The sequence below is a fragment of the Chiloscyllium punctatum genome, chromosome 33 (assembly GCF_047496795.1).
Source record: "Chiloscyllium punctatum isolate Juve2018m chromosome 33, sChiPun1.3, whole genome shotgun sequence".
In the NCBI taxonomy this organism is placed as follows: Eukaryota; Metazoa; Chordata; class Chondrichthyes; order Orectolobiformes; family Hemiscylliidae; genus Chiloscyllium; species Chiloscyllium punctatum.
In genome coordinates this window covers 33,816,818-33,888,906 of record NC_092771.1, presented here as the reverse complement: position 1 = coordinate 33,888,906, position 72,089 = coordinate 33,816,818, and the positions used below count along the sequence as shown (strand labels likewise).

General features: G+C 48.2%; 1 pseudogene; it reads right to left on the bottom strand.

The window, feature by feature from the left end:
- Nucleotides 1–69,982: 69,982 nt before the first annotated feature.
- On the bottom strand, nucleotides 69,983–70,777 carry LOC140458337 (cyclic AMP-responsive element-binding protein 1 pseudogene; annotated as a pseudogene).
- Nucleotides 70,778–72,089: the final 1,312 nt, after the last annotated feature.

Genomic DNA, 72,089 nt, shown 5'->3' with positions numbered 1-72,089 from the left:
CCTCACCACAATTTAGAACTTGAATTTGTGGACCAATTTTATCCCTCCCATAACTATTTCAAAATTAATACAACGCTAGTCAGTTTTGCCAAAATACTCACCCACTTTCCCACTGTCACCAATCCATCCCTATTTCCCAACAGTAGGTCAGGTTTGTCCCTTCCCGAGTAGGACCCTTTATACACTGCTTGGGAAACTTTCCTGAACAAACTTAAGAAATTACGTTCCATCGAATGGGCCATCTGGATGGCCCAGTCTATGTTAGGAAAATTTAAATAGCCTGTTACGACAATCCTATTGCTCCTGCTACTCTCACCAGTTTCCCTGCATATTTGTTCCTCTAATTCCCATCAATGATTTGGAGGCTTATAGTGCAACCACCATCATCACCCCTCTCTTACTTCCTTGTACCATTCACAAAACCTCATCGGATATTATCTCAGTTATTTCATCTTTAAATACTTGTGGGATACTCGCCTTAATCAGAGCTATTGGTATTTCAACTGTTTCCATTTACGTCTCTCCCTTGCAATGATTTTCACATCTGCAGCAAAACTTGTCAAGGTACAGTGGAGATATGGAGCTCTAACTGGATGGGAGCTGCACATCCTCTCACTTCCAGCAAGTTTCCCTTCACTGGGCAGTGATCTAACACACTGTTACCGAAAACTGGAACAACCTGTGTTTAAAAATGAATGAACCAGTGCGGTCTGCACAGCTCCCCACGCTGGACATTTATCCCAGGATTATAGATCAAGTATTTGAGTGGGCTGCACAAAGTTCCATTCTGGATATTGCTGGGTTGCATTCAGCAGTACGTTAGACATATCTACACAGTGCTCCATCCTGAATGTATTATGGATGGCCTGGTTATGTGAGTTTGATTGCGAATGTGAGAGAACTAATCATCTGGCAATACCTTTATTTTGTGTTTCATTCTTGTGATTGGACCCTTCAAATCCTGATTCATCCTTAGACCCGACCCTCTGGATGAGTCATGGTGACTTGTTAAAGCATCTGGGTCTGCAACAAAAACAACAATGAAGCAGAGGCTGCAGAGAGGACAGTCTCTGTAAAATGGAATGAGGAAATCACAATCAGATCAGCCGTGGTCTTAGTGAATGGTGGGGCAGGATTGTGTGGACCACGAATGTAACTTATTCATCTATTTATGTTTGTTCCAAGCAAACTCTCCTTCTCTCCCAATGTCTCATACTGGTGGGAAGTGAGGCACCTCCTCCTGTTCCTGCATAACAGGATCCTGGGGCCTCACTGGCCTACAGATTTCCCTGTGGCCCAGTTTCGAACAGTTGAGTGACGGCTTCCTGTTCCTGTTCCTGTTCCCTTGTCCCAGTCTCAGGCAGTTGAGTGACTCCCTACTGTTTCCGTGTCCCAGTTTCAAGCAGTTGAGTGACTGCCTCCTGTTCCTGTGCTCCCAACCTCAAGCAGTTGAATGACTGCCTCCTGATCCCAAGTCTGTGAAAATAGATGTCCTCCTCCTGTTCCTGTGTAACAGGCTCCAATAGCTCTGTGCTCACCTGCTTCTCCTGTGGAATTGAATTGAGGGACTGAATGGCCTCTTCACATTCCTTACAGCTTCTGTTGACTAAAAGCCATTCTCCTGTTTCTGTAAAACACCATCAAAATCTGAATGATGTATTTTTGTATTTGACTCTCAGTAATTTAGCAAACAAGCTGACTGACAGAATTCAGAAGCTGAATAACCTCCTCTTGATTCTGTGTTATACACTTAGGAGGCGATAGAGTCTCAGACATGTACAGCACGGAAAAAGTTCATTCAGTCCGTTCGTCCATGCCGACCAAATATCCTAAATAAATCTCACCACCCTTGCCAGCACTTGGCCCATCTCCCTGTAAATATCTCCCATACATGGATTCATGCAAATGCCTTTTAAATGGTGTAACTGTACCTGCCTCTACCACTTCTTTTGATTGCTCACACCATGCACGCAGCAGTCTCTGTGTGAAAATGTTGTCCCTCATGTCCCTATTTAAATCTTTCCCCTCTCACCTTAAACCTTTGTCTTCTAATTTTGGACTCGCCTAACCAGGGAAAAGATGTTGACTGTTTACCTTATCTATTTCCCTCATGATTTTATAAACCTCTTTAAGGTCTCCCCTCAGCCTCAACACTTGAAAATAGTCCCAGCCTATTCAAACTCTCCCTGTAACTCTAACCCTCCAACACCTGCAACATTCTTTTAAATCTCTTCTGCACCCTTTCAAGTTTGACAACATCTTTCCGACAGCAGGGTGAACAGAATTAAAGGCAATATTACAAATTTGGCCAAACCAGTGTCCAGTACAGATGCAACGTGTCGTGAAAATGTTTAGACTCAAAGCAGACACCAATAAAGGGAAGATCACTAAGTGCCTTCTTCACTGCGCTGTCTACCTGTGACGGCACATTCAAGGAACGGAGAACCTGCACCACAAGGTGACACAGTTGCTCAGTGACTCGCATTGCTGCTTCAGAGTGCAGCGATCTGGGTTTAATCCCATCCTTGAATGACAGCCTGTGTGGAGTTTGCACATTCTCCCCGTGTCTGCATGAGTTTCCTCTGGATGTTATGTTTTCCTCCGACAGTATAAAGATATACAGATAAGGGGAGCTTGGGCATGCTAAATTACGTAAAGTACCTAGGGATGTGTAGGCAAGGTGGATTAGCCATGGGAAAGGCAGGCTCAGTGGGATAGGAGAGGGGTTTGTCCAGTGGGATACTGTTTAGAGGTTCAGTGTGGCATCGATGGGTCGAATAGCCTCTTTCCTCACTGTAGGGATTCGATAATTTCTATGGAGTTCTCCTTGATTGGCAGCTTTCGGCAGGACCCTACCGACATGACTTGCCTTGATTTGTCTTGCCAAAGTGCAACACCTCACATTTAACTAAAATAAACTCCCATCTGCCACTCCTCAGCTGACTTAAGCAAAGTCACATTATAGTCTGAGAGATATTCTTCACTGTCGACTACACCTACCAATTTGGTATTATCTACAAACTTACTGACCATACTTCATATACGCAAATTCAAATGATTTGTATCAGTGAAAAAAGACAGTGGACCCACTATTGATCTTTGCAGCACGCCACTAGTCACAGGTCTCCAAGTTTAATGAACAAATGTCACTGTCATGCCCAGTCTCCAATATTCAAGAAACTTTTGGATCTAAATGGCGAATGCTCCCTGGATTCCTGGCAGTCTAACCTTGCTAACCAGTCTACCATGTTTTCTTAAATAATGACACTATGTTATCAGCCCTCCAGTCTTTTGACACCTCACCTGTGGAAATCATTGTTAATAATATATCTGCAAAATGCTGAGCAATCGCTTTCCTAGCTTCCCACAAACATCTGGGATACAACTGCTCAGGTCCCATGGATTTGTTCACCTTTATGTGTTTTAAAATTTCCAACGCCTCCTTGTAATATAGACACTTTTTAAGGTATCACTTTATATTTCTTCATTCTCTCGCTCTTCCACATTAAATACTGAGGAGAAATACTTGTTTAGTATCCCTCCAATCTCCTGTGTTTTCACACATAGGCAGTCTTACTGATCTTTAAGGGGCCCTATTCTCTACCTAGTTTAACCTTTGCCATTAAAGGATTTTTACAATTTCTTCAATGCCTCGTTAACCCCATTTCTAAAGCCATCTCACGTCCACATTTTTCTGGCCGGTTTCCACGTTGACTATATACTTGTTGTCCTTATACACCTCTCGGGATTCACTTGATCTCAGCTCTGTTTACCTGACATATGCCTCCTTCCTTACCTTGATCAGAGCATCATCCAGCACTTCCTGCACCCACCAGCCTTGCCCCTCTCACTAATGGGAACACGTTGGCTCTGGACTCTCTGAAACCAAGTTTTGATGGACTTGCATTTTCCAACCATCCATTTACCTGCAAATCGGGCATCCCAATCAGACGTTCACAGGGCTCGCTTAACACTTTTAAAATTGGCCTTGTTCAAAGTTAGAACTTTAATGTTTACTTCAGGTCTTTCCTAATCCAAAACTAATATAAAACTAATATTTATGTGTAACAGACTTGAAAGTTAAATAGCCACTTCCTGCCCCTCCCTAACAGGCTCGAGAGGCAGAATGGGCTCCTCGTGGCCCTCTGTAATAGACTGGAAAGGCTGAATGGCCTCCTCCTGTCCTTGTGTAACAGACTCGAGACATTAAATGACCAAACAACCCGTGGATTATGAGCAGCCGGTAAACTGTATCTGATGGAGATCCATCCCTTCTCAATTACTGAAACACAAACAACAGAATGTACTCCAGGTGCCCTCTCAGTAACACTTCATACAGCTGCAGCGACACATTTCGTAGTTTTGAATGATTCTGTTGGCTAAATGTGCCAATATTCTAGATTTCCACCTTTTCAAGTAGCAACAGGCTAATATGGGCTGAATGGCCTTCTCTTATCCCTTTGTAAGAGGCCCATTGGGACAGAATTGCTTAGGTCTGTTACTGAGCAGCAGTCTCAATGGTCTGTCTTGAGGTTATGAAAGGATTTGATAACAGGTCACTTAAAACCAGGAGTAGCCTCACACTGGTCAATAAGTACCGTACTTTGGGTTCAGGTATCTAGAAACTTACCCACCCGAGTTTTTTTTTATGCAACCGATCTGTTATTTTTTAATTGCCTCTTTTCATAAACAGAGGGGAACATGTATAGACCCCTGAAGTGTCCTGTTAACACTCTCATATACAAGCTTTAAAAAAGTTTTAAAAGGTTTAAAGATTTATGGTCCATCCCTCAGCAACCCTCATCCATTCCATCCAAACCCAGTAAATGTTCCCTTTAATAGTGATATGAAAAGTGAGGTGTGGAACTGGTTAACCTAGCCTGTTTGTTTAGTCATGATTTGGAGATGCCGTCGTTGGATTGGCGTGTACAAAGTTAAAAATCACACTGCACCAGGTTATAGTCCAACAGGTTTAATTGGAAACACATTAGCTTTCGGAGCACCGCTCCTTCATCAGGTGATTGTGGAGGACACACTTCTAAGGCACAGAATTTATAGCAAAAATTTACAGTGCGATGTAACTGAAATTATACATTGAAAAATACCTTGATTGTCTGTTGAGTCTGTTTGAATACCGTGATAGTTTCATTTCTTTCATGTGTAAATCACAAAACCTTTCTCTTTTAAAGTTGCATTCTCATGCACACTGTAACATTCAGTGATAGCTAGACAATATGTTGAAGCTGTTAGCCCCCTGTGTGCTCTGTCTATACCATGATGTTGAGATTGATTCTAATCTGAAAAGTGAGATAACAGAGTTTTACATGAATTCATGCAGTTTTTGAGCTCGGAGGTTAACATGAATTCATATAGTTTCTGAGCAAAGTACAATGTAACTCTGCAAGTACAAATTCACCCCTCAAAATATATGTGTGCATGTGGGTCTTTGTCCGTTTGTGGGTGGGTTTGTCTTGGTTGGGGGTTGTGAGTGTGAGAGGGAGTGTATATGTGTGTGTAGTGATGTAGAGTGTCTTAAGTCTGAGAGGGGGTGCAGGTGTGAGTGTGGGAGTGTGCGTGCGTGGCTGGGGTGCGGGGGTTTGAGTATCAATGAGAGAGAATGTATATGTGTGTGCATGAGTGTCGAGTGGTCTAAGTCTCTGATCGGATGCCTGTGTGCGTGTGGGTGTGTGTGTGTCTGTGTGCGTGTCTGTGTACATGTGTCCGTATATATGTGTGTGCATAGGAGTGCCTGTGTGTGTGTGTGTGTGTACAGTGCAATGGTGGTCACCTGTAATGTGAAGTGAGCCCAATGTCCCGGTTGAGGCCCTCCCTATGGGTCCTGAAATTAGTTATCAGCTTCTACTCAGCCACTGTTCACTGCTGCCTGTCCCGAAGTCCACCTTGAAGGATGGTCACCAGAAGGTCCGAGGTTTAATGTCCTGGACCACTGAAGTGTTCCCCAACTTGGAGGGAACGCTCCTGTCTGTTGATTGTTGTGTGGTGCCCATTCATCCATTGTCGTAGCCTTTGCTCAGTTTCCCAGTGTTTGTTCAGTGACTGTGATTCATGCCAATCTCGATGGAATCTAATTATCCCAGTTGAGGGTTTCCATCTTTTAATGATAAATGGGCGCTGTTCAATGTGTTATCCCAAAGTGTGAGTGGGAACATCACCGACAGCACTGATAGGGATCAGCAGATTTAGAGAGGGAGCAGAGAGATCAGAATCTGAGAACATTAGACTGGAATGTTCCAAAAATATATCAAAATCTGGGAACATTAGACTGGCATGTTCCAACAATGGACAGGAGCTTATCCAATTATGTTTGGCATCTTTCTGTATTTTATTGGTTGTCATTATAATCGCCGATCTATTATGCTCTTCTCACTATTCAATATATTTACTATCCTTTCCTAGCTATCGTTGATGTTCCTGGTAAGTATCACTGTCCAGATTTTTTTTCTATAAAACGGTTATGACTGTATTACTGTTCTTTTATGTGGTCTACACTTCTTGTCCCTATTATTTTCCTGTTGAAACTCTCAATCCAGATGTTCACTCTACAGACCACTACTAACTACATCAATGAATGTGTTCAATTACTGTCTCCCTCTCTGAGCTGGCATTGTTACTCTCTATGTTGACCTACTCAGTTTCAGCGGAGAACTACAATGTATTGTATCATTGCCTTTGTTATTTAAATATTAAGAGCATGGAGGTCACTCTCTACTGTTCTGGTTACAAACTCCACTTCCTTCCACTGTTTCCATCACATCCCTGGCCAATATCTGCAGCTGAAGCAGACAAGTCACAACTGTGGTAGATCCCTTTGACCATGCTCTGACTCTTGACACCATACCCTGACCATTTCTAACTTGAAATGCTCACCATCCCAGAATATATCTCGCTGGTTTAGTCCATATGCTGTTTGAACCTTGAGCTATAAAATACAGTCTTTATGAAGCCAATAATCTGCTACTGACGCTCCCGGCTTCAAACCTACAGATGCAAATCTGATTCGACCTCACACCAAACTCCCATCCATCTGTCATTCATGTGCATGCGAATATATATTGCTATTGTGTCTGGCAATGTCTTTATTTTAACATTCTCAGAAACTTTACCTTATCTGTCGATGAAACTTCTCTCGTTCTCTCTCTGTCGATTAACAAATAGCTTGCCAGCTGTTCTTACTGAAAATAGTTTCCTCCATGTGCGTTCCTTCACAAACAATGAGTTTCACAGTCAACCACGCCAAATGCGCACACACACGCACTCTCTTTCTCAGTCTCTGATGAACACACACACACACAGGCAGAGAGAGCAAACCTTCCCAATGTAGGCAGTCATCTGATGTGAGTATAGTTAGCATATGATAGTAAAGTTTGCAATACTCTCCATGCTGGGCAGGTAGTGCAGTTTACTGAGCAACACACTAGCAAGGTCTGCACAGCTCTCCATGCTGGGCTGTCATCTTGTCCCAGTTTATGTTGTTTGTGGTGTTCTGTGAAGCAGATTCAGAATTTAATGTAACAAACCATTTCAGCTGATCTGACAATGCCTTTATTCAATATTCTCATTCTTGTCATTTTACTCTCGAATATCTCACTTCTCCAGTTAGTCCTACTGCCCTGATTGTTTCCACATATTTCCACAAAATCTTTTCAGTTAATTAACTGTCTGTTTCTATCTTTAATGTGAATCTCTCTGTCCCTTTGTATCTTTCCCTGGCCTTGGGTTTTGGCTCCCTAGTGTATCAAGTGCTGGCATTGTGTAGTTCAGAAATAATGAAATGGGGTGTGTCAAGCTGTTGTTCACTTCCCGGTGTGTCTCATGTGATGGTCCATGGACAGGCGTGTTTCAGAAGTTATGAGAAACATCCTTGTAACTTGATCTGTACCTGTGGCTGTCCCTCCCAGGTAACACGCGGAAGCACAATGAGTAAAGGACCAGGCATCTAAATTGTGTGACAATGCTGTCACTTTTTAAATAAAAGGTTATTTTCTCCTTTATATAGTAAGAGGTCTTAAAACCCAAACTTCCTACTGAAAACAGCTCAAGTAAATAACTTACGGGGCTCTTAGGGTTTTTAATAAATAGTGGTAACAATGGCCAGCTAGCACAGACCAGGCTTTCTGGGTTTCTTTTTATTGTAGCTGTATCAATCACCAGATGCTTTGGGTTCCAGAAGGGTTGTAAGTTTTAGTAAATTATCCCTAGCTGCTATTCTCTCTGGAACCTCACTTGATGCTTTTTCCTCCAGGACTGGAGAACTGCATGCAAGAATGCATGTCTGAATGTTTCTTTTTGCCAAGGGGTGTGTTTAGGTGATTTTAGTAAATTGGAACAATTCATTTGTAGAAGGTACAGTATTCATTATTCGGTTAAGATTTTCAATAGTTAAGTTATTCTAAATTCCTCTTAATTTTGTATGGATTTTCATTACAGTGTTTAAATATATTGTGTTTTGCTTAATGGTGAGTGGTTTGACTAGAAGCATCACATTTGGAACACCCAACTCACATTTTCCTTTAAAATAAGAAAAGGTTCGTATCCAAACTACCTTCTTAAAATAGTTTGAGTCAGTCTGGTTGGTCTATAGCAACTGGGGTCTCTTGTCCGGGTCTAAATCGATAACAACAAATTGGGTTTAGAATTACAATCCCTACAGCGTGCAAACAGGCCATTCACCCCAACACGTCCACACCGACCCTACGAGGAGTAACCCACCCAGACCCATTCCTCTACCCTATCCAGACTAAGGCACCCAACCCACACATCCCTGAAAACTATGAACAATTTAGCATGGTCAATTCACCTGACATGCACATCTTTGGATTGTGGGAGGAAACCAGAGAATCCAGAATAAGCTCATGCAGACACTGAAGAGTGTGCACCACGAGGCTATTGGGTTCAAAGGTCGCATATGGTAGTTGTTAGTGTCTTTTTTTCTGGATGTTGAATTCGGTTAGTTTAAACAGTGTTTTGTGTATAAAGATTCAGTCACAGAGAGTTTTCTGGGTGTGGAAAAGTGAAGGTGGAGGTTTTACGAAAGGTAATGAAGGCAAAGCTGTAGGACTTGACAGACAAGCTGGAGTTGGGGTTGCGTTTGTCTGTGAGAAAATGAAAGATAATTACAGCAATAGATGGGCAATACATTTGGTGAAACCGCCATCAGACAATTTGAAAATGGCTGGAAGTCAATTTCAAATGAAGCACTTTGAACATGAGAAGGAATTGAAACAGTTTGAATTGTGATGAAAAGTAGAAATAAAAGAAAGGGAAATGAAGAAGAAAGAGAGAAAAGGACAGACGAAAAGTAGAGAGTTTCAACTTAAAAAGTTAGCAATTAGAGAGGAAAGTTGACAGAGAAGGCGGAGATGAAGGTAGACAGTCGAATGGATGAGGAGGATAGTGAGGTTGAACAACCCTATTGTAACCAATGGCCGAATGGGGTTCTGTTTAACTGCATCCAGCTATTCTCTAAGTTTGATGAGAAGGATGGGGAAGCCTTTTGTAATTCTTTGAGAGAGTGGCTAACAAATGCAGACACCAGTGACCATGTCAATTTAATTTATCCAAACAAAGCTGATAGGTATTTGCATCCCTATCGGAGGCCGTGAGGAAAGCCATCTGAAGTGCATATGAGCTTGTGCTGGAAGCTGACAGACAGCATTTCAGGAATCTAAAAAGAGGTCCCTGGTTAAACGCACATTGAGTTTGAAAGGATAAAACAATGTAATTTTGAAAGGTGGGTAAGGGTATTAAAAACAGAGCAAACCTATGACACTCTTAGAGAGATTCTTATTTTGGAGAGATTCAACAATTCACTTCCTGCAGTCATGAGAACTCGTGTGGAAGAGCAGAGTGTTAAAACGGCAAATTAGAAGCTGAAATGGCTGATGATGATGCTTGAGCTCAGAAATCAAAGTTTGGTTTCTGTGAGAGATTGAGAAGAATGTGCAAGATCTTCTTAAACCATTTACCTGTGAGAGAAAGGTTTACTGGCATAGGCCAGGAGTAGCAGGTAAAGAGGTTACAGCATTAAGAGGTACAGAAGCATGTAATTCTTTTATGCTGAGACATGAGGAGCTATGTCATTGAGAAGGACTATTGGAGAGATAAGAAGTGCTCCATTATGTAACTTGTGGTTGGAGTGTCCAGTGGAAACATCAACAGATTTATTCCACAATGGGGAAGAAGGCATTGAGCTTGGTGTTGGCGTTACAATATTTCAGCATTTAAATTGTGAATAACATGCCTGAGACAAATATCAGAGAGACAGATCTCTGAGTCACTGATCGTGATTCCTTAAAGTTTTTGGAGAAGTTGACGGAGAAAAATACCAGTCGGTTTCAATTGAGCTTATTATTGCTGCCATTCAGTTTGAAATTATACAGGTGGCAGGGCGAGAAAACCTAAGGTTTGACACGTTGCGGAGACTTGGATGAAAAAAGACAAAGGCATTCTGTGGCAGGAGTAAAATGACTGAAATTGAAACCAGTTGTGAGCATTTGTACGCTCAGAGTCAATGTAATACATATGCATTTCAGTCGACTAATAGTGAAAGATTCGGAGGTCTAAAGTGAATCCATCTTTGTATATTGATGGATAATTTTATTGAAGGTGGAGTCGTGAAGATACTATCACTGTAAAAAGGTTATTTCTCTTGGGGTTTTTTTTGGAATAGAGGTTTTTCAAGGCAGAGATGCAGAAATGCTGTCTGAAAACAGAATAAGTACATAACTGAGAAAGCCTTTAGATTTAATTAAACGGTGGTAACAATGGAAGGGCAGTGGCCAGCTCTCCCAGACCGTGTTTCCTCATTTTGTTTTTAGCTTCAGCATTCAGAAGCAGCTGGGACCCCAGAAGGGTTGGAAGTTTCAAGACATGATCCCTAGGTGCTTTTCTCTGAGATCTCTGTTCATGTTGTTTCCTCCTGGATTGGAAAACTGCTGTAAGGATCTATATTTGAAATTATCTTTGTGCAAAGCGGTGTAAACCAATAAGGTATGGTATCTATTGTTTGTGTAAGTGTTCCAACATATAATCTATTCCAAAATATTCTTTTCTTTGATTGTATTTTAAATAAAGCATTTGAATAGATTACATTTTGCTTAATGTCGAGTGGTTTGACCAGTCACAACATATCTCTAAGGCACGCTTCACATCTATATTTAAAATAAGGAATGGTTTGGGTCAAAGCAGCCTTCTTAATATATTTTGCGGGGATCTGGTCTGGTCCACAACACTTGCAGCCGACGGGTTTCTGACTGACTCCTGTTATTGAAAAGTTAGTGAAGGGGCTGGGGATGGTTTGCTGGAGGTTGTGCTGTGAGCTCCCTCAGACATTTAGGGAGACCTGAGGATTTGGTGACCCAATTCTGGATGGAGCATAGGGACTGCAGTTACAGCATCTGGGTCTGCAACATGAAAAACAAGTGGAGCAGAGGCTGCAGAGAGGGGAAGCTCTGAAACAACACTGTGAGTGTGTTGGGAAAGGGATCTGCTGTATCCATCCTGGGTTTTCCAGGAACAGCTTCCCAAGCTCCACTTAACCCAGGAGTAGAATGTGAGGAGATCCTCATTGAACAGGTAGCTGGTAACAGAATGGGTGTCACCTCATTCAGCACGACCTACAGCTTCAAACCAAGGGGAGGACAGTGCTGCCAGTGGCTGTTAGGTTCATGGTTTCATTCAGATTCTATGATCCGGAACTTTCCAGGCAGGTGTGGGTGATATATCCATCATCTCCCGGTATCTCAACATCAATGTCACCATTCGTTGATGGAGGATATATATGGTGGATGAGGTAAACACATTATTTCTCCCACAGCAAGGAGCTGCTGGATGTATGCAGTATAGTGGGCTTCCCGATGGTGTACATGGCATCTTCATAGTATGCATGTCAATGGGGAGAGGTAGTGGAACTGAAGGAGCTGTCTCTCTATTAATGTTATAGTGTGTCCATGTACAGTACATCATGTTGGTGAATGCCCCTGTCCTGAAAGCAGCCAAAGTTCCTCCGTTCAGAAGAAGGCAGCCATTCACATTGTCTTCGGGTCTCCATTTAGAAAGGAATGAATGCATCTTGGAGGAAGACCATCCCTTTGATACACATTTCAAAACATTATCGCATCACCAACCAACCACATCAAAATATTGCATGTGTACGGAAAGCAATGGCATCACTTGGAGCATCAAAGAGCAGACGATCAGGGATGGAGCAAAACCTCCCATGTCTGAACGGGTCTAAGTGAACCCCCCAGGACCCAGCATCATTAAGTCGTGTAATCCCTCTCTATTTCAGTAACATACTGCCTTCCATTATTTCTGTAAATTAAATGACAAGTTATAACATGTTTTATTCCACCTGCCAAACGATTATCCATTGCTTTTACCATTCTGTATATATTTTCAGACTCTCCACCCTCTCTTATAATATAATCTCTTCCTTATCACAGCGACATCGCCACACTCAGTATCGGTACATCTGTTCCATCCCACTGATCATTAATAATGATTGGAAATAGTTGAAGACCCAGCAGTGGTCTCTATATGACTCAATAGTTTATGAGGTTTCCAACTGATTAAGACTGACTTCCCCGGAGTCCTGATTCCTGTTTGATAACCTGTCCTCCCCATTCCTGTGTAACACATTAAAAGGGCTGAATAAGAACGTGGAGCATCAGTCGGCTACTCAGCCCCTAGAGACTGGTCCGCTACTGAATATAATCATGGCTGATGTCATCTCTGCTCCACCAATGAATACAAACACGGCTGATGTCATCTCTTCTCCGCCATTGAATACAAACATGGCTGATGTCATTTCTGCTGCGCTATTGAATACAAGTTTTGGGAGAAGATTTGTAGCTTGGGTGCTCGTTGTTGTGGTTCTGTTCGCCACACTGGGAATTTGTGTTGCAGACGTTTCGTCCCCTGTCTACGTAACATCCTCAGTGCTTGTGAGCCTCCTGTGAAGAGCTTCTGTGATGTTTTCTTCGGCATTTATAGTGGTTTGTATCTGCCGCTTCGGGTTGTCAGTCGCAGTTTATTGGATCCAGGTCGATGTGCTTGTTGATTGAATCAGTGGATGCGTGCCATGCCTCTAGGAATTCCCTGGCTGTTCTCTGTTTGGCTTGTCTTATAATAGTAGTGTTGTCCCAGTCGAACACATGTTGCTGGTCATCTGAGTGTGTGGCTATTAAGGATAGCTGGTCATGTCGTTTCGTGGCCAGTTGGTGTCCATGGATGTGGATCGTTAGCTGTCTTCCTGTTTGTCCTATGTAGTGTTTTGTGCAGTCCTTGCATGGGATTTTGTACACTACATTGGTTTTGCTCATACTGGGTATCGGGTCCTTCATCCTGGTGAGTTGTTGTCTGAGAGTGGCTGTTGGTTTGTGTACTGTTATGAGTCCTAGTGGTCGCAGTAGTCAGGCTGTCAGTTCAGAAATGTTTTTGATGTATGATAGTGTGGCTAGTCCTTTGGGTTGTGGCATGTCCTCATTCCGTTGTCTTTCCCTTAGGCATCTGTTGATGGAATTCAGTGGGTATCTGTTTTTGGCGAATACTTTGTAGAGGTGTTCTTCTTCCTCTTTTTGCAGTTCTGATGTACTGCAGTGTGTTGTGTCCCTTTTGAATAGTGTCTTGATGCAACTTCTTTTTTGTGTGTTGGGGTGGTTGCTTTCGTGGTTTAGGACTTGGTCTGTGTGTGTGGCTTTCCTGTAAACCTTTGTGGTGAATTCTCCGTTAGGTGTTCTCTGTACCATCATGTCTAGGAATGGGAGTTGGTTGTCCTTTTCTTCTCCTCTAGTGAATCGGATTCCTGTGAGCATGGCATTGATGATCTGGTGTGTGTTCTTTATTTCTGTGTTTTTAATGATTACAAAGGTGTCATCCACATATCTGACCCAGAGTTTGGGTTGAATTTGCGGTAAGACTGTTTGTTCTAACCTTTGCATTACCGCTTCTGCTGAGTCCAGAGATCGGTGAGCCCGTGGGTGTGCCGTTGATTTGTTGATATATTTGGTTGTTGAATGTGAAGTGTGTTGTGAGGCACAGGTCCAGTAGTTTGAGTATGCCGTCTTTGTTGATAGGTTCCCGGTCTTGTTGTCTGTTCTGTTTGTCCAGCAGGTTGCCTATTGAATCTATGGCTAGGGTTTTGTCGATAGAGATGAACAGTGCCGTTACATCGAATGAGACCATAGTTCCTTCCTTGTCTGTGTGTGCAAGAATTCCTGTGTTGATTGTATGGAGTGTCTGGATCCGCTGATCAGGTGTTTCAATTTCTGCTGCAGTTCTTTAGCCAGTTTGTGTGATGGTGTCCCTGGTAGTGATACTATGGGTCTGAGTGGGATGGCTGGTTTGTGCACTTTAGGTAGTCCATAGATTCTGTGGGTGTTGTTGCTTTCAGGTTTCATTCTCTGTAGGTCAAACCTGGTGATCTGTCCATTTTTTTGTAGGTCCCTCAGTGTGTTGTTTATCCTATTGTTGAGCTGTGGGATGGCGTCAAACTCCCTCTTTTGGTAGGTGTTGGTATCTGCAAGTAGTTGTGCTTTTTGGATGTCGTCTGCTTTGTCCAGGATGACCGTCATTCTGCCTTTGTCTGCTGGTCGTATGATTAGGTTGTTATCGTTTCTTAGTGATTTTAGTGCTTCCCTCTCCTTGGTTTTGAGGTTATGTGCTTGCCTTTTTCTTGTTATCAGGAGTACGATACTTTGTCTCACTGTTTTTTGTGTCCTTTTTCTCAGTCCATTGTTTCTGAGTGTGCATTCTAGTGCTGCAATGAAGTCTGCTGTCTTGGCGTCCCTGTGGTTGTAGTTGAGTCCCTTTGCCAGTATTATTCTTTCTGTGTCTGTGAGCTGTCTGTGGGAGAGGTTTCTAACCCAGAAGAGTGTTGTGGTGTCCTCTCTGTTGTGTGTTCGTTTGGCCATTTTTTTTTCAGTGCCGTTTTTAAGCACATCGATCTGGACCCAATATACCGGCCACTGTAGCGGACAGCGGGAACTGACAACCAGAAGTGGCAGATACAAACCATTATAAATGCAGTTGAGCTTCACAGGAGGCTCCCAAGCACTGAGGATGTCAGCTAGACAGGGGACGAAACATCTGCAACACAATTTCCCAGCTCGGCGATCAGAACCACAACAACTATTGAATACAATCATGGCTGATGTCATCGCGGCCTCTGTTCCAATTTCCTGCCATCTCTCAATCCTAAAACTCTGGTCTCTTGCCATAGATTGCGTCACATGAAAATATATCCACTCCACATCCACACTTGCAATTACTCTTAACATTTTGCAGATCTCAGTGAGATGTCCTTTCATTCTTAAAAGCTTGAGAATATAGGCCTGAACTGCTCAATTTCTCTTCATTAGACAAACCTTTCATCTCTGGAATCAATCTAATGAACTTCTTCTGAATTGCTGCCAATGCAAATGCATCCTTCCACAAGTCAGGGCACCAAAAGCGTACTCCAGTTGCAGCGTCGTGAATGCCTTGCATAGCTACACCAACACACCCGACCTTTCTACTCTGTCATTTTCCAAATAAACACTGAAATTATGATGTATTTCTCATTACTTGCAGTACCCGCATTTCTGTGATATGCAAGCGGACACCCATATCCCTCTGCTCCAAAGCACTTTGAAGTTTCTCTCCAGTTAAATAATAATTTGCCTTTCTATTATGCAGGCCTAATTGAATAACCCCATATTTATCCACTTTAATTTTCATTGCCAAATTTTGGCCTATTCAACCAACCTATCCATATTTATTTTTATATCTGAAGCCACAGGGTAGTAGTCATGGGCGATTTCAACTTCACAAATATTGATTGGAAGCTCTTTAGATCAAGTAGATTGGATGGGGCGGTGGTTGTGCAGTGTGTCCAGGAAGCTTTTCTAAATCAGGTTGTAGATTGTCCGACCAGAGGGGAGGACATATTGGATTTGGTACTTGGTAACGAACCGGGACAAGTGCTGGGCTCGTTAGTGGATGAGCATTTTGGTGATGGTGACCACAATTCTGTGACTTTCACCTTGGTTATGGAGAGAGATAGGTGCGTGCAACAGGGTAGGTTTTACGATGGGGGAAGGGTAAATACGATGCTGTAAGAAAGGATCTGAGGCGCATAAGTTGGGAGCACAGGCTATCAGGGAAGGATGTCATGGAAATGTGGGACTTTTTCAAGGAACAGATACGACCTGTCCTGGATATATATGTACCTGTCAAGCAGGAAATGGATGGTCGTGTGAGGGAACCTTGGTTGACGAGGGAGGTTGAATGTCTTGTAAAGAGGAAGAAAGAGGCTTACATAAGGTTGAGGAAACAAGGTTCAGACAGACCGTTGGAGGGATACAGGATAGCCAGGTGGGAGCAGAAGAAAGGGATTAGGACAGCTAAGACAGGGCATGAAAAATCTTTGGCAGGTAGGATCAAGGAAAACCCCAAGGCATTTTATGCGTATGTGTGAAACATGAGAATGACGAGAACGAGGGTAGGTCCGATCAAGGACAGTAGTGGGAGACTGTGTATTGAGTCGGAAGAGATAGGAGAGGACTTGAATGAGTACTTTTCTTCAGTATTTACAAATCAGAGGGACACTATAGTTGAAGAGGAGAGTGTGAAATGGACTTGTAAGCTAGAAGAGATACTTGTTAGGAAGGAAGATGTGTTGGGCATTTTGAATAACTTGAGGATAGACAAGTCTCCCGGGCCTGACGGGATATATCCGATGATTATGTGGGAAGCAAGAGAAGAAATTGCAGAGCCGTTGGTAATGATCTTTTCGCATTACTGACAACAGGGGTGGTACCAGGGGACTGGAGAGTGGCGAATGTTGTGCCCCTGTTCAAAGAAGGGAAAAGGGATAACCCCGGGAATTACAGGCCAGTTAGTCTTACTTCTGTGGTAGGCAAAGTAATGGAAAGTGTACTAAGGGATAGGATTTATGAGGATCTGGAAAGACACTGCTTGATTAGGGACAGCCAACACTGATTTGTGAGGGGTAGGTCTTGCCTTACAAGTCTTATTGAATTCTTTGAAGAGGTAACTAAGCCTGTGGATGAGGGTAGAGCAGTGGATGTAGTGTACATGGATTTTAGTAAGGCATTTGATAAGGTTCCCCATGGTAGGCTCATGCAGAAAGTCAGGAGGCATAGGATAGTGGGAAATTTGGCCAGTTGGATAGAAAACTGGCTAACCGGTCGAAGTCAGAGAGTGGTGGTAGATGGTAAATATTCAGGCTGGAGCCCAGTTACAACTGGAGTTCCGCAGGGATCAGTTCTGGGTTCTCTGCTGTGTGTAAATTTTATTAATGACTTAAAAAAGGGAGTCGAGGGTGGGTCAGTAAATTTGCAAATAATACGAAGATTGGTGGAGCTGTGGATAGTGACGAGGGCTGTTGTCGGCTGCAAAGGGACTTCGATATGATGCACAGCTGGGCTTCGGAGTGGCAGATGGAGTTCAACTCTGTCAACTGTGAGGTTGTCCATTTTGGAAGGACAAACAAGAATGCGGAATACAGGGTCAACGGTAGGGTTCTTCGTAAGGTGGAGGAGCAGAGGGATCTTGGGGTCTATGTTCATAGATCTTTGAAAGTTGCCACTCAGGTGGATAGGGCTTGTAAGAAGGCCGATGGTGTATTAGCGTTCATTAGCAGAGGGATTGAATTCAAGAGTCGTGAGGTGATGTTGCAGCTACAGAGGACCTTGGTTAGGTCACATTTGGAGAACTGTGTGCAGTTCTGGTCGCCTCACTTTAGGAAAGATGTGGATGCTTTGGAGAGGGTGCAGAGAAGATTTACCAGGATGTTGCCTGGAATGGAGAATAGGTTGTATGAGGATAGGTTGAGAGTGCTAGGCCTTTTCTCATTGGAACGGCGAAGGATGAGGGGTGACTTGATAGAGGTTTATAAGATGATCAGAGGAATATAGGGGGATGTCAGGGGTAGTTTCTTTACCCAAAGAGTGGTGGGGGCATGGAATGCACTGCCTGTGGGAGTGGCAGTGTCATAATCATTGGCGACCTTTAAGCGGCAATTGGATAGGTACATGAACAGGTGTTTAAGCTAGGACAAATGTTCGGCACAACATCGTGGGCCAAAGGGGCTGTTCTGTGCTGTATTGTTCTATATTCTATGTTCTCTGTTCTATCTCTTCCATCTTCATTCTGAAGTAATTTCCCACCACTGTTAGTTTCCTCTGAAAATAGTATTTTCTATTCAGTCAAGCGAGTAACAATATCGAACGCAAATAGTCGAGGCATGAGTACTGAAATCTATGGCACCCCACACGTTGCATTTGCCTAAAGAAAATGACAGATTTATTCCATCTGACTGAATTTTGTTGGTTAACCTATCCTCCATCAAAGCTAATAAATTACTCCGAAACCGATTTTGTCTGATCTTACCACTTACTCTTTGGAGAAGCGACATATCCAATGCCTTCATGAAGACCAGATACATTCCATCTCCAGGAATCCTACTGTCCAACTTGTTTGTCACATCCTTAAGTAACTCAAGCAAACAATTTATACTTGGTTTATCCTTCGTAAAACCGTGTTGAGTCTGATGGATTGTGGTTTAACTTTGCAAATGTCCTCAACAACGGATTCCAATACTTTGCCTTAATTTGCAATAGTTTTATCGTTATGTTTTAACGTAATGTATACAGTTATTATAAGTTCTTCCCTTTTGAAAACCTTTACGTTTTCTTTGAATTCCTGTTTAACCGGCACACATTTATAAGGCATCTGCTCCAATTGCTGTGTAAGAGTCGTGTGTGGCTGAATGGATTCATCACCCTGCTGGTGTACAAACTTTGGTTTCTGACATATTTCTGGTTTTCCGATATTCTCATCTCTATGACCAGAATGACCTCTATGACCTGTTGATGTGTTAGATGGTTGAGGGATTATGGAATATTCCTGTTGCTGTATAACATTTTGTGGGGATGATGGATCTTCTCATATTCTTCCATAACAGGCTGGAGATACTGAACAGTCTCCTCATGTATCCCTGAGATGGGACTGATGGAGTGATTGGTTTTCTCCTGTTCTCACACAACAGACACGTGTCTGAATTACCTCCAACTTTCTTATTAAAAACAGTCTCAGATACTTTGTATCCTTATCCAATTCTCCCACAAAGGATCAGAGGGGCTGAATGACCTCCTGTTATCTCAGTGTAACAGATCTCCAGTCACTGTGTGGCCTCTTCCAGTTCCTGTATTACAGACTTGAGGAGGCTGAATGGACTGATCCTCTTGCTGTGTAACAGGATACTGGTGCAGCATGGCCTATTCTAGTCCAGTGTTTTGACTCGAGGGGCTGATTGGCCTCCTCCTGTAACCTTACATCAGGTTTCGGGCTGAATACCCTTGTCCTGTTCTGGTGTAAAAGGGTCGAATGCGTGAATATCCTTCTGCTATTCCTGTATATCAAGCTGGAGAAGTGGAATGGATTCCTCCATATATTGTGTAATTGACTTCTATTGCTGACTCCTTCCGGTGTTCGATGCAAAAATATGATCATCTTTCATTCTTCTAAACTCAACCTGATCATCCTTTCCTTATGGGTTAATATCTTCACGACAGGAATCAGTTGAGGGAACCATCTCTGAGCTGCTTCCAATGTAACAATATCCTTTCATCAGTGAGGAGATTAAATCTGTACACACTACTCCAGATGTGATCTCACTAAGACCCTGTACAGCAGCAGCAACACTTCATCAACCTGCTGCGTGGTTCCCACCTAGGTTAGAGCATTCTCAGGGGAAATACACAGCATTGTTGAAAGATCATTGTCCTTCTCCTTCTCTACTCCACAGCATAACAGAAGATCCGAAGAAGAGCATAAATGCTGTGGTGAGGTGATCTCTAACATTAATATACCCAGAGCCCACCTACCTCAGATTCTACAGAATCTGATAAAGTGGAGCTCAGAAACAGCAAGGAGAAACAAACATCGATAGGAGTTATATATCAAAATGAAAGCTGCAATACAAATGCTGGGTATGTTATAAAACAGGAAACTGAGATATACATGTCTGTAGCTACTGCATAATAATGTACTGTTCACATTATATCTCAGCTGTGTTAATCCAACTGAATGCTAATGCTGGGACAAATGGATTTCATGAGCATGTGTTAGATGGCTTGTATTAACATTATGTCGAGCACCGAGCTCGAGATCAGATTATTTAGGAATTGGTGTTGGATGATCAGAAGAGTTTATTGAAAACTTTGCTGTAAACGACCTTTTGGGAACAGTGACCACAATGCATTTGTTTTCTTTTATGATGTTTGAGTACACGACAATTTTTGTTTTATTTGAAGTAACCGTTAAAAATCTGAGTCATGCAAGCCATGAAGGTGTGAAGTGGAAGTGGAGACTGGAGATTCTGGAAATCAGAGTCGAAGAGTGTGGTGCTGGAAAAGCATAGTCAGGCAGCATACTAAGAGCAGGTGAATCGATGTTTTGGGCACAAGCCCTTCTTCAGGAATGAGGCTTGGGGCCAAGGGGGGTGAGAGATAAATGAGAAGGGAGTGTGGCGGGGGGAGGTAGCTGGGAAGGTGATAGGTAGATGAAGATAGGGCTGAAAGTGAAAGGTGATGAACAGAGATAGAACGCCTCATCGACTGCACCCATTACACCCAATGTGGTCTTCTCTACATTGGAGAGACAGAACACCAACTTGTGGATCAATTCATAGAATATCCCTGGGGCAACCTCATTGACCAACTCCACAGTCTTGTGGCTGAACACTTTAACTCCCCTTCCCACTCTGCCAAGGACATGAGGGTTCTGGGCCTGCTCCATCTCCACTCGCTAACCACCAGTAGCATGGAGGAAGAAAGCCTCATAGTTTGTGAGATTTGTAGCTCGGGTGCTCATTGTTGTGGTTCTGTTCGCCGAGCTAGGAAACTTCTGCCTTGGGATCCTCCAACCACAGGAGTCAATGCAGATTTCACCAGTTTCCCCACTTCCCCAAATCCCACCTTATCCCAGTCCAAACCTCCCACTCAGCACCGCCCTTTGGAACGTTCCTATGTGTCCACCCTCCGTTCCATTAGCCCCATATTCATCTACTTATTAGAAAAATGCCAAGTGTTGTAGTAAGCCAGTGGATTCAGAGAAATGTAAGATCCAGTCTCTAGGCAGCCCTGGGCTAAATCTCCAGACTACGCTCAGCCCAGTCATCAAACTGCACCGGACCCAGTCTCCAGACCACAATGGGCCTAGTCCCCAGACTGCACCGTGCCAAGTCACCAGTCTGCACCCAGCCCAGTCTCCTGACCACACAGGGCCCAGTCTCCAGTCAGCACTGGGCTAAGTCTCCAGATTTCACCGGGCCCACTTACCAGACAGCACCGGACCCAGTCTCCAAACCACACTGGGCCCAGTCTCCAGACTGCACCCAGCCTACTCCAGATTACACTGGGCCCAGTCTCCAGACTGCACTGGGACTAGTCACCAGACTGAATCGGGTCCAGTCTCCAGACCACACTGGGCCAAGTCTGCAGACCACGCTACGCCAAGTCATCAGACCACACCGGACCGAGTCACCAGCCTGCACCAGACCCAATCTCCAGACTGCATTGGGTCCAGTTACCAGATCTCATAGGGCCCAGTCTCCAGTCTACACAAGGCCCAGTCTGCACATTGCACAGGACCCTGTCTTCAGACTTCACCAGGCCTAGTCTACAGACCACATAGGGCCCAGTCTCCAGGCCATACTGGGAGCCATCTCCAGACTCCACCTTGCTCAATCTCCAGAACGCACCAGGCCCCGCCTCCAGACAGCACGATGCCCAGTCTCCAGACGCATTGGGCCTAGTCTCCAGTCAGCACTGGGCTAAATCTCCAGACTGTACCCAGCCCAGTCATCAGTCTGCACCGGACCCAGTCTCCAGACCACATTGGGCCTCGTCACCAGGCTGCACTGGGCCCAGTCTACAGACCGCACTGGGCCCAGTCTTCAGACTGCACAGGGCCCACGCCAGACCGCACTAGTTCAAATCTCCAGACTACACTTGTCCCAGTTTCCAGACCACACCAGGCCCAGTCTCCAGACTGAAGCAGGCCCAGTCTCCAGACTGAACCAGGCCCTGTCTCCAGGCCACACCAGTCCCAGTCTCCAGACTCTATCTGGCCTAGTCTCCAGAACAAACTGGACCCAGTCTCCAGACCGTATCTGGCCCTGACTCCAGGCTGCCCCAGGCCCAGTCTCCAGATCACTGGGCCCAGTCTGCAGACCACAGGGCCTAGTCCCCAAACCACAGGGATTAGTCTCCAGACTGCATCAGGTCTAGTCACCAGCCCGCACCAAGCCCAGTCTCCAGGCCACACAGGGCTCAGTTTCCAGTCTGCACTGCACAGAGTCACCAGGCCGCACAGGGTCCATTCACCTGACCGCACTGGGCACAGTCTTGAGACCACACTGGACCCAGACTCCATTCCGCATTGGACACAGTAACCAGACCGCACCAGGCCGAGTCTCCAGACTGTACCGGGCCCAGTTTCCAGACTGCACCGGACCCAATTTCCAGACCACACTGGGCCTAGTTACCAGACCGCTTCAGCCAAGTCACCAGTCCGCATCCAGTCCAGTCTGCAGTCAGCACTGGGCTTAGTCTCCAGACTGCACCTAGCCCAGTCATCAGACTGCACTGGACCAGTCTCCAGACCACACTGGGCCTAGTCACCAGGCCGCACTGGACCCAGTCTACAGACCTCACTGGGCCCAGTCTTCAGACTGCACTGGGCCCACTCCAGAGGGCACTAGGACAATTCTCCAGACTACACTGGTCCCAGTTTCCAGACCGCAATGATCCCATTCTCCAGATCACACTGGGCCCAGTCTCAAGACTGCATTGGACTAATTCTCCAGGTCGTACCAGGCCCATTCTACAGACCATACCGGTCCCAGCCTCCAGAATGAAGCAGGTGCAGTCTCCAGACTCCATCGGCCTAGTCTTCAGAAGACACCGGATCCAGTCGCTAGACCACACCTGGCCATGACCCCAGGCTCAGTGTCCAGATCTCAGCGTCCAGTCTCCCAACCACAGGGTCCAGTCTCCATACCACAGGGTTTAGTCTCCAGACTGCATCAGGCCCAGCCACCAGAACCACACCAAGCCCAGTCTCCAGGCTACACAGGGCCCAGTCTCTAGTCTGCACTGTACAGTGTCACCAGGCTGCACTGGGACCATTCACCTGACCGCACTGGGCGCAGTCTCGAGACCACACTGGACCCAGACGTCAGACCACATCGGGCCCAGTTACCAGACCTCACTGAACGTAGTTTCTAGACTGCACTGGGTCCAGTCTCCAGACTGCACCGGGCCCAGTCTTCAGACCACACCGTACCCAATCTCTGGTGCGCAGTGGGACCACTCTCCAGGCTGCACAGAGTCAAGTCTCCAAGGTGAACTGGTCCCCCGTCCTGACCACACTGGACCCTGTCTCCACATAGCACCATGCCCATCCTCCAGACCGCACCAGGCCAAGTCTAGAGACTGCACTGGGCCTAGTCACCAGACTCCACTGGGCCCACTCTCCAGATTGCACAGGCCCAGTCTCCAGGCCGCAAAGGGCCAATTCTACAGGCGACACTGGGCCCTGTCTCCAGACCACACCAGGGCCAGTCTCCAGACCACAGCTGTCCAAGTCTCCAGACTGCATTGAACCTAATCACCAGACCACACCGGGCCCCATCTCTAGACCGCACCATGCGCAGTCTCGAGACCACACCAGGCTCAGTCTCGAGACTGCACTGTGCCAGACTGCACCAAGCTCACTCTCCAGACCGCACAGGCCCAGTCTCCACGCTGCAAAGGGCCAAGTCTCCGGGCGACACTGGGCCCTATCTCCAAACCACACCAGGCCTAGTCTCCAGTCTGCACTTTGCCCAGTATCCACACCGCACGATGCCCAGTCTCCAGGCACAAAGGGCCAAGTCTCCAGGCCATACTTGGCCCTGTCTCTAGACCACACCAGGCCCAGAATCCAGGCTGCACCAGGCCCAGTCTTCAGACTGCGCCAGGCCCAGTCTCCAGATTACAACAGGCCCAGTCTCCAGATTCACATTGTGCCCAATCTCCAGACCACACTGGGCCAAGTCTCCAGACTGCACTGAGCCTAATCACCAGTCTGCACCGGGCCCCGTCTCCAGACCACACCATACCCAGTCTCCAGACCGCGCAGACCAACCAAGTCTAAAGAATACACTGGACCTAATCACCAGACTGCACCCGGCCCACACTCCAGACCGCCCAAGCCCAGTCTCCAGGCCGCATAGGGCCAAGTCTTCAGGCGACACTGGGCCCTTTCTCAAGACCACACCAGGTCCAGTCTCCAGACCACACTGAGCCTAATCACCAGACCACACCAGGCCCAGACTCCAGACCACATTGGGCCCAATCTCCAGACTGCACCAGGCCAAGTCTCCAGACTGCACTGAGCCTAATCACCAGACCGCACCGGGCCCAATCTACAGACCGCACCATGCCCAGTCTCCAGACCGCACCAGGCCAAGTCTAGAGACTGCACTGAGCCTAGTCACCAGACTGCACCGGGCCCACTCTCCAGATCACACAGGCCCAGTCTCGAGGCCGCAATGGACCAAGTCTCCGGGCGACACTGGGCCCTGTCTCCAGACCACACTGGGCCCAGTCATCAAGCCACACTGGGTACAGTCTACTGCCTGCACGGGGCCCAGTTTCCAAACTGCACCGGGCCCACTCCAGACCGCACCAAGCCCAGTCTCCAGATTACTCTGGTCTCAGTTTCCCGACCGCAATGATCCCAGTTTCCAGACCGCAACCGGCCGAGTCTCCATACTGCATTGAGCCTAGTCACCAGACCACACCGGGCCCCGTTTCTGGACAGCACCATCCCCCATCTCCGGACTGCACTGGGCCAAGTCTCCAGACTGCACTGGGCCTAATCACCAGACTGCACCGGGCCCCGTCTCCAGACTGCACCATGCATAGTCTCCAGACAGCACCAGGCCAAGTCTAGAGACTGAACTGGGCCTAGTTATAAGACTGCACCAGGCCTACTCTCTAGACTGCATAGGCCCAGTCTCCAGGCTGCAAAGTGCCAAGTCTCCAGGTGACACTGGGCCCTATCTCCAGACCACACCATGCCCAGTCTCCATACTGCACTGAGCCTAATCACCAGACCACACCGGGCCCAGTCTCCTGACTGCACCTGGCCCAGTCTCTGGACCACATTAGGCCCAAACTCCAGACCGCACTGGGCCAAGTCTCCAGGCAACACTGTGCTCTGTCTCCAGACCAAACAAGGCCCGGTCTCCAGACCGCACCAGGCCCAGTCTCCAGACTGCACCGGACCCAGTCTCCAGACCACACTGCGCCCAGTCACCAGGCCACACTGTGCACAGTCTACTGCCTGCACGAGGGCCAGTATCCAGACTGTATCGGGCCCACTCCAGACCGCACTGGGCCTAGTCTCCAGACTACACTTATCTCAATTTCCCGATCGCAATGATCCCATTCTCCAGACCGCACCGGGCCTAGTCTCCAGACTGCACTGGGCTGTCTCCTGACCACACCAGGTCCAGTCTCCAGATGGCTCTTGGTCCAGTCTCCAGACTGCACCAGTCCCAGTTTCCAGCCGCACAGCGCCCAGTTTCTAAGCTGCCCCCGGCCCATTCTACAGACCACACTGGGCGCAGTCTCCAGTCTGAAGCAGGCCCAGGCTCCAGACTGAAACGAGCCCTGTCTCCAGGCCACACCAGGCACAGTCTCCAGACTGCATTGGGCCTAGTCTCCAGAATGCACTGGACCCAACCTCCAGACCGCACCAGGCCCTGACTCTGGACTGCCCCAGGCCAAGTCTCCAGACCACAGGGCGCAGTCTCCAGACCACAGGGCCCAGTCTCCAGACTGTATCGGACCTAGCCTCCAGACCGCATCGGGCCCAGTCTCCAGACTGCACCGGACCCAGTCTCCAGATGGCACTGGGCCCAGTAACCAGCCCGCATCGGCTCCAGTCTCCACAGTGTATCCGACCCAGTCTCCAGACCGCACTCGGCCCAGTAACCAGACCACATCGAGCCCAGTTTCCAGACTGCATCGGGCCCAGTCTCCAGACTGCACTCGGTCCATAACCAGACTGCATCGGGCCCAGTCTCCAGACTGCACCGGACACAGTCTCCAGATGGCAGTGGGCCCAGTAACCAGACCACACCAGGCTTAGTCTGCACCTGACCAGGCCCAGTCAAAACATGGTGCCAGGCCCAGTCGCCACTCCACACCACACATTTTCCAGACCGTGCTGAGCCCAGTCTCTAGACCGCAACAGGCCCAGTCTCCAGCATTTGCTCCACTTGTTTTTCATGCTTGAGAATCACTTGGGAGAAAGCGAGGTCTGCAGATGCTGGAGACCAGAGTATAGGGTGTGGTGCTGGAAAAGCCCAGCAGGTCAGGCAGCATCCGAGGAACAGGAAAATCCAAGTTTCGGGCATAAGCCCTTCATTACGAATCAGCATCGGTTACCTCATTCTGCTTCTGTTAAAGTGTCTCAAGCGGGAAAATGGTTTCCTCCTGACTCTGTGTAAGTGAGTCAAGGGGCTAAATGGCCTCTTCCTGTTCCTGTGTGATTGACTAGAGAGGCTGAATGGCCTCTTCCCATTCCTGTGTAAGTGACTCAACGGGTTGAATGGCCTCCTCATATCTCTGTGTAAATGACTTAAGGGGCTGAATGGTTTCTTGCTCATATGATTGGAGAGGGCAAAGGGCCTGATTGGGGAAAAGTGGTTCCCGTTTAACAGCTTGATGTGCTGACTCATCTGATGAACCTATAGCTTTAAGAGGTTATTTTGTCTAAGTTTCTATTTAGAGATGATGAGCTGGTTCGTTAAGACCACTTGAGAAAACAGCTTCGAAGTTCTTGAGTTAATTTTAATTCAGCCTGAATGGGGTGGTCAACTCTCACAGGTTAGGATCTCTGGGTTTTGGTTTCTAGGGTCTCAACAGCGTTGTAAACTTCAGTGAAAGTTTCCTGGCTGCTACTCGCTCTGAATTTTGTCTAGATGGATCTTTACCTCCTGCACTGTATGTGAGAATCTGCTTCTGAATTTGCCTTTTTGCCAAGTTGTTGTGTTTATGGGATCTTACAGTTAGTTAGCAAAAGGACTGTATCTATTATTCTGTTATGTTTTCCAATAGGTTTGTTATTGTACGTTCTTCTTTCTTTCATTCTGTTTTAATGACAGTGTTTAAATAAACTGTTTTGGATAACATCGAGTAGTTTGACTGGACACATTTCACCCAGTTACGAAACATTTGCCCTTTAGAATTACAAAATGGTTGGATCTAGGCTACTGCATTAACATATTTTAAGGGGCTGTGGTCTGGTCTATAACACTGCATTCCCTCTCTTCCTGTGCAATAAGCTGCAGGGACTGAATGGGCTTTCCCTCTTTCGATGCAGTAGTATTGATGGGTTGAATGGCTTTCTCATATTCCTGTGAAGTGAGCTTGAGGTATTGAATGAGCTCCTGCTTTCATGGTTGGAATGTGCAGTGTGCAGCCGTACTGTTACATGAATGTAACTGACACTCTAACAGCACAGGCTTGACTGCTGTTCAGGTTTTGCTGCACATGGACAGACAGATTTGTTCAGGAGCTGAGGGCTGCCACATTGTTCTGAACATTGTGCGATCTTCAGTGACCATCCGCACTTCTGACCTGATGGGGGAAAGACATTGATGGAGCAGCTGAAGATGTTTGTGCTGTGGGAGCTACACTGAGGATCTCCTGAATAGGTGTCCTGGGACTGTGAGGATTATCAGCCACAGACCACAAACATCCTCCTCTGTGTTTCAAATCACTCGTACCAAAGGGTGGTTTACACTGATTTCCATTCAGTACAATTTTGTTTAGGTTCTTTGATTGTATCTTTGGTTAAATACTACTTTGATATCAGGGCCAGTCACTTTCACCTGACCCCTTGTGTTCACGTCGTTTCCTTATATCAGGAGGTCCTAGTTTCGGAGAAGGGAGTGTTTGCCTCAAACAACGGTTCGTGAATGTCAGTGATTCCATATTCCACGGAGTTTGAGAGCTAGATTACATGATTAGAGGATTACAGGCTTGTTAGGAATGGGCTCAGAAATAGACTCAGGAGAGCCAGGAGCGGGCATGAGAAAGGCTTGGCAGGAAGGATTAGGGAGAACCCAAAGGCGTTTTACTGATACGTGAGGAATGAGAGTGATCAGGGAGAAGGTAGGGCTGATCGGGGATAGCGTAGGGAACTTGTACGTGGAGTCTGAGCCGATAGGGGAAGCCCTAAATGAGTTTTTTGCTTTGGTTTTCACCAAGGAAATGGAACCTGCTGTGAATGCGAACTTTGAGGAGCTGGAATACAGGCTTGATCTGACCAAGATTGATGAAGTTGAAGTGTTGGATATTTTGGCAAACATTAAGATTGATAAGTCCCGGGGCCAGACCATATTTATCCTAGGCTGCTCCGGAAAGTGAGAAAGGAGATTGCTAAGCCAGTGGCGAAGATCTTTGCCTCCTCACTCTCCACAGGAGTCGTACCAGGGGATTGGAAGGAGGCGAAAGTTGTTCCGCTTTTCAAGAAGGGTAATAGGTCACAGCACATTTTTTTCTTCTTCTCCTGAATGAATGCGAAAGAATGCTTTTTGGAAGGTCGAACTCGAATGCTGATTGTAGGATTAGAGACAGGATTCTTGGCAGTGTGGATGAACAGAGGGATTTTGGTGTTCAAGTACATAGATCCCTGAAAGTGCGACTCAAGTGGATAGGGTTGTTAAGAAAGCATAAGGTATTTTGGCTTTCAATAAAAGGTGGAATTGAGTTTAAGACCCGCGCGGTGTTACTACAACTCTTCAAGTTGCTGGTGAGACTACAGTTGGAATATTGTATTCAAGTCTGGTCGCCCTACTATTTGAAAGATGCAGAGTCTTTGGAGAGGGTGCAAAGTAGGTTTACCAGGATGCTGATTGGACTGGAGCGTTTGCCTTATTAAAAGAGGTTGACTAAGCTCGGACTTTTCTCTCTGGAGAGAAGGAGGAAGAGAGATGGCCTGATCAAGGTGTACAAGCTAATGAGAGGTATGGATAGAGTCAATAGCCAAAGACCTTTCCCCAGGGCAGGATTAACTGGTATGAGGGGTTATAGTTTTAACGTACTAGGAGAAAGGTATAGCGGAGACGTCAGAGGAACGTTCTTTGTGCAGAGAGTTGTGAATGCATGGAATGCATTGCCAGCAGTGGTGGTGGTAGCAGTGTCTTTAGGGACATTTAAGCGACTGCTGAATATGCACATGGATAGCAGTGAATTGAAGGGTGCGTAGGTTAAGTTATTACATTTTACATGAGTATTAAGTCTTGGCATAACATCGTGAGTTAAAGGGCCTGTTGTGTGCTGTACTTTTCTATGTGCTATGTTCTAGATCACTGGAAATATTTTAAAAAATAGGTAGATGAATTTTGATATGTCAGTGAGGTGAGGGTGATGAACAACTGGGCATTAAACAGAATTTGGGACCAAGAACAGAACAGACATGATCTTAGTGAAGGGAAAGTCAGGGTTAGGGCGGGTAGTGTGTTTGGAAGTGGGAGGGGGGGGGGGGTGAGGGGTGAACGACCTGCTCCTGTTTCTGATGTTTTGACATTCTGTTATTTGAAAGTTAGTGGGTGTTATTTTCATGGAAAGTCTGTTATTGAATGTTGCAATCAGGGAGACCAGAGAATTTTGTGAGCCATCTCTGGGTGAGGTATGGGGCCTGTATTCACAGTGAATCTGGGTCTACAAAATGAGCAACAAATGAAGCACAAGTTGCAGATAGGGGAAGCTCTGTAAAGAGAGATGAGGGGTCTCTTTCATACCCAGCCTGGGATTTCCAATTACATTTCCCAAATCACCTCAAAGCGTGTGGGACAGTCTTGAATGGCTGAATGGTCTCCTCCATTTCTGTGCAACAGGTTATAGGAGTAAGTAGCCTCCAACTGCTCCTGTCTCGCAGGTTTGAGGGGCTGAATGGAATACAGAATGGGACTGAGAAGCAGGAGCGGGTCATTAGATACTTTAAGCCTTCTCCACCAGGCACTAAGATTGTGGCTGATCAGGTTGGGGTCTCAGCCCCACTTTACTGTCTGCATCCCATTGTCCGTGACTCACGTCTCTGTCAAATATTTAACTAACACAGCTTTGAATCAATGTAAATCAAGAGGCACCATAAACTTCCGCAGAAGAGAATTGCCACTCCAAACACCCTTTTAGAATTTCTCCTTGTCCCTGTTATCGAGTCAAATTATCATACAGGATGGAAACAGATTCTTTAGTCCAACCTCTCCACACTGATAAGACATCCCAATCTGATCCTGTCCCATTTGCCAGCATTTTACCCAATCCCTTCAAATCCTTCCTATTAATATAGAACATTCTTTTAAATTTAGAATTGTATCAGACACCATCACTTCCTCTGGCAGTTTGTTCTGTGCACACACCACCCTTTGTGTGAATATTTTGTGCTTAAGGTCGTTTTAAAACCTCTGCCCTCTCACGTTAAACCTGTAATCTCCACTTTTAGATTCTCCCATTCTGGAAAAAAGACCTTGATTATTCACCCTATTCATGCCCTCATGATTTAGTAAACCTGTCACCACTCAGCCTCTGACACTCTGAGGAGAGAAGCCCCAATGTAATCAGCCTCTCCCTATCGCTCAAACCTTCCAGACCTGCAACATTCTTGCAAATCTTTTCTGCACCCTCTCAAGTTTAACAATCTCCTTCCTTTAGCACAGCGAACCAAATTGCATGCGGTATTCTAAAGTGCCCTCACCAATATCCTGTAAAGCTGCAACATGACATCCCAAATATGAAAGCAAATATGCCAAACATATTCTTCGTTATCTTGTCTTCCTGTGAATCCACTTCCAAGGAACTGTGTATTTGCACCTCTGGGTCAATTCATTTGGCAACACTCCTAACAGCACTATGATTAATTGTATAAGTCATGTCCTGATTTGCCTCACCAAAATGCAGCACCTCACATTTATCTAAATTGAACTCCATCTACCACTCCATAGCCCACTGTCCCATCTGATTAACATCCTGGTGTACTGTGAGGGAACCTTCATCACTGTCCACTACACCTCCTATTGTGATGTCATCTGTAAATTTACTAACTCTACTTCCTATGTTCACATCCAAATCATTTATATACATGATGAGAAAGAGTGGATCCAGCACTAATCCTGTGGCACACCACTGGCACATGTCGTTATTCTGAAAATCAAACTCTCACCACAACCCTCTCTTCTTTTCCTTCAGGTTAATTTGTATGCAATTGGTTAGCTTCACTGGAACCCATATGACCTAACCATGCTAATTTGTCTACAATGCAGATCCTTGTTGAACACTTCGCTGAAGTCTATATAGACAACATCTGTCACACTGTTGTCATCAATCTTCGTCACCTCTTCACGGTTTCCCATACACTAAGTGATGTCGACAATCTCTAATCAGTTCTTGCTTTTCCAAATACATGCAAATCCTATATCTCAGAAACTTCTCCAACAACATACCCATCACTGGCATCGGCTCACTGGTTTATAGTTCCTTGGCTTTTCGGACATTGGTTCCTGTTCTGGTGTCACTTCTCAGTGGTCACAGCAAATTTTAAATATAACCAGGTTACATAAAGGTCAGACTGGGTCAGGATAAGTGTTCGGAACAGGTTTCTAAAGTAACAAGTTTATGACAAAAATAAAGTTACTCAAACTATGATGGATGCTTGGATATAGCAAATATGGATATCGATATTTCCAATTCTAAAAATATTGGCGCATACACACACACATACACACACACACACGTCTGCACATGTGCACACGTTTGATGACAAACAAAAAACACACAGTCTGCAGAATGCAAACTTGAAAAGAAATTTGTCCAAGTATTAGTTGAACTGATAACGAAAGGAAAAATGAGATTGTTCTAAATATGATTCAGCTGCTGAAGTTATTCTGCTCAAACAAGCTGCTGGCAATGGGATCCAATCCTGCAGCAGTTGGATTTGGCCGAATTCCCTTTGCTGTAGGCAGTGGGAGATTCCAATGAATCCTCAGCAGGAATCCTCCGTGAGTGGTAAAGGTGACTGTGTTCTGTTTTTAGCTTGCACGCATTTTTATGATGATAACCAAGAAAAGAGAGAGCGAGCAACATGCTGTTCCTTCACAGGAAGGTTGTATTTTCTTCCACTTGGAGTTGAATCACACAATGTTAGCAGACGCCAAACAGAACCATGTGAGGTCTTCTTGTACACTGTCTGAACTGTACTCTGTCATATTCCCTGCTCCATGTAGGTGCATCGTTACTGCTGGCAGACACAGAGCCATTTCCTTCATAGCACATGTCCCCACTTAATTTGAATTTATGTTCATATTTGTCCATGTAATTTTAAAATAAAACGTTTAAAATCTTCGCAATATCTGTATTAAAATGAATGCATCGCATGCTTACATTAGTTCCCCAATTTTATTCTCACATACAAAATGAAATATCCATCAGATAGTCACCAGTTACACTCTTCTGTCTGCTCCTGTGCTGTACATCTCTATACCTCTATGACTGAATACTTCTTTCTATTCCTGAGTAATTCCTTAGAGGGACAGAATGGTCTCCTCCTGTCACACTGTAGCGATCTTGAGTGTCTAATGGGATCAGCCTCTCCCTCTGTAACGGCCTAGAGGGTTGAATTGAGAGAACAACAATGGGTTAGGAGAAGCCATCTGCCATTCGGCCCCTCCAGCTGTCTGCTAAATTTAGAAACATCGGGGCTGGTCTGTTTGTGGATTAACATTCCTTTCCTGTCTGTTCCCAATAAACATTGACTCTCCTGTACATCAAAGATTAGTCAATCTCATTCTTGAATAGCTTCAATGACCCAGTCTTCCTTGTTCCCTGGGGATGAGAACACCACAGTCAATAAACACTAAGGAGAAAGGAATATCCTTATCTCAGTCTTAAACGGGGGCCTCAAAATTTAAATTATGTTAACCTCACAGCAAGTCACCTCCTCTTTTGAGAAATATGGGCACAACAAAAAGGAACAGATGTAAACCATTTAACCCTCAAACCTATCCCACATTCCCATTGACTCTGTTCTGACTCTGTTTACCAGACTCAGCCTTCACTGCCCTCTTGGGTAGACATTTCCGATACCATAAACCATAGAGCATATCATGGTTGCTATCTTTCCCAACATAATTATCCTGCCTTCTCACTTTAACCTTGATCCACTTATTTATCAAAATCTATCTCTCTATCTTAAAGACAGAACACTGCATCCGAATGTGCGTGTGTTTCTGCTTAATCGCAGAAGACAGAGGGGGTTCAATGAGAGTTATCTTTTGGTCTGGAGCCCTGTGACCAGTGATGGTAGGGACTGATGCTGGATCCACTTTTTGTTGTCATTTCTATCAATGATGGAGATGAGAATTAGAGAAGGCATTGTTGGCAAGTTTGTGGATGATACCAAGATTAGTTGTACCGTGCAGTGTGAAGAAAGTTATATAAGATTACAAAGACATTTGATCAATAGGATCAAAGAATCATAGAGATGTACAGCACGGAAAGAGACAATCTGGTCCAACTCTTCTGTACCAATGAGATGTCCTCAATTTATTTAGTTGAAATTGCCAACATTTGTCCCATACCCTTCTAAATCCTTCCTGTTGATATCCCCATCCAGATTACTTTTAAATGTTGTAATTGTACCAGCCTCCACCAGGTCCTTTGGCAGCTCATTCCATACAATCACCACCCTCTGTGTGATAACATTGCCCCTTAGGTCCCTTTTCAAATTTGTCCTGTCACACCCTAAACCTGTAACCTTTAGTTATGGATTCCCCTACCCTGGGGAAAATACTTAGACTATTCACTATGTCCATGCCCCTCATGATTTATAACCGTCTAGCAAGTGCAGATATGACTCCAGTCATCAAGAATGGCTGTGCTTTCAGTCAAACTGGGACTAAATTCTGACATTCAATACGAATACCTCTTCCTTCTCCATCAAATCACAATTGTGAAATCAATTTAATCAATGTGTTTAGACATATAAGGAAACATCTCTGTGGGGTTTGAATCTAGACCATTGAACTCAGAAGAAGGGACACTACCAACACTCAGCAATAACCGCTAAAGCTGCAAACTGATTCTCTGTGTTTTTGTTCATTAGTTCTGACATGCTGTTTCACACCTCTGTGACAGGGAGGACATGAATACAGACATTCTGGTACAGAGCTAGGGACACTTCCACACAGGTTCAGGAATTGGAATCGAATCCACAGATCGGACATTGAGGCAGGGGCGCTTCCCACTAAATAAAACCAAAACCATGCCCAGATTTTAGGTCACAATTCAAAAGTGCCAGCTTTCAGCTTGGAATGGATTCAGTTTACTTAAATACACAATTAAAAGAATGACATTGTTAAACAGATGCACAGTCTTTACCTCAATTATAGGATGATGAGTACATGTGCTCTGCCATCGAAATAAATTATGAATATCTTTAATTGCTTGACTATGATTTCCATTTGAAATGAATATTATCTGTATTCTGCAATATTAAGGGATGAAATCCTGCAGACATACTCTGCATAATGCAGGATCTTGAATAGATCTTATTACTAAAATCCAGAGCGGTGCAAGAGCATACCTTTTGGCTCCAAAACACTAATCACTATTTCCCACTTTTATCGTGTGACTGCCCTCATGCTAAAACCATTAAATGAAATGAGGCAGCTGATTACTTTCCAGCCTCTCCTCCGCACTGACTGGGTCTGCACTCCACCCTCCCCGCCTGCCCCTGCCTACACAAGGTAAACCAAACTCAGGGGCTTTGTGAAAATCAAGGCCGGAGTTTGTAGGTCTCCTGAAGGGGGAGGGTCTCTAAAACAGAACGGGAGTGTGAGGGGGCGATAATATCACTCACTGGGCTCAGGAGAGACAGATGAAGCATAAATTGGATAAATGCAAGTTACTGCATTTTGGTTCAATGAACAAGTGGAGGATATATGGAATTAAAAGTCGAGTTTTCAATAGTGTTGTGGAACAAAGAGACTCGGGCGTTCAGGTTAATTTTTTTGAAGTTTGTATCAAATGTAGAGAGGGTGGTCATGAAGGTATTTACCACACTCATCTTCATTTATGAGAGCTTTGGGAATAGAAGTTGGGACATTATGTTGAGGTACACAGAACGTTGGCGAGGTTTCATTGAGTCATCAAATCACAGAGATGTACAGCACAGAAACAGACCCTTTGGTCCAACTCGTCCATGCCGACCACATATTCCAATCTAATATCGTCCAACTTAAGAGCACTTGGCCCATATCCCTCTAAACCTTTCCTATTCGTATACCCTTCCAGATGCCTTTCAAATGTTGCAATTGTACCAGCCTCCACCACTTCCTCTTGCAGCTCATTCCACACACATACCCCCATTTTGCAAGAAAAAGTTGCCCCTTAGGTCGGCTTTATATCTTTCCCCTCTCACCCTAAACCAATGCCCACTAGTTTGGGGCTCTCCCACTCCAAGGAAAAGACTTTGTCTATTTATCCTATCATGCCCCTCGTAATTTTGTAATCCTCTATGAGTTCACCTCTCATCCTTCGATGGTTTAGGAAAACAACCCCAGGCTGTTCAGCCTCTCCCCTCAGCTCAAATTCTCCAACCCTGACAACATCCTTGTAAATCTTTCCTGAGCCCTTTCAAGTTTCACAGCATCCTTCCAATATAAAGGAGATTAGAATTGCACACAATATTCCAACAGTGGCCTAACCAATGTCCTGTACAGCTGCAACATGACGTCCCAACTCCTGTACTCAATTAAAGAAAGCATACCAAATGCCTTCTTCACTATCCTATCTACCTGCGACTATACTTTCAAGGGGTTATGAACCTGCACTCCAAGGTCTCTTTGTTCAGAACCACTCCCTAGGATCTTACCATTAAGTGGACAAGTCCTGCTGCAATTTGCTTTCCCAAAATGCAGCAGCTCACATTTATGTAAATTAAACTCCATCTGCCTCTGCTCAGCCCATTGGCCCATCAGATCAATATCCAGTTGCAATCTGAAGTAACCTTCTTCCCTGTCCACTCCATATCCAATGTTGGTGTCATCTGCAAATGTACTAAAATTACTTCCTATGTTCATAACCAAACCATTGATATAAATGATGAAAAGTAGCAGACCCAGCACCCATCCTTGTGGCAATCCAGTGGTCATAGGTCTCCAGTCTGAAAAACAACCCTCCATCACCACCCTCTGTCTTCTACCTTCGAGCCAGTTCTGTATCTCCCCGTATTCCATGAGAATTAATCATGCTAACCACTCTCCCATGGGGAAACTTGTCGAACGCCTTAGTGAAGTCCATACAGATCATGTCCATTTCCCGGCCCACATCAATCCTCTTTGTTACTTCTTCAAAAAACTCAAATAAGTTCTAGAAGCATGATTTCCCGCTCACAAAGCCATGTTGACTATCCCTAATCAGTCCTTTTCTTTCCAAATGCATGTACATCCTATCCCTCAGCATTCCCTCCAACAACTTGCCCACCACTGACTTCAGGCTCACCAGTCTCTTGTTCCCTGGCTTGTCCTTATCACCTTTCTCTCCTGGAATATTGTGTCCAATGCTGCTTACCTTGTTATAGGAAGGATACTGCTGAAGTGTAGAGGGTTTAGAAGAGATTTACCAGGATGTTGCCAGAAACAGAGGGGTTGAGTTATAAAAGTAGACTGGTTAGGCTGGGACATGTTTCACTGGACAGAAGAAGCTTGATGGGTTATACAGGCTTATAAAACCATGAGAGGTCTAGATAAGGTGATTGGCTGTTCTCTTTTAACTAGGATTGGGTATTCAAGACTAGGGGGATATTTGAAGATGAGAGGAGAAATGTTTTAAAAAGACATGAAATGCAACCTTTTTTACACAGAAGTTGGTTTTTGCGTGGAATGAACTTCCAGTGGAAGTGGTGGAAGCGGATGCTGTTACAAAGTTTAAAATACATTTAGATCAGTACATCAGTTTGGATAGTGCTGTGAGTTGTTGCCTCCTCCCACCTTTGAATGAATCCCTTTTGGTTTTCACCCTCTGTCAATGCCTATGCAGTGGTTTGGGGAGGCCAGCAGAGGGTGATATTGCATCAGTTTAAACAACACAGACTGTCGGAACTATCCAACACGGACACACAAATACACTGATGATACGCAGATAAAGGGAGTTTATCAGGTTTCCTCTTCTTCTGTGCTTCATCGAAACCTCGTTCGCTCTGTCTGGCGTATATTAGGCTTTCTGTTCCTCCATTGATAGCATGTCATTATTTGACTCCCTCTGTGACACTATGTAAGCATTAACTTGCTCACACAAGTGAGTGTGGCAGGATTTCAGTTGTTCCATGGGCCTATAACTCTGTGTCAATCTCACCGTGTGTATAAAGTTAACAATCACACAACACAATGTTTTTAAATTCGTACACACCATTCCTACCCCGCCAGCTCCAAACCAATGCTTGTAGATGGCACAAAACCTGAAAGCATTATAACGTTTCTGCAGGACAGTGTGGAACTCCAACAGGTCAGTGTAGCGTTCACGTTTATGGGAGATGGGGATCAATGCAGAGCAGTGTGAGCTAATGTACTTTGGAAGGAAGGACATTAAAAGACAATATAAAACAGGCTGTACTGTTATACAGAGTGTGCAGGAACAGAGGGTCCTGGGTGTATATGAACACAGATTGTTGAAGATGTCAGGACAAGTGAGGAGATCAGAAACTCTCACAGATTAGTTTCAGTATCTGAGCTGTTTACAGGAGGTGGTGCAGGAGGGAGTCTCGGTGCTCCCTTCCTGGGAGGTGGTGATGACGATGTGTTGTGAGCCCACCCTCCTGCCCTCGAGACCGTTGGCATTCCATTTGTACCAGCTTGACACAAAAGGGAGATGGTACCAGCGCCACGGCTTCTAAGTTGTGCCGGGAGGGAAACGGAGCTGCCGGTGGGTTTGAAGTGAGAATTGCCCTTCACTGAACATTGCTCCTTACTCGGTCGGTGGGACTTGGATGTTTCAGAATCTCCACACCAGGCATCCCGGTCCTCTCTGGGTCGTTACAAGGTCCTCCCCAAATGGTGGGGGGAGGGCGTGAGGGAACGGATATCAGGCACTCCACCACCCGGCTTGGCCCTCTTTGTCCTATTCCAGGCTGTTTCTCCTGGAATGGGAGAAAGGGAGGGAGGATGGTAGTGGGTGGCCCTGCTGTTAGTGCTGGTGTAGGTGGCGGTGGGGGTAGATATGATGAGGGGTCCGGGGAGAGTCAGTCCACAGTTATATATCCATACCGTGTTATTAGTGTGGGGGGGGGTTGGGTAAAGAGTAGAGAAGAGAAAGAGAGAGAGGAGGAGGAGAGAGAGAGAAAGGGAGAAAGAGAGAGGGGGAGAGAGGAGGGGGAGGGGGGAGACGGGGTGGAGATAAAGAGAGGGAGAGAGAGAGAGGGAGAGAGAGAGAGACACAGAGGGAGAGAAAGGGAGAGAGAGGGAGATGGAGAGAGAGAGGGAAAAGAGAGAGGGAGAGTGAGAGAGAGAGGGAGAGAAGAGAGACAGAGAGAGAAGGCACTGCACTGGGAATGGTGGACCGTGAGCCTTGTTCAGGGGTCGGTGCTATAACAGTGGGTGTGAGGGGGAAGCGGGAGCAGAGTGACCCTTATCCTGACAGAGGGGGGAAGGTTATTGATGCTTGTTCTGTATTGCTGGACAGTTCTTCAGACCGCAGATACTGCACTGAGCTCGGTGGTGCGCTCAGACCATGCTCGGCGGGTCTGGTGGTTTAGCCCTCTCTGGGAAGAGAATGGTCCCCGTCTGTACTAGCCCATCCACCAGAATCTCCGTGCCCCTGTCGACAAACCGTGATGTAATTTTCCCTTATTTGCTATGCTCGGGGTAAACTGTGCAGAGCAGCTCCAAACAGAGAAAGCTCAAACATGTGCCCACTGGCTTGTTAAAGATGGCACCAGTGCCAGGGATCACGGAATATCCAGGGGTACCCGAGTGGTAGTGTATACCTCTAGCCGTGATGGGTGGGAGAATCGGGCTGGTATTGAATGAGAGGGACACCATGGAGTGGGGTGGGGTGGGTAGTTAATGAGGTGAGTTTGATAAGATAGCATCAGGAATCTAGCTCAGCCTTGTGCAGACAATCCCTCTGTCACACTGAATGAAGACAGGCTCATGTTACAGGATGCCATTGAAGTATTGACATTTCAGCATTCAGAAACCTGGGAACACATCCTTCCATGACATTGTCTCTCAGTCTCCCCCTCTCTGTCTATACCCCAAACCCCTCCCATGTGGTGATATTTAAACTGATTCCCTCACCATCTCCCTCTGGCAGAGATGTTCACACACACAGCATCCCCTTGTCATGCTACATTGGAGATATGGAGCAGTAAATGGATGGGAGCTGCACATCCTGTCACTTCCAGCATGGGCTGCAAGTTTCCCCACACTGTGCAGGGATCTAACACAGTGTTACTGAGCAATGCACTGGGGTGGGATACACAGTCCTACATGCTGGGAGGGTACCTGCTCCTGGTGTACAGATCAATGTACTGGGATGGTGTACACAGTCCTACAGGCTGGGAGGGTAACTGCTCCTGGTTTACAGATGAATTCATGGGTGATCACTGCACAGGTCGCTGTGCTGGTCAGACTACCTGGTTGAGGTTTATAGATACTGCAATGATGTGGTTTGTGTAGTTGATTATGCTGGATGGATATTTGTTTCAGGTTCACACATTAGTGCCCTGCTGTGGTCTGCACAGTTCCTAGTGCTGGTCAGATATCTAGTTCGGGTTTATAGATCAATGAGGAGAAAGTGAGGACTTCGGATGCTGAGATCAGAGCTGAAAATGTGTTGCTGGAAAAGCGTAGCAGGTCAGGCAGCATCAAAGGAACAGGAGAATCAACGTTTCGGGCATGAGCCCTTCTTCAGGAATGAGGAAAGTGAGTCCAGCAGGCTACGATAAAAGGTAGGGAGGAGGGAGTTGGGGGAGGGGCATTGGAAATGTGATAGGTGGAGGGAGGTCAAGGTGAGGGTGATAGGCCGGAGTGGGGTGGGGGCAGAGAGGTCAGGAAGAAAATTTGCAGGTTAGGAAGGCGGTGCTGAGTTCGAGGGATTTGACTGAGACAAGATGGGGGAGGGGAAATGAGGAAACTGGAGAAATTTCAGTTCATACCTTGTGGTTGAAGTGTTCCCCAGAACGCTCATTCCTGACATTCTATAACTGACATTCCCCGGAACGTTCTGTCCCTGACATTGTTTGTGAACGGCCGGATGTCAGTGAATTGAACAGACGATAAGATCCCAAGGGAGGAGATCCCGTTCCAGGGAGAAGGAGACACTGTTCCGAAGGCCCCTCAGGCAGTTAAAGGGGTGAATACGTTTTCCCTGCGTTTACATTACTTCACGACACAGGATCGACCACAATTTAGACCAAAATACAGAAATTCCCAAACTCTGTTTGTCTTCAGGAAACTGGGAGAGAATCCTTCAGGAGAGCAACGTTCCCACACTCTGTATTAGGAACTGAGAAGGAGTGACCTGTGTCTGCTCTCGAGTGATCGAGTGTGTGGGAATGTTCTAGAAACCATCTGTCCTTATGGATGTGTCTCTGTGTGTTTGGGGAGGGAGGGTTTATTGTGGTGTATGTCACATTTCTGTCAGTAGTTCCGACTTTCCCATTTGTTATTCCAGCTCCAAATAATTTAATAAATCCCTGAATACAGGGACACATTTGAAAATCTCACTGGGTCCCCAATCAAACGGGTCTCTTTGCCTCCAGGCTGATGGATAATGGGTTTGTTTTCCTTCCTCACAGTTAACGTAGTGACCATCTACGTCCTGCTTTATAAAGATTGTGGACTGTCTCCATGTATCAGACGTTACCTGGGGGCCATGGCAGCGGCGGATCTCCTGGTCATTATCCTCGACCTGATACTGAGACACATTCCCATTGTTTATTGGGAACAGTTTTATTTCCTGAGAGACTCCGTCCCCATGTGTAATATCCACGCCGTCCTGCTTTATGCAGCTACTGACTGCTCTGTCTGGTTCACCGTCACTTTCACCTTTGATCGGTTTGTGGCCATTTGTTACCAGAAGTTGAAAAGTAAATATTGTAGTGAGAAAACGGCGGCTGTGGTTCTGGGAGTAGTGACTGTGCTGAGCTGTTTAAAGAACATTTCCTGGTATTTTATTCTCACGGCTCAGTATTGGCTGCAGAACACCCCCTGGTTTTGTGATGCAAAACTCACTGTTCTATTCTCCCCGGTCTGGGTCACAATTGAGTTCCTCCACCACATTCTAACCCCGTGTGTCCCATTTCTCCTGATTCTGCTGCTCAATGTTCTCACCGTCAGACACATTTTAGTGACCAGCAGAGCCCGCAGGAGACTTCGCGCTCACACCAATGGGGACGCTCAGTCTGACACTGAAATGAGAAACCGAAAAACATCCATCATTTTACTGTTTGTGATCTCGGCCAATTTCATCCTGTTATGGTCAACGTTAATGCTGTATTCCATATGGTACCGGATGGATGATATTGGATATGGGTCTGTCTATCTCCATGACTTTGTGCGGGAATTGGGCTTTATGCTGCAGCTCCTCAGTTGCTGCACAAACACCGCGATTTATGCCGTGAGCCAGACTAAGTTCAGGCAGCAGCTGAAGAATGTGCTGAAATATCCCTTCACCCAAATCCATCAATCAATCAAATTCCCGCATTAATCAATCCATCCGGGATTTTCTCATTTCAGTTCAGTGTTTCAGCGATGGAGCAGCCTGTCGCTATGGTAACAGACTGAGGGTAGCGCTGGTTTGTCCATCTTTATCCCACAGAGGGGTTACAGCGAAACATTTCAATGTTTCTCACAACTCAGGGGCCGGTGAGAAAAGGCACCATCCCACTGACTGTATCCACCACTTCCATTTGTAAACAATAAAAATGTTGATTAAAGCGAGCCGAGCAGCAGAGTAAAGGACGTTGTTGTGTGTCTTTTTGTTGGAGAAGGTGAGCTGGAGAGAGACAGACTCAGCCCCAAGTCCTGGTCCTCAGGGAAGGGGAGGGCACCGCGTTCTGAGCTCAGGAGCTGGGTTTAACTCCCTCTGTCCCTCCACTGCAGCCTGGCCTCCCCATTTCCTCTCCGCCACTCTTCCTCAACATTTCTCCTCCTCTCTCTGCACACTCACTCTTTCTCACCACCACTCCCTTTCACTCTCCCTCATTCCCCCCCCCCTCACACACACACACACCCAACTCTGGTTTCTCCACCTGCCTCCACTCTTCCCTCTCCCCCGCCCGCTCACTCTCACTCTCCTGCCGTCGCTGTCTCCCTCCCACAATTCAGTCTCTACCCAATTTTCCCTTCCTCCCACATCTCACCCCAACCCCCCACATGCAGTGTCACCACCAATTCCCCCAGTCTCTGGGTCAGAGGGAGTGGGAAGGACCGGAGATAAAGAGTGTGTCAAAGAGAGAGGGAGGGAGGCACAGGAGGGAGAGAGATTCCATCAGAGGGAAACCTCTGAGTTACTGCTTCACTATCAACAGGACCCCCGTCACACTAACTGTGTCACTGTCACCCTGACTCCCTCACACTAACTGTGTCACTGACCCCCTGACCCCCTCACATTTACTTCGTCACTGACCCCCTGACCCCCTCACACTTATTGCATCACTATCACCCTGATCCCCTCACACTTACTGCATCAATATCATCCTGCCCACTCACAATTACTACGTCAGTGTCACCCTTACACACCCACACTGACTGTGTCACTATCACCCTAACGCCTCTACACTTGCTGCGTCACTATCACCCTGACCTCCTCACAACTCCTGTGTCACTATCACCCTGACTCTCTCACACTTACTGCGTCACTGTCACTCTGACTCCCTCACACTTACTGCGTCATTATAACCCTGAACCCCTCACACTTACTGCATCACTATCACCCTGACCCCTCACAATTACCACGTCACTTTCCCTCTGACCCCCTCGCAAATACCGCATCTCTATCACCCTGACACACTCAGTCTTTCTGCGTCACTGCATCACATGTCAGTAGCCAGAGACGTTTCCCCAGGGCTGGATTGATGGTAACAAGGGGTCATAGTTTTATGATATTAGGGGAAAGGTATGGAGGTGACGTCAGAGATAGGTTCTTTGTGCAGAGATTTGTGAATGCATGGAATGCGTTGCCAGCATCAGTGGTGGTAGGCGCAGAGTCATTAGGGACGTTTAAGCGACTGCTAGATCGGCACATTGAGAGCAGTACATTGAGGGGTGTGTAGGTTAAGTGACTATATTTTATATTAGGATTAAACTCGGCACTACATCATGGGCGTAAGGGCCTGTTCTGTTCTGTACTGTACTTTTCTATGTGCTACATCACTATCACACTCACCCATCACACTTACTGCATCACTGTCACCCAGACCCCTTCACACTTACTGTGTCACTATCACCCTGACCCCCTCACACTTACTGCATCACTATCACACAGACCCCTTCACACTTACCACATCACGATCACCCTCATCCCCTCACACTAACTGTGTCACTGTCACCCTGACCACCTCGCACTTACTGTGTCACTATCACCCTCACCCCACACAATTACCACATCACTATCTCTCTGACATCCCTCACACTTACTGCATCACTATCACCCTGAACCCCTCAGACTTACTGTGTCACTGTCACCCTGACCCCCTCACACAGACTACATCATTATCACACTTACCCCCCACACGCTTACTGTGTCACTGTTACCCTGACCCACTCACACTCACTCCACCACCGTCACACTGACCCTCTCACACTCACTCCTTCACCGTAACCCTGATCCCCTCACACTCACTCCGTCACCATCACACTGACCCCCCCCAGACACACTCCATCACCGTCACACGACCCCCTCACACTCACTGCATCATCGTCACTCTGACCCTCTCACACTCACTCTTTCACCGTCACTCTGATCCCCTCACACTCACTCCGTCACCATCACACTGACCTCGCCCCCATAAACACTCCACAACCGTCGCCCTGACCCCCTCACACTCACTCCATCACTGCCACGCTGACCTCCTCACACTCAGAGAACATAGAACATAGAACAATACAGCACAGAACAGGCCCTTCTGCCCACGATGTTGTGCCGAACATTTGTCCAAGCTTAAGCACCTAACCATGTACCTATCCAATTGCCGCTTAAAGGTCACCAATGATTCTGACTCTGCCACTCCCACAGACAGCGCATTCCTTGCCTCCACCACTCTGTGTAAAGAACCTACCCCTGACATCACCCCTGCACCTTCCACCCTTCACCTTAAATTTATGTCCCCTTGTAACACTCTGTTTTACCCACGGAAAAAGTCTCTGACTATCTACTCTATCTATTCCCCTGATCATTTTATAAACGTCTATCAAGTCACCCCTCATCCTTCGCCGTTCCAATGAGAAAAGGCCTAGCACTCTCAACCTATTCTCGTAGGACCTATTCTCTATTCCAGGCAACATCCTGGTAAATCTCCCCTGCACCCTCTCCAAAGCTTCCACATCTTTCCTAAAGTGAGGCGACCAGAACTGCACACAGTACTCCAAATGTGGCCTTTCCAAGGACCTATGCAGCTGCAACATCACCTCATGACTCTTGAATTCAATCCCTCTGCTAATGAACGCTAATACATGATAGGCCTTCTTACAAGCTCTATCCACCTGAGTGGCAACTTTCAAAGATCTATGAACGTAGACCCCAAGATCCCTCTGCTCCTCCAACTTACGAAGAAGCCTACCGTTAACCCTGTATTCCACATTCTTATTTGTCCTTCCAAAATGGACAACCTCACACTTGACAGGGTTGAACTCCATCTTCCACTCCTCAGCCCAGCTCTGCATCATATCTAAGTCCTTTTGCAGCTGACAACAGCCCTCCTCACTATACACAACTCTACCAATCTTTGTATGTCTTCAAATTTACTGACCAACGCTTCGACTCCCTATTCCAAGTCATTAATAAAAATTGCAAATAACAGAGGACCCAGAACTGATCCCTGCGGAACTCCACATGTAACTAGGCTCCAGGTGAAATATTTACCATCTACCACCACTTTCTGACTTCGACCGGTTAGCCAGCTCTCGATCCAACTAGCCAAACTTCCCACTATCCCATGCCTCCTGACTTTCCACATAAGCCTACCATGGGGAATATTATCAAATGCCTTACTAAAATCCATGTACACTACATCCACTGCTCTACCCTCATCCACATGCTTGGTCGCCTCCTCAAAGAATTCAATAGGACTTGTAAGGCAAGACCTATCCCTTACAAATCCGTGCTGGCTGCCCCCAATCAAACAGTGTCTTTCCAGATACTCATAAATCCTATCCCTCAGTACCCTTTCCATTACTTTGCCTACCACCGAAGTAAGACTAACTGGCCTGTATTTCCCGGGGTTATCCCTATTCCCTTCTTTGAACAGGGGCACAACATTCGCCACTCTCCAGTCCCCTGGCACCACCCCAATTGCCAGTGAAGACAAAAAGATCATTGCCAACGGTTCTGCAATTTCCTCTCTTGCTTCCCACATAATCCTAGGATATATCCCGTCAGGCCTTGTCTATCCTCAAGTTTTTCAAAATACCCAACAGATCTTCCTTCCTAACAAGTATCTCCTCTAGCTTACCAGTCTGTTTCATACTCTCATCTTCAACAATACGGTCCCTCTCGTTTGTAAATACTGAAGAAAAGTACTCATTTAAGACCTCTCTTATCTCTTACGACTCAATACACAGTCTCCCACTACTGTCCTTGATCGGACCAACCCTCGTTCTCGTCATTCTCATGTTTCTCAGATAAGCATAAAAGGCCTTGGGGTTATCGTCGAACCTACCCGCCAAAGATTTTCCATGCCCGCTCTTAGCTCTCCTAATCCATTTCTTCAGCACTGGCCTGACTATCCTGTATCCCACCAACGCTCTGTCTGAATCTTGTTTCCTCAAACTTATGTCAGCCTCCTTCTTCCTCCTTACTCACTCAGTCACTGTCACCCTGACCACCTCACACTCACCCTATCACCGTCACCCTGAACCCCTCACACTCACTCCATCAATGTCACCCTGACACCCTCATACTCACCCCATCACCGTCACCCAAACCCCCACCCACTGACTCGATCACCATCAAACTGACCCCCTAACACTCATGCCATCACAGACACCCTGACACACTAACACTCGCTCCATTAGCGTCACCCTGACCCCCTCACACTCTCTCCATCACCGTCACCCTGACCCCCTCACACTCACTCCATCACAATCACATGAACCCGGTCACACTCAGTCCATCACCGTCACCCTGACACTGTCACACTCGCGCCATCTCCGTTACCGTGACTCTCACACACTCATTCCATCACAATCACCTGAAAACGGTCACACTCAGTCCATCACCGTTACAGTGATCTACTCATACTCACTTCATCACCGTCACCCTGACCACCTCACACTCATTCCATCACCGTCACCCTGACCACCTCACACTAATTCCGTCACCATCACCCTGACCCCCTAACACTCACTCCATCACAGACATCCTGACCCACTCACACTCGCTCCATCACCGTCAGCCGGACCCCTTCACACTCACTCCATCATCGTCACCCTGACACCCTCACTCTCACTCCATCAGCGTCACCCTGAATCTCTCGCACTCCCTCCATCACCGTCAACCTGACACCATCACACTCGTGCCATCTCCGTTACCGTGACTCTCTCACACTCACTCCATCACATTCACCCGAACCCCGTCACACTCAGTCCATCACTGTCACCCTGACCCCCTCAAACTCTGTCCTTCTCCGTCACCCTGATCTCCTCACACACACTCCATCACCGTCAAACTGAAACCCTCACACTCACGCTATCACAGTCACACTGAACCATTCACACTCACTCTGTCACCGTCACAGTGATGCCCTCACACTCACTCCATCAGCATCACACTGAGCCCTGACAATCACTTCATCACCGTCGCCCTCACCCGCTCGCACTCACTCCATCACTGTAACCCAGAACTCCTCACACTTATCACAGTCACCCTAACCCCCGCACACTCATCCCATTGCCATCACACGGACCCCCACACACTCACTCTGTCACCATCACCCTGACCCGCTCACACTCACTCCATAACCGTCACACCGATTCCCTCACACTCACTCCTTCACCGTCACCTTGATCCCTTCACACTCACCCCTTCACCGTCACCCTGATCCCCCACACTCACTCCATCACCGTCACCCTGATCCCTTCACACTCACTCCACCACCGTCACAGTGATCCCCTCACACTCACTCCATCACCGTCACCCTGACCCCCTCACACTCACTCCATCACCGTCACCCGAACCCGCTCACACTCACTCCATCACTGTCACCCTGACACCCTCACACTCACTTCATTACCGTCACCCTGACTCACTCACACTCCCTCCATCAGCGTCACCCTGACACTGTCACACTCGCGTCATCTCTGTTACTGTGACTCTCTCACACAAATTCCATCACAATCACATGAACCCGGTCACACTCAGTCCATCACTGTCACACTGACCCCTTCACACTCAGTTCTTCTCCGTCACCCTGATCCCCTCACACTAACTCCATCACCATCACACTGAAACACTCACACTCACGCTATCACAGTCACACTGAACCCTTCGCACACTTTCCATCACCGTCACAGTGATCTCCTCTCACTCACTTCATCACCGTCACCCTGACCACCTCACACTCATTCCGTCACCGTCACCCTGACCCCCCCGGAAAACTCACTCCATTACAGACATCCTGACCCATTCAAGCTCGCTCCACCACTGTCACCCGGAACCCTTCACACTCACTCCATCACCGTCACCCTGACACCCTCACTCTCACTCCATCATCGTCACCCTGAATCTCTCGCACTCCCTCCATACCGTCACCATGACACCATCACACTTGCGCCATCTCCGTTACCATGACTCTCTCACACTCACTCCATCACACTCACCCGAACCCTGTCACACTCAATCTATCACTTTTAACCTGACTCCCTTCACACTCACTCCGTCACCGTCTCAGTGATCCCCTCACACTCACTCCATCAGCGTCACACTTAGCCCTCACACTGACTCGATCACCATCAAACTGACCCCCTAACACTCATGCCATCACAGACACCCTGACCCACTAACACTCGCTCCATTACCGTCACCCTGACCCCCTCACACTCTCTCCATCACCGTCGCCCTCACCCCCTCGCACTCACTCCATCACTGTAACCCAGACCCCCTCACACTCAGTCCATCACAGTCACCCTAACCCCAGCACACTCACCCCATTACCATCACACTGACCCCCTCACACTCACTCCTTCGCTGTCACCCTGATCCCCTCACACTCACTACATCACCCTCACCCTGAACCACTCATACTCACTCCATCACCGTTACCTTGACCTTCTCACACTCACTCCATCTCCATCACGTTGACCCCCTCACACTCACTCCATCTCCGTCACATTGACACCCTCACACTCAGTCCATCACTGTCACCGTGACTGCCTCACACTCACTCCATCACTGTCACCCTGACCCTCTCACACTCGCTCCATCACCGTCACACTGACCGCCTCACACTCACTCCATCTCTGTCACCCTGACCCCCTCACACTCACTCCATTACCGTCACACTGACCCTCACTCTCACTCCATCACTGTCACCCTGACAACCTCACACTCACTCCATCACCATCACCCTGATCCCCTCAAACTCACTCCATCACATTCACACTGACCCCCTAAAACTCACTCCATCACCGTCACTCTGACCCCCTCACATTCACTCCATTACTGTCACACTGACCCCCTCAAACTCATGCCATCACCATCACCCTGACCCCCTCACTCTCACTCTCCATCACGGTCACCCTGACCGCAAAACACTCACTCCATTAACATCACACTGACCCTCACACTCACTCCATCACTGTCACCCTGACAACCTCACACTCGCTCCATTACGGTCACCCTGACAACCTCACACTCACTCTCCATCACGGTCACCCTGACCCCAAAACACTCACTCCATTACCATCACACTGACCCTCACACTCACTCCATCACTGTCACCCTGACAACCTCACACTCACTCCATCGCCATTACCCTGATCCCCTCACACTCACTCCATCACCGTCACCCTGACTCCCTCAAACTAACTCCATTAGCGCCACCCTGACCTCCTCACAATCACTTCATCACTGCCACCCTGACCACCTCACACTCACTCCATCACCGTCACCCTGACGCTCTCACACTCACTCCATCACTGTCGCCCTGTCCTCCTCACACTCACTCCAATAGCGTCACCCTGACCTCCTCACACTCTCCCCATCACTGTCACCCTGAACACCTCGAACTCACTCCATCACCATCATCCTGACAACCTCACACTCACTCTATCACCTTCACACTGATGCCCTCACACTCACTCTCCATCACTGTCACCCTGACCCCCACGCACTCACTCCATCACCATTACCCTGACATAGAACATAGAACATAGAACATAGAACAATACAGCACAGAACAGGCCCTTCGGCCCACGATGTTGTGCCGAACTTCTATCCTAGATTAAGCACCCATCCATGTACCTATCCAAATGCCGCTTAAAGGTCGCCAATGATTCTGACTCTACCACTCCCACGGGCAGCGCATTCCATGCCCCCACCACTCTCTGGGTAAAGAACCCACCCCTGACATCTCCCCTATACCTTCCACCCTTCACCTTAAATTTATGTCCCCTTGTAACACTCTGTTGTACCCGGGGAAAAAGTTTCTGACTGTCTACACTATCTATTCCTCTGATCATCTTATAAACCTCTATCAAGTCACCCCTCATCCTTCGCCGTTCCAACCAGAAAAGGCCGAGAACTCTCAACCTATCCTCGTACGACCTACTCTCCATCCCAGGCAACATCCTGGTAAATCTTCTCTGCACCCTCTCCAAAGCTTCCACATCTTTCCTAAAGTGAGGCGACTAGAACTGAACACAGTACTCCAACTGTGGCCTAACCAAAGTCCTGTACAGCTGCAACATCACTTCACGACCCTTGAATTCAATCCCTCTGCTAATAAACGATAATACTCCATAGGCCTTCTTACAATCTCTATCCAACTGAGTGGCAACCTTCAAAGATCTATGTACATAGACCCCAAGATCCCTCTGTTCCTCCACCTGACCAAGAACCCTACCATTAACCCTGTATTCCGCATTCTTATTTGTTCTTCCAAAATGGACAACCTCACACTTGGCAGGGTTGAACTCCATCTGCCACTCCTCAGCCCAGCTCTGCATCATATCTAAGTCCCTCTGCAGCCGACAACAGCCCTCCTCACTGTCCACAACTCCACCTATCTTTGTCTCATCTGCAAATTTACTGACCCACCCTTCGACTCCCTCACATTCACTCAATCCCGGTCACACTGCACCTCTCACACTCACTACATCACCGTCACCCTGACAACCTCACACTCACTCCATCACCGTCACCCTGAAAACTTCACACTCACTCCATCACCGTCACCCTGATCCCCTCACACTCACTCCATCACATTCACACTGACCCCCTAACACTCACTCCATTACGGTCACCCTGACAATCTCACACTCACTCCATCACCGTCACCCTGAAAAACTCACATTCACTCAATCGCCATCACCCTGATCCCCTGACACTCACTCCATCACATTCACACTGACCCCCGAACACTCACTCCATCCCCCTCATCCTGTCCCCCTCACACTCACTCCATCACTGTCACACTGACCCCCTCAAACTCACTCCATCACCCTCACCCTGACACCTTCGCACTCACTCCATCGCTGTCACCCTGATCACCTCACACTCATTCCATCACGTTCACACTGACCCCCCCAACAGTCACTCCATCACCCTCACCCTGACAACCTCACACTCACTCCATCACAGTCACACTGACCCGCTCACACTCACTCTCCATCACTGTCACCCTGACCCCACGAACTGACTCCATCACCGTCACACTGACAAACTCACATTCACTCAATCACGGTCACCCTGACCCCCTCACTCTCACTCCATCACCGTCACCCTGACCCCCTCACATTCACTCCATCACCGTCACACTGACACCCTCAAACTCACTGCATCACCCTCAGCTTGACCTCATCAAATTCACTCCAACATTGCCACACTGAGATTCTCACACTCATTCATTCACAGTCACACTGACCGCCTCACACTCACTCCATCACTGTCACCCTGACCCCTACACACTCACTACATCACCGTCACACTGATTCCCTCACACTCACTCCATTAATTCATACTGACCCTCACACTCACTCCATCACCATCACACTGACCCCCTCACAAGCACTCCATCACCGTCAACCTGATCTGTCACACTCACTACATCACCCTCACCCTGAACCACTCATATTCACTCCATTACCGTCACCCTGACCCTCTCACACTCACTCCATCACATTCACACTGGCCCCCTCAAACTCACTCCATCACCCTCACCCTGACTCCATCACAATCAAACCATTACTGTCACCCTGACTCCCTCAAACTAACTCCATTAGCGCCACCCTGACCTCCTCACAATCACTCCATCACTGCCACCCTGACCACCTCACACTCACTCCATCACCGTCACCCTGACGCCCTCACACTCACTCCATCACTGTCACCCTGTCCCCCTCACACTCACTCCAGTAGCGTGACCCTGACCTCCTCACACTCTCCCCATCACTGTCACCCTGAACACCTCACACTCGCTCCATCACCATCACCCTGACAACCTCACACTCACTCTATCACGTTCACACTGACGCCCTCACACTCACTCTCCATCACTGACACCCTGACCCCCACGCACTCAATCAATCACCGTCACACTGACAAACTCACATTCACTCAATCACGGTCACACTGACCCTCTCACACTCACTCCAACACCGTCACCCTGACAACCTCACACTCACTCCATCACGGTCATACTGACGCCCTCACACTCACTCTCCATCACTGTCACCCTGACCTTCTCACACTCACTCCATCACTGTCACACTAATTCCCTCACAGTCACACCATTACCGTCACACTGAACCTCACACTCACTCCTTCAACATCACCCTGACAACCACACACTCACTCCATCACCGTCACCCTGAAAACCTCACACTCACTCCATCTCCGTCACCCTGATCCCCTCACACTCACTCCATCACATTCACACTGACCCCCTAAAACTAACTCCATCACGGTCACCCTGACAACCTCACACTCACTCCATCACCGTCACCCTGAAAACCTAACACTCACTCCATCACAGTCACACTGACCGCCTCACACTCACTCCATCACTGTCACACTGACCCCCTCAAACTCACTCCATCACCCTCACCCTGACCCCTTCGCACTCACTCCATCGCCGTCACCCTGTTCACCTCACACTCATTCCATCACATTCACACTGACCCCCCAACAGTCACGCCATCAACCTCACCCTGACAACCTCACACTCACTCCATCACGGTCACACTGACCCGCTCACACTCACTCTCCATCACTATCACCCTGACCCCCACGCACTCACTCCATCACCGTCACGCTGACCCTCTCACATTCACTCCATCACCGTCACACTGACACCCTCAAACTCACTGCATCACCCTTAGCCTGACCTCATCAAATTCACTCCATCATTGCCACACTGAGAAACTCACACTCATTCCATCACAGTCACACTGACCGCCTCACACTCACTCCATCACTGTCACCCTGATCCCCACACACTCCATCACCCCCACACTGACCCTCTCACACTCACACCATCACCATCACGCTGACCCCCTCACAAGCACTCCATCACCGTCAACCTGATCCCTCACACTCACTACATCACCCTCACCCTGAACCGCTCATATTCACTCCAACAACGTCACCCTGACCCTCTCACACTCACTCCATCACTGTCACTCAGACCGCCTCACACTCGCTCCATCACAGTCACCCTGATCCATGCACACTCACTCCAACAACAGCACACTGACGCCTTCACATTCACTTCATCTCCGTCACCCTGACAACCTCACACTCACTCTATCACTGTCACCCTGACAACCTCACACTCACTCCATCGCCGTCACCCTGATCCCTTCACACTCACTCCATCACATTCACACTGACCCCCTAACGCTCACTCCATCAACCTCACCTTGACCCCTTCGCACTGACACCATCACCGTCACCCTGACAACTTCACACTGAATCCATCACCATCACACTGGCCCCCTCACACTCACTCTCCATCACTTTCACCCTGACCCCCAGACACTCACTCAATCACCGTCACACTGATTCCCTCACACTCACTGCATTCCCATCACACTGACCCTCACACTCACTCCATCACCGTCACCCTGACACCCTCCCACTCACTCCATCACCGTCACCCTCATCCCCTCATACTCACTCCATCACCGTCACCCTGATCCCCTCACACTCACTCCATCACATTCACACTGACCCACTAACACTCACTCCATCACGGTCACCCTGACAACCTGACACACACTCCATCATCATCACCCTGATTCCCTCACACTCACTCCATCACCGTCACCTGGACCCTGTCAGACTCACTCCATCATTGACTGCCTGACTCCCTCACACTCACTGCATCACCGTTACACTAATTCCCTCACACTCACTCCATCACGGTCATACTGACACCCTCACACTCACTCCATCACCGTCACCCTGACTCTCTCACACTCACTTCATCACTGCCAACCTGACGCACTAACACTCGCTCCATCACGGTCACACTAACGCCCTCACACTCACTCCATCACCCTCACCTTGAAACTCTCACACTCACTACATCACCATTACCATGACCCCGTCACAGTCAAACCATCACCCTCACCCGGACCCCCTCACAGTCACACCATCACCATCACCCTGACCTCCTCACACTCACGCCATCACCGTCACCCTGACACTCTCACACTCACTCCAACACCCTCACCTTGACCCTCTCACACTCACTGCATCACCGTTACACTGATTCCCTCACACTCACTCCATCACGGTCACACTGACACCCTCACACTCACCCCATCACCGTCACCCGGACAACCTCACACTCACTCCATCACTGTCACCCTGACCCCCTCACACTCACTCCATCACCATCACCCTGACCTCCTCACACTCACTCCATCACCATCACCCTGACAACCTCACACTCACTTCATCACGGTCCCACTGACCCCCAAACACTCACTCTCCATCACTGTCACCCTGACCCCCACACACTCACTCCATCACAGTCACACTGAACCCCTCACGCTCACTCCATCACTGTCACCCTGACACCCTCACACTCACACCATCACAGTCACACTGGCACTCACACAGTCACTGCAACACCATCACACTGACCCTCACCCTCACTCCATCACCGTCTCACTGACCCTCACACTCACTCCATCATCATCACCCTGACAACCTAATACTCAATCCATCACCGTCACCCTGATCACCTCACACTCACTCCATCACATCCACACTCACCCCCTAACACTCACTCTATCACCGTAACCCTGACAACCTCACACTCACTCCATCACCATCACCCTGACAACCTCACACTCACTCCATCACTGTTACCTTGACAACTTCACACTCACTCCATCGCCGTCACCCTGATCCCTTCACACTCACTCCATCACATTCACACTGACCCCCTAACACTCACTCCATCACCTTCACCCTGACCCTCTCAAACTCACCCCATCAACCTCACACTGACCGCTTCGCACTCACTCCATCACCGTCACCCTGACAATCTCACACTCAATCCATCACCATCACACTGACCCCCTCACACTCACTCTCCATCACTGTCACCCTGACCCCCACACATTTACTTCATCACCGTCACACTGATTCCCGCACACTCACTGCATTACTGTCACACTGACCCTCACACTCACTCCATCACCGCCACCCTGACATCCTCCCACACACTCCATCACCGTCACCCTCATCCCCTCACACTCACTCCATCGCCGTCACCCTGATCCCCTCACACTCACTCCATCACATTCACACTGACCCACTAACACTCACTCCATCACGCTCACCCTGACCCCTTTGCACTCACTCCATCACATTCACACTGACCCCTTCAATCTCACTCCATCATCCTCACCCTGACGCCTTTGCACTTACTCCAGCACCGTTAACCTGACACCCTCTCACTCACTCCAGTGTAGTCACCCTGACCCCCTCAAATTCACTCCATTAGCGTCTCCCTGACCTCCTCACAATCACTCCATGATTACCACCCTGACCACCTCACACTCACTCCATTCACAGTCACCCTGACTGACTCACACTCACTCCATTACTGTCGCCCTGACCCCCTCACACTCACCCCAATAGCGTCACGCTGACCTCCTCACACTCACTCCATCACAGTCACCCTGACCCGCTCACACACACTCCATCATCATCACCCTGACCCCCTCACACTCACTCCATCACCATCACCCTGATTCCCTCGCACACACTCCATCACCGTCACCCAGATCGTCTCAGACTCACTCCATCATTGACACCCTGACTCCCACACACTCACTTCATCACCGTCACACTGATTCCCTCACACTCACTGCATTACTGTCACACTGACCCTCACACTCACTCCATCACTGCCACCCTGACATCCTCCCACACACTCCATCACTGTCACCCTCATCCCCTCACACTCACTCCATCACGGTCACTCTGACAACCTCACACTCACTCCATCACAATCACCCTGAAAACCTCACACTCACTCCATCGCCGTCACCCTGATCCCTTCACACTCACTCCATCACATTCACACTGACCCCCTAAAACTCACTCCATCACAGTCACCCTGACAACCTCACACTTGCTCCATCACCGTCACCCTGAAAACCTCACACTCACTCCATCGCCATCACCCTGATCCCCTCACACTCACTCCATCACATTCACACTAACCCCCTAACACTCACTCCATCCCCGTCATCCTGTCCCCCTCACACTCACTCTCCATCACTGTCACCCTGACCCCCTCACACTCACTCCATCACCGTCACCCTGACCTCCTCACATTCACTCCATCACCGTCACACTGACACCCTCATACTCACTGCATTACCCTTAGCCTGACCTCATCAAATTCACTCCATCATTGCCACACTGAGAAACTCACACTCATTCCATCACTGTCACCCTGACCCCAACACACTCACTCCATCACCGTCACCCTGACCCCCTCACATTCACTCCATCACCGTCACACTGACACCCTCATACTCACTGCATCACCCTTAGCCTGAGCTCATCAAATTCACTCCATCATTGCCACACTGAGAAACTCACACTCATTCCATCACTGTCACCCTGACCCCCACACACTCACTGCATCACTGTCACACTGATTCCCTCCCACTCACTCCATTACTGTCACACTGACCCTCACACTCAATCCATCACCATCACACTGACCCCCTCACACTCTCTCCATCACCATCACACTGACCCCCTCACAAGCACTCCATCACCGTGAACCTGATCCCTCACACTCACTACATCACCCTCACCCTGAACCACTCATATTCACTCCATTACCGTCACCTTGACCCTCTAACACTCACTCCATCACTGTCACTCTGACTGCCTCACACTCACTCAATCACTGTCACCCTGATCCATTCACACTCACTCCATCAACAGCACACTGACGCCTTCACACTCACTCCATCACCATCACCCTGACAACCTCACACTCACTCCATCGCCGTCACCCTGATCCCCTCAAAATCACTCTATCACATTCGCACTGACCCCCTAACACTCACATCATCACCGTCACTCTGGCCCCCTCAAACTCACTCCATCACCCTTACCCTGACAACCTTGCACTCACTCCATCACAGTCACCCTGACCCCCTCACACTCACTCTCCATCACTGTCACCCTGACCCCCACACACTCATTCCATCACCATCACCCTGACCCCCTCACACTCACTCCATCATCGTCACCCTGGCCCCCTCACACTCACTCCATCACCGTCACATTGACCCCCTCACACTCACTCCATTAACCTCACACTGACCCTCTCACACTCACTTCATCACTGTCACCCTGACCCCCTCATACTCACTCCATCACCACCACACTGACACCCTCACACTCACTCCATCGCAGTCACACTGACCCCCTCACACTCACTTCATCACCGTCGCCCTGACAACCTCACACTCACTCTATCACTGTCACCCTGACAACCTCACACTCACTCCATCGCCGTCACCCTGATCCCATCACACTCACTCCATCACATTCACACTGACGCCCTAACACTCACTCCATCACCGTCACCCTGACCCCCTCAAACTCACTCCATCACCATCACACTGACCCCCTCACATTCACTCTCCATCACTGTCACCCTGACTCCCACACACTCACTGCATCACCATCACACTGATTCCCTCACACTCACTGCATTACCGTCAACACTGACCCTCACAGTCACTCCATCACCGTCACCCTGACACCCTCCCACTCACTCCATCACCGTCACCCTCATCCCCTCACACTCACTCCATCACATTCACACTGACCCACTAACACTCACTCCATCACGGTCACCCTGACAACCTCACACACACTCCATCATCATCACCCTGATTTCCTCACACACACTCCATCACCATCACCCTGATTCCCTCACACTCACTCCATCACCATCACCTTGACCCTGTCAGACTCACTCCATCATTGCCTCCCTGACTCCCTCACACTCACTGCATCACCATTACACTGATTCCCTCACACTCACTCCATCACGGTCACACTGACACCCTCACACTCACTCCAACACCTTCACCTTGACCCTCTCACACTCACTGCATCACGGTTACACTGATTCCCTCACACTCACTCCATCACGGTCACACTGACACCCTCACACTCACACCATCAACGTCACCCTGACTCTCTCACACTCACTTCATCACTGCCACCCTGACCCGCTAACACTCGCTTCATCACGGTCACACTGACGCCCTCACACTCACTCCATCACCCTCACCCTGACCCCCTCACAGTCACTCCATCACCATCACCCTGACAACCTCACACTCACTTCATCACGGTCACACTGACCCCCAAACACTCAATCTCCATCACTGTCACCCTGACCCCCACACACTCACTCCATCACCGTCACCCAGAACCACTCACACTCACTCCATCACCGTCACTCAGACAACCTCACACTCACTCCATCACTGTCACCCTGACCCCCTCACACTCACTCCATTACCATCACCCTGACCCCCTCGCACTCACTCCACACCGTCACCCTGTCCCTCTCATACTCACTCAATCACTGTCACCCTGACACCCTCACACACAGCCCATCAACGTCACCCTCCCCCCCACACTCAGTACATCACCATCACCCTGAACCCTCACTCATTCACGGTCACACTGACCCCCTCACACCCACTCTCAATCGCTGTCACCCTGACCCACTCACACTCACTCCATTACCGTCACACTGATTCCCTCACACTCACTCCATTACTGTTACCCTTATCCCCTCACACTCACTCCATCACCCTCACACTAAGCTCTACACACTCATTCCATCACAATCACCCTGACCCCCTCACACTGACACAATCGCCGTCTCCCTGTCCCTCTCACACTCACTCCATCACTGTCACCCTGAACGTCTCACACTCATACCATCACTGTCATCCTGATCTCTCATACTCACTCCATCACGTTCACACTGACCGCCTCGCACTCACTCCATCGCCATCACCCTGATCCCTCACACTTACTCTCTCACCGTCACCCTGCCCCCTCACACTCACTCCATTGCCGTCACCTTGACCTTCTCACACTCACTCCATCAATATCACCCTGACCCCCTCACACACACTCTATCATGGTCACACTGACACCCTCACACTCACTTCATCACCGTCACCTTAACCCCCTCACACTCACACAATTGTTGTCTACCTGACCCTCTCACACTCACTCCATCACTGTCACCCTGACCGCCACACACTCACTCAATCACCATCACCCTGATCCCTCACACTCACTCCATCGCCATCACACTGACCCCCTCACACTCACTCCATCACCGTCACGCTGACCCTCTCACACTCACCATCACCATCACCCTGATCCCTCACACTCACTCCATCGCTATCACACTGACACCCTCACACTCACTCCATCACCGTCACGCTGACCCTCTCACACTCACCATCACCGTCACCCTGCCCCCTCACACTCTCTCCATCACAGTCACCCTGACCTCCTCACGCTCACTCCATCAATGTCACCCTGACCCCCTCACACTCACTCCATCATGTTCACACTGACACCCTCACACTCACTCCATCATGTTCACATTGACACCCTCCCACTCACTCCATCATCGTCACACTGACACCCTCACACTCACTCCATCAATGTCACCCTGACACCCTCACATTCACTCCATCACAGTCACACTGACTTCCTCACAGTCACTCCATCACTGTCACCTTGACCCCCTCACACTCACTCCATCACTGCCACCCTGGCCCCCTCACACTCACTTCATCACTGTCACCCTGACCCCCACACACTCACTCCATCACTGTCACCCTGACCCCCTCACACTCACTCCATCACGTCACACTGATCCTCTCACACTCACTCCATTACTGTCACCCTGACACCCTCACACACAGTACATCACCGTCACCCTGCCCCCCACACTCAATACATCACCATCACCCTGAACCCTTGACACGCAATCCATCATGTTCACACTGACCCCCTCGCACTCATTCCATCACCGTCACCCTGCACCCCCTCACTCAGTCCATCACCATCAACCTGACGCCCTCACACTCACTCCATCACACTCACTCTGACCCCCTCATAATCACTCCATCACGGTCACACTGACCCCCTTACACTCACTCCATCATGGTTACACTGACCACCTCCCACTCACTCCATTACTGTCACACTGACCCCTTCACACTCACTCCATTACTGTCACCCTGACACCCTCACACTCAGTACATCACTGTCTCCCTGACCCCCACACCCTCAGTCTATCACTGTCATCCGGACTCCCTCACACTTACTCCATCACCGCTACCTTGATCACATCACACTCACTCCATCACCGTCACACTGACACCTACACACCCACTCCATCACCGTCAGCCTGACCCCCTCACACTCACTCCATCACTGTCACCCTGACCCCCTCACACTCACTCCAATAGCGACACCCTGACCTCCTCACACTCGCTGCATCACCGTCACCCAACCCCCCTCACTCAGTCCATCACCATCACCCTGACACCCTCACACTCACTCCAATAGTGACACCCTGACCTCCTCACACTCACTCCAATAGCGACACCCTGACCTCCTGACACTCACTCCATCACCGTCACCCAACCCCCCTCACTCAGTCCATCACCATCACCCTGACGCCCTCACACTCACTCCATCACCGTCACCCAGTAGCTCTCATACTCACTCCATCACTGAAATCCTGACACCCTCACATTCACTCCATCACAGTCACACTGACTTCCTCACAGTCACTCCATCACTGTCACCTTGACCCCCTCACACTCACTCCATCACTGCCACCCTGACCCCCTCACACTCACTTCATCACTGTCACCCTGACCCCCTCACACTCACTCCATCACTGTCACCCTGACCACCTCACACTCACTCCATCACGCCACACTAATCCTCTCACACTCACTCCATTACTGTCACCCTGACCACCTCACACTCGCTCCATCACTGTCACCAAGACACCCTCACACACAGTCCATCACCGTCACCCTGCCCCCCACACTCAGTACATCACCATCACCCTGAACCCTTGACACGCAATCCATCATGTTCACACTGACACCCTCGCACTCACTCCATCACCGTCACCCTGCCCCCCACTCACTCCATCACCGTCACCCTGCCCCCCCAGTCACTCCATCACCATCACCCTCACCCCCCCACACACACTCCATCACGGTCACACTGAGCCCCCTGCACGCACTCCATCACCGTCACACTGACCCCCTCACACTCACTCTCCATCACTGCCACCCTGACCCCCTCACACGCACGCCATCACCGTCACCTTGAACACCTCACACAATCTATCACCATTTCCCTGACCCTCTCAAACTCACTACATCACTGTCACCATGACAAGCTCACACTCACTCCATCACACTCACTCTGATCGCCTCATAATCACTCCATCACGGTCACACCAACCCCCTCACACTCACTCCATCATGGTTACACTGACCACCTCCCACTCACTCCATCACTGTCACACTGACCCCTTCACACTCACTCCATTACTGTCACCCTGACACCCTCACACTCAGTACATCACTGTCTCCCTGACCCCCGCACCCTCAGTCTATCACTGTCACTCGGGCACCCTCACAATCAGTCCATCTCCGCTACCCTGATCACATCACACTCCATCACCCTCACCCTGACCCCCTCACACTCACTCCAACACCATTCCCCTGACCTCCTCACGCTTATTCCATCACCGCCACCCAGCCCCCCTCACACTCAGTCCATCACTGACATCCTGACACCCTCACACTCACTCCATCACTGACACCCTGATCCCCTCACATTCACTCCATCATGGTCACACTGACCCCCTCACACTTACTCCATTACTGTCAGCCAGGCCGCCTCACACTCACTCCATCACTGTCACTCTGACACCCTCACACTCACTGCATCACCGTCACCCTGCCCCCCAACACTCAGTACATCGCCATTACCCTGAACCCTACACACTCACTCCATCACACTCACATCGACCTCCTTCCACTCACTCCATCACCGTCACATTGACTGCCTCACACTCACTCTCAATCGCTGTCACCCTGACCCGCTCACACTCACTCCATCACCGTCACCCTGATCCCTCACACTCACTCCATCACTGCCACCCTGACCCCCTCACACACACGCCATCACCGTCACCCTGATCCCTCACATTCAGTCCATCACCATCACACTGACTCCCTCACACTCACTCCTTCGCTGTCACCCTGACCCCCTCACACTCACTCCATTACCATCACCCTGACCCCCTCACACTCACTCCATCGCCGTCACCCTGTCCCTCTCATACTCACTCAATCACTGTCACCCTGACACCCTCACACACAGCCCATCAACGTCACCCTCCCCCCCACACTCTGTACATCACCATCACCCTGAACCCTCACTCCTTCACGGTCACACTGACCCCTCACACCCACTCTCAATCGCTGTCACCCTGACCCACTCACACTCACTCCATCACCTTCACACTGATTCCCTCACACTCACTCCATTACTGTTACCCTTATCCCCTCACACTCACTCCATCACCCTCACACTAAGCTCTGCACACTCATTCCATCACAATCATCCTGACCCCCTCACACTGACACAATAACCGTCTCCCTGTCCCTCTCACACTCACTCCATCACTGTCACCCTGAACGTCTCGCACTCATACCATCACTGTCATCCTGATCTCTCATACTCACTCCATCACGTTCACACTGACCGCCTCGCACTCACTCCATCGCCATTACCCTGATCCCTCACACTTACTCCATCACCGTCACCCTGCCCCCTCACACTCACTCCATTGCCGTCACCTTGACCTTCTCACACTCACTCCATCAATATCACCCTGACCCCCTCACACACACTCTATCATGGTCACCCTAACCCCCTCACACTCACACAATTGTCGTCTACCTGACCCTCTCACACTCACTCCATCACTGTCACCCTGACCGCCACACACTCACTCAATCACCATCACCCTGATCCCTCACACTTACTCCATTGCCATCACACTGACACCCTCACACTCACTCCATCACCGTCACGCTGACCCTCTCACACTCACCATCACCATCACCCTGATCCCTCACACTCACTCCATCGCCATCACACTGACCCCCTCACACTCACTCCATCACCGTCACGCTGACCCTCTCACACTCGCCATCACCGTCACCCTGCCCCCTCACACTCACTCCATCACAGTCACCCTGACCCTCTCACACTCACACATCACCATCACCCTTCCCCCCCACACTCACTCCATCACAGTCACCCTGACCTCCTCACGCTCACTCCATCAATGTCACCCTGACCCCCTCACACTCACTCCATCATGTTCACATTGACACCCTCCCACTCACTCCATCATCGTCACACTGACACCATCACACTCACACCATCAATGTCACCCTGACCCCCTCACACTCACTCCATCATGTTCACACTGACACCCTCACACTCACTCCATTACTGTTACCCTGACCCCCTCACACTCACTCCATCACGGTCACACTGATGCTCTCATACTCACTCCATCACATTCACCCTGACCGCCTCACACTCACTCCATCGCCATCACCCTGACCCCCTCACACTCACTCCATCACATACACCCTGACCGCCTCACACTCACTCCATCGCCATCACCTGACCCCCTCACACTCACTCCATCACCGTCACCCTGACCCCCTCACAGTCACTCCATCACCATCACTCTGACAGCCTCACACTCACTCCATCGCTATCACCCTGACCCCCTCACACTCACTCCATCACCGTCACCCTGAATCACTCACACTCACTCCATTACTGTCACCCTGATCCCCTCACACTTACTCCATCACCATCACACTGACCCCTACACATTCACTCCATCACAGTCACCCTGACTCTCTCACACTCACTCATCCCCATCACCCTGCCCTCCTCACACTCACTCCATCACAGTCACCCTGACCTCCTCACGCTCACTCCATTAATGTCACCCTGACCCCCTCACACTCACTCCATCATGTTCACACTGACACCCTCACACTCACTCCATCATCATCACACTGACCGCCTCACACTCATTCCATAACCGTCACACTGACACCCTCACACTCACTCCATCATCATCACACTGACCGCCTCACACTCATTCCATAACCGTCACACTGACACCCTCACACTCACTCCATCACCGTCACACTGACCCCCTCACACTCACTCCATCACCGCCACCCTGACCGCCTCACACTCACTCCATCATTCTCACCCTGACCTCCTCATACTCACTCCATCACGTTCACACTGACCCCCTCACTCTCACACCGTCGCCATCTCCCTGACCCTCTCACACTCACTCCATCACCCTCACCTTGCCCCCCCTCTCAGTCACTGCATTACAGCCACCCTGACCCCCTCACACTCACTCCATCACCGCCATCCTGCCCTACTCACACTCACTACATCACCATCACCCTGACCCTCTCTCTCTCTCACTCCATCATTATCACCCTGACCACTCACACTCACTCTATCACCGTCATACTGACCCCCTCACACTCACTCCGTCATCATCATTCTGCCCCCTTACACTCACTCCATCACTGTCACCCTGAACGTCTCACACTCACTCCATCACTGTCACCCTGAAAGCCTCACACAATCTAGCACCATCACACACACTGACCCACACCACCCTCACCGTCACGCTCACATGTACACACTGCACCACCATCACGTACACTGTCCCACAAAACTCCCACCATCACGCTCACCCCCACACACTCCACCACCATCACACACACTGCCCCACATCAACTCCACCGTCACGCTCACACCCACACACTCCACCACCATCACACACACTGACCGACAGCACCACCGTCACGCTCACGCCCACACATTCCATCTCCAACACACACTCTGCCCCACATCAAACCCACTGTCATGCTCACCCCCACACATTCCACCACCAACACACACACTATGCCAAACCATCCCCACGATCACGCTCACACCCACACACTCCCCCACCCCTCAGATACAATGCCGCACACCAGGATCACCCCCACACACTACATTACCATCACACACACGGCCCCACATCATCCCCACCATCACGCTGACGTACACACTCCGCCACCATCACACACACTGCCCCACACCACCCCCACCATCACGCTCACCCCCACACACTCCCACCACCATCACACACACTGCCCCACATCAACTCCACCGTCACGCTCACACCCACACACTCCACCACCATCACCCACACTGCCCCACATCAACTCCACCGTCATGCTCACAGACTCCCCACACCACCCCGACCGTCACGCTCATGCACACACACTCCACCACACTCAGACACACTTCCCCAAACCACCACCACCGTCACGCTCACAACCACACACTCCAACACCATCTCACACTGCCACACACCACCCCCACTGTCACACTCACAACCACACACTCCACACCATCACACATACTATGCCAAACCATCCCCACGATCACGCTCACACCCACACACTCCCCCACCCCTCAGATACATTGCCGCACACCAGGATCACCCCCACACACTACAATACCATCACACACATGGCCCCACATCATCCCCACCGTCACGCTGACATACACACTCCGCCACCATAACAAAAACTGTCCCACACCAACCTCACTGACACGCTCACCCACACACACTCCACCACCCTCATACACACTGCCCCAACTAACCTCACTGACACGCTCACCCATACACACTCCACCACCCTCACACACACTGCCCCACACCAAACTCACTGACACGCTCACCCACACACACTCCACCAAACTCACACACACTGCCGCACACCACCCCCACCGTCACGCTCAGCCCCACACACTCCAGCAACATCCCGCACACTGCCCCACACTGTCCTCACAGTCACGCACACCCCCACACACTCCACCACCACCACACACACTGACCGACACCACCACCGTCACGCTCACGCCCACACATTCCACCTCCAACACACACTCTGCCCCACATCAAACCCACTGTCATGCTCACCCCCACACATTCCACCACCAACACACACACTATGCCAAACCATCCCCACGATCACGCTCACACCCACACACTCCCCCACCCCTCAGATACAATGCCGCACACCAGGATCACCCCCACACACTACATTACCATCACACACACGGCCCCACATCATCCCCACCATCACGCTGACCTACACACTCCGCCACCATCACACACACTGCCCCACACTACCCCCACCATCACGCTCACCCACACACACTCCACCAACCTAACACACACTGCCCCACACCAACCTCAGAGATGTCTAGCACAGAAACAGACTCTTCGGTCCAACCCATCTATACCAACCAGATATTCCATCCTAATGTATTCCCATTTGCCAGCACTTGGCCAACATCCCTCTGAACCCTTCCTATTCAAATGCCTTTGAAATGTTACAATTTTAGTTGCCCTATAGGCTCCTTTTGAATTCCACCCCTACCCTAAACCAATATCCTCTAGTTCTGGGCTCCACTAACCTTTCTATTTACGCTATCCATGTCCCTCACGATTTTTATAAGCCTCTATAACATCACACCTCAGCCTATGACACTGCAGGGAAAATGGCCCCAGCCTATTATGCCTCTCCCTGCAACTCTAATCCTCCAATGCTGGCAACAACCTTGAAAATCAATTCTCAAACCTTTCAAGTTTCAGTGCCTCCTTCTGATAGGAGGGAGACCAGAACTGCACACAATATTCCAAAAGCGACCTAACCAATGTCCTGTCCAGCTCCTTTACTCAAGGCTCTGACCGATAAAGGGAAGCATACGAAATGCCTTCTTCACTGTTCTATCGATCTGCGACTCTACTTTCAAGAAACTATGAACCTGCATTCCAAGGTCTCTTTGTTCAGCAAGACTCTCCAAGACCTTACAATTCAGTGTGTGAGTCCTGCTCTGATTTGCTTTTCTAAAATGCAGCACCTCACATTTATCTAAATTAAAACCTATCTGCCACACCCCAGCCCATTGTTCCATCTGATCAATATCCCATTGTACTCTGAGATACCCTTTATCACTGTCCACAATACCTTCAATTTTGGTGTCACCTGCAAACTTATTAACTGTACCGCCTCTATTCACATCCAAATCATTTAAATGAATGACGAAACAGATCCAGAAAAAAAAAAATTCCGTTTCTCTGGGTGTGAATATGCTCTGTGTAAAGCACATGCGTCCCGCTGAACTTTGCCCCTTACAAAGCTGGCGGCTGCATGAGTCCAGTGAATCATTGCCCTGAATAAAGATGGTGGTGCTTACTCAAGTGAATTGCTGGATGAGGCATTTTCCCGTTTACTGCAAAAACTGTACTAAGTTTCAAATTTGTATTTTCCGATGTGCGCCAAATATCTGTAAACCCTCTCAACCCATACCAACACCATTTCCCTCCCACTTCCTGCTGTTTACTTCTGTCCTCACCAACAGCTCTCTGTCCACACATCCCGAACCGACCGCGAGGATGATCACGTGGTATAATCTAGTCCTGCCCCTCATTCACCCTAATTATTCGGAGGACTAACTGCCCCGCCAGGTCCTCCAGCTCTGTCCCTGCTTTTCCATTGGTCCGCCTCTGACATCAATCACCCGGGGCCCATTGTTGGCTGGAGCATGCGAATTGCTTCGTGGCTTTTGTTGCTGTTCATGAGTTACAAGAGTAAAAAATGATACCATCTCAAAACCACCTGATGAAGAAGCAGCAAAGCTAGTGCTTCCAAATAACCGTGTTGACTAATAACGTGGTGTTCTGTGAACTTTACTTTTGTCCATCCCAATCCAACATCAACACCTGCAAGTCATGAATGAGGGAGGGATGTAAAACATACAAACCAGGAACAGTAGAAGGCCGTCCTGCCCTTCGAGCCTGCTCTGCCATTCAATAAGATTATGGCTGATCATTTCGTGGACACAACTATTTACCCACGTTCTCACCGTGTCCATTAATTAATTACTTTTTTAAAAAATCTAACCTAGCTTTAAAAACGTTTACTGAACTAGCATCAATTATTTCCCTGGGCAATGAATTCCATAGAGGTCAAGAAGTTCCTTTCTAATTCAGTCTTAAATTTGCTGCCTCTAGTCTTGTGGTGATGCCCTCTTGTCCTAGCTTCACCTGCCAATGAAAACCTCTCTCTACTTCGATTTTATCATTTCATTCATTATTTTATATGTTTCCATTCTTCTGAATTCCAACGAAAATAATCCCAATCTACTCAGTCTCTGTTAAGCCAACCCCCTCAACTCCAGAATCAACCTGGTTAACCTCTTCTGCACCTCCTCTCGTGCCTGTACATCCTTTCTCAAGTAAGGAGACAAAAACTACATGCAGTACGCCAGGTATGGCCTCACCAGCACCCAAATACAGCTGCAACATAACCTCTTCTTTTAAACACATTCCTTTCAGCAATGAAGGACAAAATTCCATTTGCTTTCTGAACTGATTGTTGTCCCTGGTGACCAACCTTCATGCAGAAGGATGCTCAGGTCCCTCTGCAGAGCAAATGATGCAACGTTTTACCATTCAAGTATTTTTTTTAAATGTTACTACAACCGAAGAGTATAAAAATATATTTACAAACATTCTATTTCATTTGACAGACCATTACCCACTCACTCAATGTATCTATGTTCCTCTGCAAAGTTTCACAGTCCTCCGCTCGCTCTGTTCCGCTAATCATCTTAGGGTCACATGCAAACTTTGACACCCTACATGTGGTTCCAACTCCAAATCATCTGTATCAATTGTAAATAATTGCAGTCCCAACACTGATCCCTGAGGCACACTACTTGTCAATGCTTGTCAGCCAGAATAATACTCATTTATCCCCACACTTTGTTTCCTATTCGTCAACCAATCTACTATCCATGCTAATACTCTACCCCTAACACCAATCACCGTTATATTATGCAACAGCCTCTTGCACAGCACCTTGTTGATGGTCTTTTGGAAATCTGGGTACACCGCATCCACTGGGTCCCCATTGTCCACCTTGTTCGAAATGTCTCCATAGAATTCCAAAAGATTGGTCAAGCATGACCTGCCTTTCATGACCCCATGCTGTGTCTGTACAATGGGACAATTTCTATTGAGATTCCCTGCTATTTCTTCCTTGATAATAGACCCAAGCATCTTTCCCACGACAGAGAATAAACTAACTGGTGTGTAATTCCCCACTTTTTGTCACCTCCTTTTTAAAACAGTGGCATCACTTTTGCTGTTTTTCAATCTGCTGGGACTGCCACAGAGTCCAGTGAATTTTGGAAAATTACTGTCGGTGCATTTGCTATTTTTCCTGGCATCTTTTTTGGTACCCTGGGATGCATTCCATCAAGGTCAGGAGACTTTTCTATCGTTAGCTCAATTACCTCCAAACAGTCTAAAACTAGCTGGTCTGTATTAATGATAGTTTCCAAATCCTCACCTTCCTTTGTCTCTTTGCTAGTTACTGGAAATATATTAGTATCCTCCACTGTGATATCCCATAACTAAATGCTTTTTCTAATTTTCCAAAGGACCAACATTTACTTTAGCCATTCTTTTCTCGTGATATATATTTTTATCTAAACTTTTGCTCTCTGTCTTTATAGTCTGTGCTAGTTTATTTTTTTCATGTTCTGTATTACTTTTCTTGATAGCTCTTTTGTGGCTTTCAGTTGACCTTTAACGTTTTCCCAGTTCTAGTTTCATGCTGTTTTTGGCCACTTTGTACGCCTTCTCATTCAATTTGATTTTCCAGAATAGCAACCCAATTCTCCAAGCATTTCACATACTCTTTCATCTTGCGACGGCACTCTCGAGATGTTTCCCTGTTTTTCATGAGGCAGATCTCACGTTTACGTGTGGTTTCTTCAGCATTCTGGGGCTGGCTTTGCAGGACTGGTGAAGATACCATAACCATTCCCTGGTCAGCAGTGGAGTTAGGAGTTGTACGGATCTGATAGGTTTGTACATCTCCAGCAGCACCTTGTACAAGCACTTGTCTGCCTGGCACAAAGATTTGCTGTCCATCAGGGCTCTTTGCATACTGTATAATGGCTGCTCCAACCTTGGCTGTAGCTGCGTTGGTCATTGTTAGTGTCTGGAGTCCTTGCATTCTATCCGTACCATTGTTGGCCAGCTGAATTGCTCCCCCCTGTGTGATAGCAATGTATTGTCCGCTGCTAGTCTGATAGATGGGTGTCTGCATCGTCATTGTAGTAACAGTTGAGACAGACTCTTCTTCTGATTTTTCCTCATCGATTTCTTGGCACACCAGGGGATCAGAAGAAAGTTCATTCAGGATTTTCCCGTATGAAGGCCGTCTCGATAGAATTTATCTACGTTTCTGAGAGTCAGTCATGCTATCCACAGATTCCTGGGAGTCTTCACTTTCAGGTATAGTAGAGATCTGAACTGTCTGAACTTGAGGGGATGGTATGACTGAGGACTGAGCTGATTTGATGACTCCTTGGACTTGAAACGTCTGCCCATTCAGCAAATGCACTGGACTTGTTGATTGGATCCCAGGCATGTTTACCTGCATGGTCACGTTATATATTAATTATCCGGATGAAGGGACTGGGGGTATTCTAATTAAGTTTGCTGATGATACGAGGTTAGGTGGACAGGCAAGTAGTACTGAGGAAGTGGGGAGGCTGCAGAAGGATCTAGACAGTTTGGTAGAGTGGTCCAGGAAATGGCTGATGAAATTCAATGTGAGCAAATGCGAGGTCTTGCACTTTGGAAAAAAGAATACAAGCATGGACTACCTTCTAAACGGTGAGAAAATTCATAAAGCCAAAGTACAAAGGGATCTGGGACTGCTAGTCGAGGATTCTCTAAAGGTAAACATGCAGGTTGAGTCCATGATTAAGAAAGCGAATGCAATGGTGTCATTTATCTCAAAAGGATTGGAATATAAAAGCAGCGATGTGCTATTGAGACTTTACAAAGCTCTGGTTAGGCCTCATTTGGCGTACTGTGTCCAGTTTTGGTCCACACAGCTCAGGAAGGACATATTGGCACTGGAGCGTGTCCAGCGGAGATTCACATGTATGATCCCTGGAATGGTAGTTTAACATACGAGGAACGGCTGAGGATCCTGCGATTATATTCATTGGAGTTTAGAAGGTTAAGGGGAGATCTAATAGAAACTTACAAGATAATAAATGTTTTGGAAAGGGTGGATGCTAGGAAATTGTTTCCGTTAGGCGAGGAGACTAGGACCGGTGGTCACAGCCTTAGAATTAGACGGGGTCAATTCAGAACAGAAATGCGGAGACATTTCTTCAGCGAGAGAGTTGTGGGCCTGTGGAATTCATTGCCACGGAGTGCAGTGGAGGCTGGGATGCTAAATGTCTTCAAGGCAGAGATTGATAAATTCTTGATGTCACAAGGAATTAAGGGCTACGAGGAGAATGCGGGTAAGTGGAGTTGAAATGCCCATCAGCCATGATTAAATGGCAGATTGGACTCGATGGGCCAAATGGCCTTACTTCCACTCCTATGTCTTATGGTCTTATGCTCTAATTTGATCACTTTCCTTAGATACCCATTGCTGAGTATGCCTTTTCATACAGTCCTTCCTTTTCACTAGAATATACCTTTACTGAGCACTTTTTAAAATGCCTTTGAAAATCTTCCACTGCTCATCAACTTCCCAGCATAAAATTTTTGTTTCCAGTCTACTTTATCCAGATTCTCTCTCATTCTATTGTAGTTCCCAGTGTTCAAGCACAGGACCCAGTTATTAGATTTTATCTCCACACTCTCCATATGTATTCTAATTCAACCATACGGTGATTGCTTCTTCCCAGGCGATCCCTAACAATGAAATCATTAAT